The sequence below is a fragment of the Aristolochia californica genome, unplaced genomic scaffold, assembly GCF_029961685.1.
Source record: "Aristolochia californica isolate CCGP_79_NKW_82.1479 unplaced genomic scaffold, dmAriCali1.0.hap1 SCAF_14, whole genome shotgun sequence".
Lineage (NCBI taxonomy): Eukaryota > Viridiplantae > Streptophyta > Magnoliopsida > Piperales > Aristolochiaceae > Aristolochia > Aristolochia californica.
The window spans coordinates 25,722,121-25,793,569 of record NW_027181815.1 but is presented as its reverse complement, the minus strand read 5'-3'; the positions used below and the strand labels follow the sequence as shown (position 1 = coordinate 25,793,569).

At 37.5% G+C, this 71,449-nt stretch overlaps 5 protein-coding genes and 1 pseudogene across 9 annotated transcripts; all 6 read right to left on the bottom strand.

The window, feature by feature from the left end:
• Positions 1-9,118: 9,118 nt before the first annotated feature.
• LOC137949463 (aquaporin PIP1-3-like) lies at positions 9,119-15,177 on the bottom strand. The gene is made up of 3 exons (XM_068795511.1): positions 14,906-15,177; positions 14,223-14,518; positions 9,119-9,307 (listed from the first exon to the last, which is right to left on the bottom strand). Exons 1-3 carry the CDS (start codon positions 15,015-15,017, stop codon positions 9,119-9,121), a joined length of 597 nt encoding a protein of 198 aa, XP_068651612.1. The 5' UTR covers positions 15,018-15,177.
• Positions 15,178-20,634: 5,457 nt separating this feature from the next.
• Positions 20,635-22,867, bottom strand: LOC137950471 (protein neprosin-like). Its single transcript, XM_068796950.1, has 6 exons — positions 22,626-22,867; positions 22,442-22,528; positions 22,155-22,370; positions 21,900-22,064; positions 21,756-21,812; positions 20,635-21,672 (listed from the first exon to the last, which is right to left on the bottom strand). Exons 1-6 carry the CDS (start codon positions 22,782-22,784, stop codon positions 21,319-21,321), a joined length of 1,038 nt encoding a protein of 345 aa, XP_068653051.1. The 5' UTR covers positions 22,785-22,867; the 3' UTR covers positions 20,635-21,318.
• A 1,689-nt stretch (positions 22,868-24,556) lies between these two features.
• On the bottom strand, positions 24,557-32,390 carry LOC137949692 (aquaporin PIP1-3-like). Of its 3 annotated transcripts, none has more exons than XM_068795831.1 (3): positions 31,510-32,390; positions 30,829-31,124; positions 24,557-24,873 (listed from the first exon to the last, which is right to left on the bottom strand). In XM_068795831.1, exons 1-3 carry the CDS (start codon positions 31,619-31,621, stop codon positions 24,862-24,864), a joined length of 420 nt encoding a protein of 139 aa, XP_068651932.1. In that variant the 5' UTR covers positions 31,622-32,390; the 3' UTR covers positions 24,557-24,861. The 3 variants fall into 3 exon arrangements, with proteins under 3 accessions (XP_068651932.1, XP_068651930.1, XP_068651931.1); XM_068795829.1 differs by having other exon boundaries at positions 24,557-24,829; XM_068795830.1 differs by lacking the exon at positions 24,557-24,873 and adding an exon at positions 29,730-30,159.
• A 7,714-nt stretch (positions 32,391-40,104) lies between these two features.
• LOC137949462 (secreted RxLR effector protein 161-like) lies at positions 40,105-41,036 on the bottom strand (annotated as a pseudogene).
• Positions 41,037-50,168: 9,132 nt separating this feature from the next.
• On the bottom strand, positions 50,169-51,749 carry LOC137949675 (aquaporin PIP1-1-like). Of its 3 annotated transcripts, none has more exons than XM_068795804.1 (3): positions 51,476-51,749; positions 50,763-51,058; positions 50,169-50,512 (listed from the first exon to the last, which is right to left on the bottom strand). In XM_068795804.1, the coding sequence occupies exons 1-3, from the start codon at positions 51,747-51,749 to the stop codon at positions 50,297-50,299; spliced, it is 786 nt and encodes a 261-aa protein (XP_068651905.1). In that variant the 3' UTR covers positions 50,169-50,296. The 3 variants fall into 3 exon arrangements, with proteins under 3 accessions (XP_068651905.1, XP_068651906.1, XP_068651907.1); XM_068795805.1 differs by having other exon boundaries at positions 50,299-50,433; XM_068795806.1 differs by having other exon boundaries at positions 50,385-50,471.
• Positions 51,750-51,994: 245 nt separating this feature from the next.
• On the bottom strand, positions 51,995-54,985 carry LOC137949461 (protein neprosin-like). Its single transcript, XM_068795509.1, has 9 exons — positions 54,897-54,985; positions 54,240-54,410; positions 53,650-53,839; positions 53,364-53,546; positions 53,180-53,266; positions 52,883-53,092; positions 52,632-52,796; positions 52,488-52,544; positions 51,995-52,404 (listed from the first exon to the last, which is right to left on the bottom strand). Exons 1-9 carry the CDS (start codon positions 54,983-54,985, stop codon positions 51,997-51,999), a joined length of 1,560 nt encoding a protein of 519 aa, XP_068651610.1. The 3' UTR covers positions 51,995-51,996.
• Between the last annotated feature and the right edge of the window lie 16,464 nt (positions 54,986-71,449).

Sequence of the window (71,449 nt, the reverse complement as noted above, 5' to 3'; positions counted from 1 at the left end):
CTTTGCGTTCTGTTTCTCTTGCTCACGGCCAGCACCCTTTCTGTTTCTCTCGCTCACGGGTCTGTTTCTCGCTCACGGCCAACACCCCTCTTCTCTTAGTTTTTTTTCACTTTCCTTTAATTTATCTCTTTCACATGAAAGAGAGTAGTGGTGGGGCCCACTCATGGGCTGGACCCACCTACTAAAAACAACAGAAACAAACAACGGTTCAATCTCGGTTGAATTTCTTCCATCAACGTCTCGGATGACAGCAGTGCCAACGAAGGTAAACTTTCCAAAAAACTATTATATGGCAGTGGTGCCAATGAAGATGGATGGCAACAAATACGGAAAACAACAACAATTTGATCAAGATGAGCTGATTTTTCAGTAGATACGTCTTACTGAATATTGTAATCCGGCCACAAAAGATAGAGGCCTCGCTAGAGTTAGGTCTTGATTTGATACCACAGAGTGTAACAGAACCTTCTGTTGTTAACGTCTAAAGACTCGGGATGCAACAGAAAACCGAAGATTAGGGGTGGCACCGAGCCGAACCCGAACCTGCCTATGTTCGAGCCGAGCTTGATTTAAATATTTCGAACTCGAGCTTGAGCCGAGCCTCGTCTCGAGCCTAATAATTTTAACCGAGTTCGAGCCAAGCTTGAGCTTCAACATTCATTTAAATTTTTTCAAAAAACATATGTCAAATAAATTGTATATAAAATTATGCATACAGTTTACATAAAATTGGGAATGGCCTCTACTTAAAATTGGGCATAAGGGTGACATCGAATCCAGTTGAGTCCGAACCTTGTTCAAGCCTAGATTGATTTAAATATTTTAAACATGAGCTCGGCTGACTCTAGCCTCGAACCTAAAATTGTAATCGAACTCGAGCCTAATAATTTTAACCGAGTTCGAGCTAGAGCTCTAGCTGAGTTTGAGCTTAACCTACATTTAATACTCTATATAAAAGATATGCCAAATAAATTATATATAAAATTATGCATACATTTTAAAAAAAAGAATGATAGAGGAGGTTCAGGATTGAATTTCAATAATGGATTAGAACGCACCAATATTAATCTTTTTTACTCCAAATGTTGTTTAACTTATTTTATAATTTTTGAATCTGGCCATAGATTTACTATGGCCTCCTTAGTGCCCCTAGTTGAAAATTCCTATGATACATATTTTTTTTAAAAAAACCTTTAAATAAAATCCTATTACTATTAGTGATTTATTAGAAAATTAAAAGAAATATTTTAAAATTTTCTTAAGAAAGTTAAATGGACCTCTTATTGCCTCTTTCAGGGAAATAAATAAAAATTAATAATCAATCTAATATATTACTATACTTATCGATAAATTTTTAATCAAATAAAATGTCAAACACAAAATTACTATGAAAATTGCCTCATGCTAAAAGTATTACAGCATCAACTATCAAATACTTATTCAAAAAATTTCTATACGGTTTTCTTGCCCATCTTGGCAGGAAAATCTTACTTAGAAAATTATATAAATTTTTTAATAAGAATTTTTAATTAGAAAAATGTTTACAAAAAACATGAGACACTAATAGTCCCTAGAAACTTATTTCTACTAAAATGTATTTTCAATTTTTTCAAGAGCAATGAGGAAGGAGAGTTTAAGAAATATTTTTTTTTCACTTTATGATCTCGCATGTGCGAAAGTCGCACGTGTGAAATCATCTTCACACGCGACAGGAGGGGGGAAGGGGGGTGGGACTTCGCGCTTCTCCCCCGCTGGTTCTGGTTTTCCGCCGAGACGAGGGAAAAGCTTCTAGCGGCGCCGACGATCGTAGGAGATAACGGCTGCGACGGAGGCGGCAGCGACGGAAGCTGCCGGCTAGGCATTTGTCGACAACGACAGAATTGAACTGATGAGGGGAGGAAGAATTTTTCCGCTCCCGCTCTGGTCGACGCTCTGGTCCCGCTCCCCAGTCCCGAATCCTGCACCCCTCATTAAATTAACAAGCCGGGTCACGAGCCAAACCTTGATTCGGTCGAGCTCGGCTCGTTAATTTAAACAAGTTGATCCCGGATCTTGAACTCGGCTTGAGATTCGGGTATACCGAATTGAACTGAGCCAGAATCGAGCCGAGCTCGAGCTGCTCGCGAGCCGGCTTGGTTCAAAGCCACCCTTACCGAAGATAATAGAGCTTTAGTAGACGATGATAACAGAGAACCAATGATCATATTGCAGAGGAAGATGAGCCAGAAGGTAGCAACAGATTAACAAGAAGGTCACACCACGGAGCAAGGCAATATGATTAAACGACGACCAGAGGTACCATGGCAACAAATTATAATGAGAAAAAAATAATAGATGTAGATTAATGGAGTAAGAAGGAAGGTAAGACAATTCAGATGATAAACAGAGGGTAAGGCATTCCTCGACAAAACAATATGAACTATTTATCTGAGTAATAGATTGTGGAAGCAAAGAAACAAGCAGCAACGACAACAACAACATAGTCTTGAAGGAACAACAAAGAGACTATGATAATCAAGATACCAAAGTAGAAGAAAAATGAGTAAAAGTAGGATAAAAAATAAATAGAATCCTAATAGCTCATAACTACGAGTCCTAAATTTTCAGGACTCCATAAAATCCCCCCAAAAGGTATATTTATAGATATCAAAACTACCAATATTACAAGTATACCCTTCACCCAAGTGAAGAAGAGACATGAAATTTAAACCAATTACATCAGTGCCACCCGAATTACGTCATATATTCCAACAAAATATAAGTAAACAACTATTACACAAATAGAGAACTAATAGAACTAAAAGACCTCTAATGTGAGACTTCCATATATGAGACTCATGTAAGAGTCTACAATATTAATTCTTTAATATGAGACTCCTTTACCATGAGAGTCACATAAGACTCCATATTTGCTTCTTCAAAACTCCCCCTCAAGCTAAAGTTACTACTTCCAACTTGCAAAGAAAAAATGTTTGGTCTTAAATATTAAACCTTCCTTCCTCAATCATCTGGTTGCAATTTTTCAAAGATGCAAAAAGTCTTCATCTTCTATTATCCCCTGACTTTTCTTTACCATAACTCATGAAATTCTTTATTATAGACTCAGTATCCCTTCTATGTGTACTTCTCCTTTTTCTTGCCCTCAAGTTGGCAACCACTCTTTTCTTCTTTTCAAGAAACTCAACTTTCACAAAAAAAATATGAGGGAATAAAACATCACTCCTAGCTAAATGATAAGACTATATACACCAATCAAAACTGTCTAAATTTGAAGAAACAAAAGCCTCTCCTCAAATTAAAAGGTGGACAAGCTCAATTTTAGGGGAAAAAATAGACTACTCACTATTAGAAGGGTAGATAAAAAAAAATCACCACTTGGGTGAAAAAATTAAAAAAGATTAACTCAAGCTACATGTTGGGAACACCCACTATTCTTACGAGGTAGTGGGTCTATAAGTATTGCTCTAAAGTGATAAAATTAAATAGATGTCAAGTGGAGAAATACTAAAGATTTCACAACAAATTCCATGTAACTAGTTTTGACACCAAAGAATGTTGAAGACTAGGTACGGAAGAGTCTTACATGACTCTCACAACAAGAAGTCTTACAGAGCCAAAATTAATTTGGTAGAGTCTTATAGGAGTCTCACAAGAGGAGGTCTCATAGAAGAGTCTCAGTTAAGGGTATTTTAGTTATGTTAGTCTTCTATTTATGTTTAGCTATTTAATTATTCTAAGACTTATCTCTAAGTGTTAGACCTTTGGTGTAACTAGGACAAGGGTGATTTAATTGTATTAGGATACTTGTTTCTTTTAATATAAATAGAAGTTCATTGTACTCAAATTAAAACAAGTCAATGAAGTATTTATCTTTTATAGAAATTCAACATGGTATCATAGTGAGTTCTATGAGTTGACTTGGTCAACCCACAGATTATGTGATTCTTTTCTGATTTATCATCTCTTAGTTTAGGTTCGTATTCTTCCTTTTTCCTTCTTTTCTATCCTAGTATCCATTGTTTCCTTGGCGTTTGCTCACCCATATTGAACTTTCATATTGCAAATTATATATTTTCGGAATAATATTTGAGTCTACTTTCCGACAAAAATATAATTTTGGCAATCTAAGTTTTTTTATAAGATAAATCAATACTTGAAGTAGTGGAAGTCAGACAACAAGAAAGGTTCGAGCAGCAGTTGAAAACTTTAATTTTTTAGGTGTTTTATGTCATCAAGAATGAGACTTTATATATAGAGTTATATGTCAAAGAAAGATCTTTAAGTCTACTTTCTAACCTATTAAACCAAATCTCAATCTGAGTCTTCTAGAGGGAGAGATCAAATTCGAAAGGGTCAATGATCATTTTGGCTAGAGAAGAAAGAGTACTCAGTTCGGCCAGATTGTAGAGTCTGAAATATATCAGATTTTTTCTCTCAAAAGAAGTATATTCCATAAAGAAATATTGTACTTTAATGAAAGGCATCAAAGGCTAGTTTCAAAAGGATCAACTTTTCATGTCAACTTGATCTATATGGAAGAAGATATTCTCATTGAAGTCGATAAGAGTTCTGCTACATAATGAATCCAATCAAGTGGTCATAATAAATTCAAGAACAAATTTTTTTATGTCAAATTAGGTATCATATTAATGATCTCCAAGTTTGGTTTCTTGAGAAACAAATTGTTTGTGATTTTGAGCTATATTTTGAGAGATACGAGTATCAGAAGTATCAAAGACTAGTTCTACCAAATATCTCTCATTTTCCCTTTATCTCACCTATTATCTCTCAATGCATTGACATGAATTGAGTTTACATTTCTCCTCGAATCTTAGTTTTTTATCCAAATTTCTCTTCTAATTAGAGAGTGTTTTTTTTCAAATTTAATCTCTCTATGATATACTCGTTCAAGGTATGCAAGTTCATTCTTCAATGTTGTTTTCAAGTTTTCTATTTTTTTTTATTTGGTTGTATATCTTTCGCATTATCAACTCCGAAAAATAGTGGTTACCCCCCAAAAGTCATACTTGGTCAAAAAAATTTAAGTTATTTCAGTTCTATCATTATAGTTTGCCCTAGTGTTTTTATATAAAACATGGTTACATTCTAGATTCGTTTGGAAGTATAAGTATTGCATAGTTGCCTCCTTCTAGTTAAGATTGTTTTTCTCTAGTATTTCTTTCATTTATATATTGTGTTTTCATCACTTCTTAGCAATGCCTAAACCCACTACCTAAAAGTATAGTAATGTGTCAAACATCTAGCTTGAGTCAAACCTTTTTATTCTTCACCCACGAGGTGATATGTGTTTAAGCTACCCTTGAAAAGTGAGTAATCTCTTTGTAGTGCCCTAAAGTTGGGTAATTTTTCATCTTTAAAATTGAGAGGAGTGTGTTCCAGACTATGACCATTTTGACTGGCGTATAGAGCTTTGTCCCCAACTTAAGGGGGAGAAGTTGAAGAAAAATAAAATGAAGTGGTATTTAGTTCCATATATTGTGGTAAATTTTTATGTGACCAAAATATTCAAGAAAGGTGGGGAACAAAAGATAAAGATTTTATATCCATGAAAAAAAAATTAGCCACCAGTATTTTGCCCATGACCCCACGAATCAGAGTTATGCCTGTAATTGCTTCTCATTCACAATATAAAAGATAATTCTAAGAACTAGTTTGTTCTTTGAGAACCCAAGGCATGTAAATTGCTATTTTGTTTTTTGAGATTTATTATTGCTCGCTACATTCACTTTGACTGTTGTCTCGTGTTCTCATAGGGCCATCTCCCTCTCTGGCTCCATTTTGTACTTGTTCTGTAAAAATCCAGATTTGGGTTGAGGGGGGGTTAGTCAACTTGACTCAGGACATGATCTTCATGCGCACTACTCAGTTCATGTCCTGAGGTCGTTAGGGAGCGCCAAACTTTATGTCATGTACATGATCATCCATGACTCAAGAGATCATGTTCCAAGAGTAAACGGCAGAAAGTGTTTTCTGCCCAATTTTGAGAATCATGTACATGAGTCACACGAGGGACTCTCTCTGGCGCACATCGTCTCGCTCATTTCTGCTCATTTCGTTCCCACAGCCCCTCTGTCGTCTCCCTAAACCCCGAGCTCTCTGCTCCCTCTCTCGTCTCCACCGTCCCTCTCCGGTCTCCCTATCTACGGTCTCTCCCTCTCGACCTCCGTTGTAGAGTAAGGCAGATCGAGAGGCTCTGCGATGGAGGTCGAAAGGGAGGAGAGGGAGGGAGGCCTTCCTCCCTCAGCGACGGCTTCTCTTCTCTCTCGGCATTCCTCTCTTCTCCCTCCCCCGTTGGCCATCCTCCCTCTCCTCTCCCTCTTGACCTCCGTCGTAGAGCACGGGAGGTCGAGCATCTGTTGTAGAGCTTCTCGCTCCCCCTCTCTTCTCCCTCTCTGTGTACCGTCGGAGTGCCGCCTCTGTCAGCGTTGCCCGCCACCGTCGTCGTTGCCACTAGGCCATCGTCGTCGCCGTCACCGTTGCCCGCTGGCTTGCCGCTGAGGAAGACGACGATGGTTTAATTTTTTCTAAGTTAGGAAAAATTAAACTATCGTCATAAAAATCATTAATTTATAAATTTTATTTATAAAAATTATTATTATTATTTATAAAATAATTATTTTATTTATTTAATATATTTATTTTATAATTACTATATTAAAATAGTGATTTATTAGTCATAAATAAAATATTTTTAAAATAAATATTTGATAAATTATTTTGGTATAATTATCCGATTGCTATGATTAATTAAACCAATGGTTTTAAATTTTGTGATAATATATTATTAATTAATAATACATAAAATATATTATGAAAAAATATATAGTGTGTTAAAGTTATGATTAGATCAATTTTTTCTCTTAAATCATTCATTTTTAGGTTAAAGTATATCATATGTTATTAATAAATTAATAACTCAACGTATTACTTTCGTTTTTGTTATTTATAAAGTTATTTATTTATTATTTGTAATTAATCATGTGCATATTTCATTGGCTCATGTAATTACCATATTAATGCACAATAAAATATCTAATTCAATTAATAAATATATTAATATATTTAATTATACATTAAATAACTTATTCATGTAGTAATAATAGTTGTTTTAGGGTTTAAGGATTATATTGTAATTAAGTGTCCTATAAGGGTTTAGGGATTTTCTTGTTTTTTATATTTTTCTCATGTTGGGGCACTAACACTGGAAACTGTTTTCCAATGCACATGAAGTCGTCAACACTAACACCAAGTCCGAAGATGATCTTCATGTACATGACTGACATGAAGTTCATGTTGGAGATGAAGATGAACTTCAAATTTCCGTTTTGTTGACTAAAACCCCCTAAACATCGAGATGACTTGAAGTCTGGCACTCCACTATCGACATCAGAAGATGAACTGAGTAATACGGCTGAAGTTCATTTAATTAATTTATTTATTTGACAAAAAATATTTTTATTAAATTGAATTATAATTAGAGTGGTATGCAATGGTTTTATATGCAACGAGGATCTTTTTGTATGAGACCATTATATGGATTGTGTGAAGAAGGATTATGTGTCTATTTTATAATGTAAGCAATGAGTATATATCCATAGGAAATCGTGTTCAGCTAACCCTTAAAAATTATTCATAATTTGCACATAATGTGATTATAACATGTATAATATTCATTGATAAACATAAGAAATATGTAATTAAGATGCAAGAACATGAGCATAACATGCACTTAATACACTTATAAACATAAACAACTAATAATTAGGCTGATCAGGAACTTAGAACAACGATTATAACATGAGCATACTACACTTATTTAACATAACATAAACTTATAAAGATAAATAATTAATAGTTTAGATGACAAAGAATTGAATAATATGAACATAACATGAGCATAACCAATGCACTAATTGATATAATAAAAGAGGATTGGCCGAACTATAGTTTGACCATGACCTAGTCTCCTATTGCATGCTTATTGTCTACCAAATAATGTGATGACTCCTATCATTTAGTTAGGATAACTTTTCATGGAGAAGTGTCTGAAGACGCTAAGGGTGGATGACTTGAACATGCTACAGTATGATATTATATCATTTGGAAAGCGTTTTCCACCTGCATTCTATGATGTTATAGTGCTTCTAGCAATCCATCTATCACAAGAGGTATTGATGTGTGGTTTAGTGCAATATTAGTGGATGTATCCAATTCAGAGATAATTAGCGGTTCCTTATCATAGAATTGCATGTGTCTTATTTTGTCATATTTGTCCTAACTTATTTCATTCAAATAGTCTTCTACACATGTTGAAAAATACAGTATGAAAAAAACTTGTCTTGAAGGCTCCATCATTGAATCGTATATTGATAACGAAACATTAAATTTTTGCTTAATATTCTTGGATGGTGTGGAAACTAGATCCAACTTGCCCGATCAAAATTTTGATGGGGATCCTAGGTTTTGGAAGGATAAAATATCAATTTTCCACACAAAACATGAGTAATTATAGTATAGACACATTGGTATTTATAGACCCAATACCAAGGTCATCTTAATAGACACTTTGATATTTATATCTTTGGTTTTGGCCCCATCAGCCAACGTATTTACTCAAACTGCATCATCAACGATCTGAGAATCAATACTGAGCAGCTTGAAGCACATAGAAGAATTCAAAATAGCGTTATTGTGGTGAATGACTATTATGTGATGGTGATTGAGATTATAGAGTTGTGCTACTTGTATAAGAATTTTGTGTATGTGATAAAAAGTAAGTAGTTTGATGTAAGTAACCAAAGGCAAAACGTCAAGATGGACAAGTGGTTCACTAGCATCAACAAGTCTTGCACATGGTGCACTGATGACCATTTTGCATTGGCATGTCAAGACTAGATTTTTTTTTTAAGTTATGACATCATAATGACTTTGGATGGATCTGTAGGAGACCGAACCTTGTAAATGTTTTTGAATATTTTATATACAAAGCAAAAATTCGGGAGCTGGAAAAAATTGTTTATTCAAAAATCAAAATGGCTTACAAATACCCTTATAGAGAAACATAAATTCTTCTGTTTTACATTCCGAAAGTCATGGTCTAAGGAATAAAAATAGTCCTGAAGGAATAGTTCCTTCTAACAATTCTAACAACTTTAACATTCTCCCTTAAACTGAATGCTTTTAGCAATCGGTTTACACCTGGATCCGAACAAACACCCAACAGACCACGTATCTTCAAGAACGCGTCAAGCTTTAAAGGCTTAGTCATTGTATCTGCAACTTGTTCCTGCATATGAAAATAAACCATCTTTACAATTTCATCTTTTGTTAGCTCACGAATGAAATGAAAACGAACATCAATTTGTTTGCAACGACCATGCATCAATCTGAAGTTCATCTTCATCTACCAAACAATTTTCACATACCGTTGAAGGAGCTATAAATTGAGGCAGTCCATTCACCATTCTTTTTCAATGAAGAGTTTTTAAGCCATTGAAGCTTAAATGTCCATATCTAGAGTGCCAAATCCGGGTTGGATCCTCTGTAAGAGAAGAAAAACATATTCTTCTTTTGGCTATTTCTGGGCAGATAAGATGAACATTTTGTTTGAGGTCATTGCAGTCTCCATGATCAATCCTCTCTCAGGATGATAAATTTTACATTTCCCATGCTGTATGAGAATTGCAAGCCCCTTTTCTTGTAGTTGTCCAACACTTAGCAAATTAGTCTTCAGTTCTAGAACATAAAACACCTCAGTGATGACCTGCACAAATCCATTCACCAGCATTCGTATGTTTCCTTTTCCTATCAAAGTCATGCTTGAATTGTCTCCCAACTTTATAAAATTGCTAAAACTTTCATCAAGCATGAAGACAAGCTCCTTCTTGCTACACATATGGTTGCTGCAACCTGAATCAAGGAACCATAGCTCCTTTTTACTAGCTTCCTTGGAGTTCACATATACCATTAACAACATTTCTTCATTAACTTCTTCATAATGTGCGTTTGTCTTTGTCCCCTTTGTTGGGCATTTATATTGAAAATGTCCAACCTTATGACAATTGTAACACTCAATGGTAGACTTGTCAAAATTTTGCCTACCTCGTCCTTTCCCTCTAAATCCGCCACGACCTTGTCCTCTTCCTCCTAATTGTCCTTCATAAGTAACCTTCAATGCTTTTTCTTCCACAACATGACTATTCATGCATTGTTCATGCACTAGAAGACTGCTTTGTAGCACATCAATTGACAAGGTGTCTAGATCATTAGACTCTTCAATTGAGCACACAACATAGTCGAATTTTGTTGTCATAGATCTTAGAAACATTTTCAAATACCACAATATCCTCCATTTTCTCACTATGAACCCTCATCTTGTTAGCTATAGTAAGAGTTTGAGCAAAATATTCATTCACAAATTCTCCTAACTTCATGTTGAGCACCTCAAATTCCTTTTGAAGTGCTTGACGTTGTACACGCTGCACCCGTGCCGTCCCCTTATACTTTTGCTTCATGGACTCCCAAATATTCTTCGATGTATCCATGTTCAAAATAGTCTCCAGGACTGATTGATCAATGGCTTGGAAAAGATAATTATTAACCTTCAAATCCTTCAACTTTGCATATGCAATCACCTTCTTTTGTTCTTCTATGAGTTCTGCCCTTGATTCTTTTCTAGGGGTCCCTTCTTCTATCAAGTCCCAATATTCCTTCGAGTGCGGAAAATTTTCCATAATCAAAGTGTTCATTAAGCTTTGGAATTGCTGTTTTTTTCGCCTCAACGATTTTTTTTCTCTCCTCGAAACAAGCGCCATTCCTATCTCCTCAAATCAACATGAGGCTCTCCTTGTTTTTTTATTTCTCCTCTCCTCGAAACGCTCTCCTCCTCTTATTTTTTTCTTCTCCCTCCTCTAAACACTCTCCTCGTTTTTTATTGTTCTCTCTAATCTCCTCGAAACAAGCGCTGCTCCTCTCTCCTTAAAGCGGCACTGGAAAAACGAAGACTGATCAGCCATTCAAGAACCCAGGCGACGGCAACGTCGACGCCGGCGAAGAAATTAGAGTCGTTTCTTTCATCCAAAGTTAGGAAGTAGAAATCGGCAAAGAAGGGTTTGCGGCTACGGCACGACTATTTTTTTTTCTTGATGTCTCTCTCGCCGTCTCTAATGTTTGGGATCTCTAGGTTTGGGGAAGCGACGGAGCTTTCGTCGAGTCAGGAGGGGTCTGCAGCTACGATGTGGCTATTTTTTTCTTAATCTCTCTCTCGTCGTCTCTGATTTTGGGAAGCTCCGGAGGGAGCTTTCGTCGAGTCAGGACGGGTCTGCGACCGTCTCTGATTTTCGGGATCTCTGGGTTCCGAAATTTTCTTCTCTGGAGGGGTCTCGCTCTCTCCCTCTCTCAAATTTCTTTTCTCTCTCGCCGTCTCCTCTGATTTCGGGATTTTTTTCTTGAACGGAATTTTTTTTTCTAGAGGGGTCTCACAAATTTCTTTTTTTTTCTTGATGTCAGACCTCTTCTATGGCTACGGCACAAGAAGACGAAGGGTCGCCGAATAGAATTTTCTTCCCAGAGTCGCTACTCCAGCTCTGATACCAGATGTTAAATTTTTTGTATACAAAGCAAAAATCTGGGAGCTAGAAAAAACTTTTTATTCAAAAATCAAAATGGCTTACAAATAGCCTTACAGAAAAACAAAAATTCTTCTCTTTTACATTCCGGAAGACATGGTCTAAGGTCTAAAAATAGTCCCGAAGGAATAATTCCTTCTAACAATTCTAACAACTTCAAAAAAATTAGGGTTCGCTCATACCTGTTCAAATCATGGGTCACTAATCAGGTTGTTTTTTTATGACATAATAATCAATCCAGTTTTTCATGTACCGGGTTAAAGTCGCTTAGTGTTATGGGGGCTTCTTGGTCTGTAATTGTTTGTTTGCATCATTGAAGAAGAACACCCATTTTAAAGACGAGTATGGCAGCTTTTATGAGACTTTACGATAAAACAAATGAAGAAGACTAAATATTTTCACATTTGATCTCAAAGAAGATTATCACAAGTTGCAGAAACATGAAATAGAGTAGAAACCCTTCGTCATCGGTATACCGCAAAAGTAAAACTATGCAAGTCAGTGACAGGAACGACTGAAAATGAAGTTTTTCTGCTCAATAGCCCCATTAATGAGCTGCAGCATCCACACATGAACAACTGCTTCTGCTACTTAAATCTTGTTTTCATCGGCTTATTTACTTACTTCCAAGTTAAAGAATTTCATGACAGTTTCTTTCTAGTAGTAGAGAAGAACAATTACCATTAGGCAATGAGTGTGATCTTGTCGTTCATTAATCTTTGAAGGGGGTTTTCTACTATCTAAAACATTTTAGTAACTATGGCTTCAATCACTTGATATGCCAAGAAGAAGGTTGGATGATCATATTCGGTACCAAAGAGTAAGTACCCATGTATTTTAATATAAATTGTCGACAAACTGTTAGGATCTTCCCGAGCCATGGATCTTGTCACCCTTCTTCCTTCTCTTCCCTCCAGATTGGATGTTGACGCTGGGAGAGAAGCTCTATTTCTTGAACGTGGAATGGTGATGACGGAATAGAGATGATTGAGCTATGAAGGAAGCTCGACTTGGACCTCTGAGGGAGAATCTGACCTGTCTAAACTAGATTTCTCAATGCTTAATCTTCATCCTCTTGTCGTCCCCATAAATAGGTTTGGGGATTAAAATACAAGTTAGACCTGCGGGTACATTGGTTCACGCCAATTTACATCTAGACTAAACCAAACCAAATTGAAATACATGAAAAGGGAAATAACATAATTTAATTCCTACGCCTGTTGATAACTCGGGATGCTATGGAGTCCATAACATTACCCCCTCCTGGAGAAAGAGTTTGTCCTCAAGCTCGAAAGTGGGGTATAGAGCCCTGAAAGAGGCTAAGGGCTCCCATGTAGTGTCAATGGGGTCAGCATCCGCCCACTGCACTAGTACCTCCCAATCGCCCTGAATGCGACGGGCCTGCAACACTTGCGTGAGAGTAGAAAGGACACGTCCCTCATGTAGTGGGGGCAGAGGGGTGTGCAGTAATGGGGAGTCTCCCTGGAAGGCCTTCAGTTGGGAGACATGAAACACATTGTGGATCTTGGCCTCGGGTGGAAGTTGCAAGCGGTAAGCGACTGTGCCAATGCGGTCCAACACCTGAAAGGGACCATAATATTTCGGAGAGAGCTTGTGGTGTTTGGAGGCTGTCAGTGAAAGCTGCCTGTAATGTTGGAGACGCAGCCATACATAATCTCCTGGAGAAAAGAATACTTCTCGGTGCTTCTTATCATAATATAATTTCCTAGTATTCTGAGCCTCCTGGAGATGAGTTCGCACCTCACTGAGCATGATGTCCCTTTCTGCTAAAGCCTGGTCCAAGGTGGCTACCTTGGATGCACAAGGTTCATATGATAAAAGTCGATGCGGATCTTTGCCATATACAAACCCCAACCATGAGCCTATTACACAATGCCATCTGCTTATTACAGATCACATAGTCAATAATGGAGTTAAGATAAAAAGATAGAGAAGGATAGGAGTAATGAAGTTGCCCTTAAATAATTGAAAGATATCAATAATATCATGTGCAATGGGCATTTGGAGGATCAAATTTCCATATTTTCAGGGTAAAGGTTATGGGGGGGGAGGGACCCTTGAAACAGATGCCAACTTTGAGTAAAAAGCAAGCATCCAAGGAAAAGCATGGAGAACCCATTTTAAAAGCAGAGAAGCCTTATCTGGAGAAACCATTCAGGAATGAGAGTGAGGGTGGTCTTTCAAGTTTATCAGAATTTGGAATATTGAGATGAGACATGGTGGTTGGAGCCTATTGTTTTCTTGAAGCAGTTTAGGCTGAGGCTGTAGATTCTACTAGCAAAGAGTTGCAGAAGACAAACAGTAGGAACTGCAGAATCAAAAGCCACAGGAAGCAAATCCACGACCTAGGAAACAAGATGAGAAGAAGTAAAATCTAATCTAAGTAGCTTAGAGAAACTATCAAGAACATAGAACAAGATTCAAGAATTAGTCAGCAGAGATGGCATATTATCAGAACAAGAAACCTTTTGAAAGACCAGTAAACAAATTCAACATTTGAAGAACTCAGATTAATATAAAGGAAGAAGATTCGGTTTTTTAACTAATACTTACAGGAACATGAGAATCCCTGGCGTTTCTCTTGGCATCGGTGGCAGAGAAGACAGTGTAAACAAGAACAAAGGTTCCCACAATCTCAGCACCAAGGCCATCACCTTTGGTGTAGCCATGGGCAACCACGTTGGCACCACCACCAGAAACCTCGTAAGGACTCTTTCCAAAGCCCTTGACAACTCCAGCACCACAGATTGCACCCAAGCATTGCAACACAATGTAGTAGAGGGCCCTGGTGAGGGAAAGCTTTCTGGCCAGGAAAAGCCCAAAGGTAACAGCAGGGTTGATGTGTCCACCTGAAAGGAAGACAACTCCGAAGCATGAGATTCAAAATCAGAAAACCAAAACGTTCCCATAGTAGTCATCTTGACCAATCCAATCCGGTACAAAATTATGAGGACAGAAACAAAAACAAAAGGAAAACTAATACAGAAGAACAACAAATATATTTAGCAGATTTTAAGCCATATAGCAGAAAAAAATAGCATAATATAAAAGAAAAAAGACAGAAAGGACGAAGTTCTTCTCAGAAAGACACAAAAAAAGGAGAATTCTAGTTGGTTGGCAGAGAAATCGTCCCAACATTCAAAAGAAGAAAACAGAAAATAAAGAGAATTTTGTTTTTTAAATTTATCCCCAAGCAGAGAAAGAAAAAATCTGAAAAGAAAAAAACAATTTTTTACCTGAGATCCCAGCTGTGCAGTAGACCAAGGCAAAGAACATACCACCAAAGGCCCAAGCAATCCCCTGAATACCCACCGATGCACACTTGTTGGGAGCTCTGTTAACCCCCATCACGGTCAAGATCGTGATGTAGAGAAACAGGAAGGTAGCTATGAACTCTGCAATTCCAGATCTCCAGAAAGACCAAGACTTGAGTTCCCCTGGCTCAAACAAAGGAGCTGGTGGAGGCTCCTTGTAGAAAGAGGAAAAATGGATGCAATTGAAAACTCTCTAAAACCTTTAGAGCTCAATTGAATGATGAAGTTGATGACAGAGAAACTTAAAAAGTGGAATAAAAACCACCCCAAAGCATCTGAAAAAAAAGAGCCGTTTACATGGTAAGGTGGCCCCTAGTGATAGGTTTTCCAATATATACAAGGGTGGGGTATTAAACAGAAGGGGAACTAAAAAATCTTAGTTGTGTATGTAATTAGGTAATTTTACTTATTTATCGTTTTACTATTTATTAAAATAAAATGGAATGAGATAATACCTATCGTTTACCTGTTTACCCATTTATCGATAATGTAAGGGTATTCTTGTAATTTTATATAATTAGGAGGATGTTGTTATTTATTTTATTATATAATTTTTAACTACCTTCATATATTATAAATATGTTCTTATTATTTAAAGTTTTCAAGAATTTAATATATTATTATTATTTATTTACCAGTTTACTTGAATGATAATCAAAAGTATAATTGGTATATGCTTCATAGACCTCGTACCTATATGTGGGAGTGGCCCGCTTATGACACTCATGACCAGACAATTCAATCCCCCGAGACAAATAATCTCGGCCCTATGACAACATATGTGACAAGGAAAACAACGGAAGGGCACCCTCACCAAAACCACCTAGTCCTCCTCTTGCTTGCCACGTGTATACTGTGATTGTCCTACGTCAGCAAAGACGGTAGATTGCCATGTGGCTTGGATTGAGAGAGGAGAAATTTGGAAGAATCTTGAGAGACACTGCAAAGGTGTTTGGTGGGTAGATAATAATGAGAGAGGATTATCTAAAATTAATTAAGGATAAGAATAACGCTAAGAGATGATGGATTAATATATGTGAAGGTGATTTATTTTTCATATTGTTGGCGTTTAGATCCCTCTAGAGGTATGCAACAAATGTAAAACTATGCAAGTCAGTGACAGGAACAACTAATAATGAAGTTTCTCTGCTCAGCAGCCCCCTTAATGAGCTGCAGTATCCAGATAGGAACAACTGCTTCTGCTACTAAAAATCTTGTTTTCATCAACTTACTTACTTCCAAGTTAAAGAATTCCATGACAGAACAATTACCATCTGGCAATGAGTGTGATCTTGTCGTTCATTAATCTTTGAAGTGGGGTTTTCTACTATCTAAAATATTTCAGTAACTATGGCTTCAATCGTTTGATATGCCAAGAAGAAGATTGGACGATCATATTAGGTACCATAGAGTAAGTACCCATTTATTTTAATATAAACTTTCGACAAGCTATTACACATTGCCATCTACTTATTACAGATCACTATTACTACTAGTAGTAGTAGTAGTAGTAGTAGTAGTAGTAGTAGTAGTAGGTGACACTGGTAGATGATTAGGGTTCGTGATTCAGTGCCGCCATGGAAGTGTAGTTCAACAAGTGCCTCCAGATCCTCCAAAATAGAAGTGTGGACCAATCGTGGCAACATCAGCCGGGTTGTCTCCTAACTGATAGCATTGTGGTGTTGGTGTAAGTGGAATAAGATTACTTGGGGCATCAACGAACTGCATGCTACTGTCTATCACCTTCATATTACTCATATAAGCTGCCTTTTTATAGCCTTCAGAAGGGAATCTACCACTCCCCATTGGTGCATAAGTGTTGGGGATTTGGGGATTTTGGGAGACGACGACAGCCAGAGAGGGAAAACCGAGCGGGAGAAAATTTTTTCTCATACCTGTAAACCTAAGTTACAAAGGTTAAATATTTCATACAGAAATTACATAAAAGGTCTAAACAAGACCAATATTTACAGTCATGTCCCGAATGAGATCGGGACCCAACAAAACTCCTCCTCCCGATTCATGAGGTAAAACCCTCAACCAAACCTGCTTTGTCACGACAAGCTTCAAGCTTCAAAGGAGGTAAAGACTTTGTCAACATGTCGGAGCCATTCTCGCTCGTGTGGACTTTCTCCAACATCAATTCTTTCTTTTCAAGCACATCACGTATCCAATGATGACGGAGATCAATGTGCTTTGATCTCGAATGAAATGTGGGATTCTTGCTCAAATGAATTGCACTTTGACTATCACAAAGTAACACATACCTCTCTTGCCGAATGTCCAATTCTTGAAAGAACTTCTTCATCCACAATAGTTCTTTGCATGCTTCGGTAATTGCAATGTATTCAGCTTCGGTTGTGGAGAGTGCAACACATTTCTGTAGTCTCGATTGCCATGAGACAGCACCATTCGCAAAACAAACCAAATAATCGGATGTTGACTTCCTCGAGTCAACATCTCCGGCCCAATCAGCATCCGTATATGCCTCCAGAACTGGTTTACTAGCCCCGTAACAGAGACAATAACCAGTAGTACCGCGAATATACCGAAGAATCCATTTCACAGCATCCCAGTGAGCTTTTCCAGGGTTGGAGAGATAACGACTTACCACTCCAACAGCATGAGCAATATCCGGCCTTGTACACACCATTGCATACATCAATGAACCGACCACGGATGCATACGGCACCTTCTTCATTTCTTCTTTCTCCTTTTCATCCTTTGGACAATCATCAAGTGTCAACTTGAGATGACTACCAAGTGGAGAAGAACCCGGTTTGCATTTGCTCATATTGAACCTTTCAAGCACCTTTCCCAAATACCTTTCTTGTGACAACCAAAGCTTGCACTTTTCCCGATCTCTAGTGATCCTCATACCAAGAATTTGCTTTGCGGGACCTAAATCCTTCATTGCAAACTCATTCCCAAGCTTTTCTTTCAAAACTCCTATCTCCTTTGTATCATTACCGACAACCAACATGTCATCGACATAGAGCAAAAGAATAATGAAATTATCACTGGAGTACCTTTTCATGAAGACGCAACTGTCGGAAGTGGTCTTGCTGAAATTGTTGTCACACATAAAGGATTCAAATCGTTTGTACCAGTTTCGAGGTGCTTGTTTCAAGCCATAAAGGCTCCTCCTCAATCTGCACACCAAGTCCTCTTTGCCTTTTTCAGCAAATCCCTCGGGTTGCGCCATATAGAGCTCCTCCTCCAAATCACCATGGAGAAATGCGGTTTTCACATCAAGCTGCTCAAGCCCCAAATTCAAACTAGCGGCCAAACCAAGTATAACCCGAATAGAGGACATCTTGACCACGAGCGAGAATATCTCCTCAAAATCAATCCCCTTCTTTTGATCAAATCCCTTCACAACTAACCGAGCCTTGTACCTCGGCTTTGAATCTGTGCCATCTGATTTCAAACGAAACACCCACTTGTTCCTGAGTACCTTCTTACCCTTAGGCAATTCAACTAACTCAAAGGTGTGATTTTTATGCAAGGAATTCATCTCATCTTGCATAGCTTCAAACCACTCACCCTTTTGCTCATGACACATAGCTTCTTCAAAGCTTTCAGGTTCACCACCGTCAGTGAGCAAAACATACTCATGTGGAGAGTATCTTGAAGTAGGCCTTCGTTCACGATTTGATCTTCTCATCTCTTGTAAAGGTGGACCTTGATTTTCTGATTGCTCACCTTGATCTTCAGTTTCGGTATGCTGGTTGCTTTCAACTTCTTGGTTACTCGAGATGGGTGTAAGATCAACAAAGTGACTAGAAGAGGTTTTCACATTTTCAGGATTTCCCAAATTCTCAACAGTTTCTTCTTCAAAGAAAACTACATCCCGACTCCTTAACACCTTCTTCTCAATCGGATCCCACAATCTGTAACCAAATTCACCGGTTTTGTAACCCAAGAAAATACACTCCTTTGTCTTACTATCAAGTTTGGCTCTTTCATCTCTAGGAATGTGCACAAATGCTCGACAACCAAATACCCGCAAGTGTCCATAAGACACATCTTTTCCGGTCCAAACCCGCTCGGGAACATCACCATCCAGTGCATGAGAAGGTGAGAGATTAATCAGATGAATAGCGGTGTTCATCGCTTCACCCCAAAAAACTTTTGAAAGCTTCGAATGAGAGAGCATACACCGTATTCTCTCACAAATTGTGCGGTTCATTCTCTCAGCTACTCCATTCTGTTGCGGGGTTTTTGGCACCGTTCTTTCAAGTTTGATTCCATTAACCTTGCAGAAGGTTTCAAATGGCCCGCGGTACTCACCACCATTGTCTGATCGAATGCATTTCAATTTCCGACCTGTTTCTCTTTCAACTGCAGCAAGGAACTGTTTAAACACTTCCAAAACTTGATTCTTTGTCTTCAAGGCATAAGCTCATAGTTTTCTAGAATGATCATCCACGAAAGTGACAAAGTAAAGAGCTCCTCCAAGTGTGCTATCACCCATGGAACAAAGATCGGTATGAACCAAATCCAAAACATTCGACTTCTTGGTGGTAGGACTTCTCTTGAAAGCAATTCGATGTTGCTTACCCGCCAAACAGTGCGTACATGATGTCAAAGATGTACCATCACTCGGCACACAATCCTTTCTAGCCAAAATTTGAAGCCCTTTCTCACTCATGTGACCTAGCCGCAAATACCACAAATCAGTTGAGTTACCTTCTACTGCATTCACCTCACCACATAATTTAACCCGCGTTGTATAAAGCGAGTTTGATTTTTCACCCCGGGCAACAACAAGAGAACCTTTGGACAACTTCCACTTCCCGTCACCAAAATGACTACGGTACCCTTCATCATCAAGAGCACCAACAGAAATCAAATGAAGCCTCATATCCGGCACATGCCGAACATTCTTAAGAAGTAACTTGCACCCCACATTGGTCTCCACACACACATCTCCAATGCCGGAGATGTAGCATACCCCATCATTCCCCATTCTTACCTTGCCAAAATCACCTTGCCTGTAGGAGGTGAACAATTCACGTCGAGAAGTAACATGAAATGAAGCTGCTGAGTCTATCACCCAAGTGGAGTCATGACTTGTGAAATTGACAAAACCGGCATCACAAGCAATGATCACTTCACCATCATATGCAGCGGCAGCGGTAGCGGTGCTTTCCTTCTCATTCTCATCAGATCTGGGTCTAGACTGATCCCTCTTAGACTTTGCTTTTAACTTTTTGCACTCAAACTTCATGTGTCCCGGTTTTTGGCAATAGTAGCAAACAATACCCTTGCGAGATTTTGATCTCCCTTTCGACTTATCATTGTTGTCATGTCCGTGAGAGTTTCTATGTCTGCTCCTTCCACGGTTCTCAGTAACAAGAGCAGCTGACTCGTTTGTAATGCCCAACTCTTTACGCCTCAACTCCTCATTGAGCATGCTATCTTTTACCATGGCAAGAGTCACAGTACCATTCGGTGCCGAATTGCTCAATGACACTACAAGAGTCTCCCAACTATCCGGTAAAGAACTCAAAAGAATTAAAGCTTGTAGTTCTTCATCCAAAGCCAATTTCATAGTAGCTAACCGATTCACACAGTCCTGGAACCGACTCAAATGCTCACTTACTGATGAGCCCTCGTGATACTTCATGTTCACAAGTTTCCGAATAAAAAAGGCTTTGTTTTGGGCGGTTTTGCGCTCATACAAACTCTCAAGTGTCTCCCACAACTTCTTGGCATCGGTTTCTGTGGAGACATGATGAAATACTGAGTCATCAACCCACTGTCTGATCAAGGCTACAGTTTTACAGTTGGACAAATTCCAAGCAGCATCAGTTTTATCCACTGGCTTCACACCCATTACCGGTTCATAAGCATCCTTACAAAATAGGTAATCTTCCATTCTGGACTTCCAAATGGAAAAATTGGACGAAGATAGCTTAATCATCGTACCCTGATTTTGATTTCCCTCCTCCATTTCAGCAATTTATTGCTAAATTCAGAACACACAAAAAAAATTACTGGAACGAAATTACCGGAACAGTGTCGTCGGACTGAGCACACGGCAGACTCCTCGGCAACAGCTTACTGCAGCAGCAACAAATTTTTTTTTTTTTTTTTCTTTTCTGCGGCAACGGCTCCGGACAGGAGCAGGAATTTCTTCTATCCCCGGCAACGGAACCAGACAGGAACCAGAGTCCCTTCGACGGAACCAAAAAAAAAACACCAGAGACGGGAGGGCGTGCACGGAACGGCGTTCCGTAGGGCTGGTGGCCGGCGAGTCAGGCTGCGGCAACGGCACTGGGGACGAAACGCATCGGGGAACTGAGACCCGACCTTTTTCGGCAGCTCCGTCAAGCTCCGGGGCGGAAAAACCTCTCGCTCGACGCCGAAAAACAATTTGGGAGTCTCCCTGCGTCGTAATTAGAATCAGTTTCTCCTCCCCACTCGATCCTGTCTGCGTAATTAGCTAGAGAGTTGAAGAGGCTATTTGGCCAGTACCCAACTGGTACATAACCATTACTGTCTTCGTACCCGAACCACCAATCTCTAGAGGTGACATCCCTATACACGGAAATGGTGATTTCCTCTTGAGTTCCATCGTAATTAGAGACCTTAGGCAATATCATTCCAGGAAATATTTTTGGGTGTACTTGGACGAACCCACACTTAGCGTTATAGCAGTCTACGGTTCCGTAATTATCCGCCTGCCACACCATAGAGACATTAGTTGATGATAACAACGAATGATCTTTACTGAAAGATTAATGGGAGCTTTTTTACGACTTACTGTAAAGTAAACGAAGAGGCGAACTTCAGTGCTGCCTCTGTAATATGCTGGATATACCTGCAGTAAAGATAATCCACTCCTATATGATAGAAGAAGCTAAATTTCCACGAACTGATCGAGTAGATTAGAACACTTGTTACTTACATGCCATCCGGCTTCTATAGAGTTAAATACAGGGCCACCATTGATAAACCATAACTGGGCTAGACTGAATACTTCATTGTTTTGGGTATTAATCACTGGCTTCCATACGTTTATTGTCACTTGAGTTCCATAGTAGGGGCCACCTAATATTCTCTTCACTGCATACTGAATGACACAGATGAAATGTAACAATTATTTGTGAAAACAATATATCTAAAGAACAAATTCGGAGTTGTTTATAGGAAGGATACTTGCCTGGTGTTGATTTGCTTGGCCCAAGGGCTGGTAGCCACTTCGTCCATACTTGCTGTTGTAGTTCTCCACTGAACCAAATTTTAACAAGTCCTCCATGTGGACTCTTGTCATTGGAACTGTTCCCAGTGGGCAACCTTCGTCGTCTTTTTCTGTCATCATGCTAATGTAGGACGAAGGCCTGAGCTTCTTCATAGGTGGAAATGAAGGAGGTTCGAGCTGTAACACGAATTCACTTATCAAACTCCTGTTTCAGAGAGTATCAGAAACCTAAAAGGAAAAATTTGCACCTGCACTGTGTGGTTTCTGAGTAAAGGATGATCCAGAGATGGTTGTTTGTTTATATCAACACAATCGAAAACATCTCCGGCCTTGGTCTACTTCCATATGATGAAATTGAATGCATTAACCTTTAGAAAAAGTAACTAAAATATTTGAAAATGATAATAGGCAGCGTGCGTTTAGAAATTTCACCGTGATCGTCGTCACCGGGGGCTTGTTCACAGAAGCAAGGTATTTCTTCATCCGCACATACTCTTCCACAGATACATCAAAATCATCACAGAAGCCGTGGGAAACGAAAGCTAAAATGAGCAACAACGTGAATAAACTAATATTCATCAGACGATCCATGGCTACGGAGTCTCCGTGTAGTTCCTACAAGTATCAGAGTATTGATTCTGTCAGAAAATAACTACAAGAAACTTTTCGGCTTACTGCAATGAATGAACAAAACATCAAACTAAAAAGATAAACGAACTGTAGATTCCTACTAGAACTTCTTGCTATGAACACTGAATTACAAGGTAGCCTATTTATAGGAGTGGGACGCTTATTTTCTTGGTGGAGCGAACACAATTCTGGTGGGAAATTTATTTCTGCATTAAATAGCAAGATAGAACACGCGATCCGTTTAATTTCTTCCCGGTGGTCCGAGTAACAGTAGCAATTCGCATCGGCCATGGATATGACGGGAGTACTAAAATCTAAAAATACCTTTAACGGGACTAAGCTCTTATTGGCAGGTGATCACTGGTTTTATAAATGGCATTTACTCACGGAACCAATCTCATTATAAAACAAAAGTGATGTTATAATAGAATTATATGAATAGAACAGTTCTTTATGAACGATTCAAACAGTAGTGAAACAGGGATCATTGTCATGATAAACCAAGGAGTTTTCGTGAGACTGAATATTACCTTTACACCTCTTGGGCTTTCTTTCAACCATGTGATGACAGGTTGGTGCATGCATTGAATGCAAACAGGTGAGGTTTTATTGTCGTTCAGTATGCAGAGAAGGTAACACTAGGTGGTCCTTACTACGGAAGTTACCAATGCTGGCCCTGTACAAGTCGGATGGCATGTAAGTAACACTGTACAAGTCGGATGGCATGTAAGTAACAAGTGTTCTAATATACTCGATCAGTTCGTGGTAATTTAACTTCTTCTATCATAAAGGAGTGGATTATTTTTACTGTATGTATTTCCAGCATTTCACAGAGGCAGCAAAATGCTCCCATTAATCTTTCAGTAAAGATTATTTCGCTGTTACCATCAACTAATGTCTCTATGGTGTGACAGGCCAAGGAGGGGGGTGCCGCGTTATTCAGTTCATCTCCTGACGTCAATAGTGGAGTGCCAGACTTCAAGTCATCTCAATGCTTAAAAGGGGGGTAAGTCAGCAAAACAGAAATTTGAAGTTCATCTTCATCTCTAACATGAACTTCATGTTAGTCATCTATGTGAACTGCATCTTTGGACTTGGTATTAGTATTGACGACTTCATGTGCATTGGAAAACAGTTTCCAGTGTTAGTGTCCCAATATGAAAAAAATATAAAAAACAAGAGAATCCGTAAACCCTAACAATATACTTAATTAAAACATAATCATTAAACCCCAAATTAGGTAAAATATGTATTATTACTACACGAATAAGTAATTTAATGTATAATTAAAATATATTAATATAATCATTAATTGAATTAGATATTATATAATTTAATGATTACATTTTATTGTGCATTAATACAGTAATTACATGAACCAATGAAATACGAACATGAATAATTACAAATAATAAATAATAAATAATGTTATAGATAACAAAAACGAATGTAATAAGTTTAATTATTAATTTATTAATAACATATGATATATTTTAACCTAAAAAAATGATTTAACAAAAAAATTGATCTTATCATAACTTTAACACACTATATATTTGTACGTAATATTAATTAATAATATTTTTTGGTTAAATTTAAAACCATTGATTTTATTTAATAAAAAATAGGTTAATTAAACAAAAAAGTTGTCACAGCTCAGATTATTGAAAGGAAAAAGGTCAAATTGTCAAATAAAGAATAATAATAATAAAATATTTTCTTTTCTTTTCCCTGGGTTCCAAACATACCCTTAATAGCAAATATTAAACCATTCGCATATATACAGACTCTGAATGCCAAATAAAGAATTTATCCGCTAACTATACGTGCCATCCACAAATGGTTCGCCTTTCAACTTTCAACTTCCCTCGAGTGAAGTTGAACAAAATCTGCAATGGAGCAACTACGTCTTTTCAATCCCTCCAGTGAACACCCAGAATTTAGTGATCCATATCAACTTGGTTCAGCTCCGGGAAAGCACCAGAGCTTTGCATGTTGGCAGCATTCTTCTCCAGCATTAACAGAATCATAACATGACTCAGAAACAGGTCTAGCAGCATTTAACCAAGAGTATTAAACAAAAGACCAACAAGCAGCAAGAAGATCACCATATGAACTTTTGTCAACATCCTTTCTACTCCTATGGCACAACCGAGCAACCATCTATTAAACTAGACATTAAATGACTTTGGGTCCAGGGCCTAAATTATTTCTTTAATTCTAAATGAACTCTGTAAAAAAAAGCAGTGATTTTTTATTAATTGAAACAAAGCTGTAATCAAGTTTCTGCTGCATGCAAAAAGTGATACAAAATATGCTGGATTACAAAAATTGTAATGTATGTCAATATTTCCATCAATAACCTCATCTACATTCAATGAGAGGAGCTCATCCTTATGATAGAAACTAATCCAGATTATAAATAGACTCTTTAACCATCCACTTGCACTAGAGAAACTAACCTCCAAACAGGGTCCAAATTTGTCTATTGATTGTAAACAGAATATTGAACCATCTACTCGCATAAGAGAAACTAACCTCCAAACAGGGTCGAAATTTGTCAATTGATCAACACTTTTCACAACAAAGCATGATAAGCAAAATTCAAAAAATTAAACCCTATAAAGAAGAAATCGAACCATAAATACCATAAACCATGACCCTAAACCCCCAAATTATGCACGGAAATTAAAATTAAATCAAATACATCTCTAAATTAATCGGAAAAAAATTAGGGTCCTTCTGAAATTTGGGGAAAACCGAAGTTGAAGGGTGAAATCGAAGCTGAATCAAAGTAGAATAGAAGAAATCGACGCCAAAATGTCAAAAATCGAAGAAAATCGAAATCGAACGAAATCGGGAAGTATTTTGGGGGAAAAGAGAGTAGCGACAGGGAGAAGGAAGTAGGAGGCCGAGATGGAGAAGAGAGGGAGAAGCGAGTGGGAGGCTGAAAGGGAGAGCGAGGCCGAGAGGACTTTCACAGCGAGAGGAAGAAGGGAAAGGGAGGCCGATAGAGAGAAGGGAGAAGCGAGAGGTACCAGGGAGACCGGAGAGGGATGCAAAGAGAGCGAAGAAAAATTTTGAGGAGGAAGAAATGACGAGCGACGGAGGAGACCAGGAGAGCGAGAGAGACCAAAAAAAAAAACGAAACGACGAGGAGATGAATGCGTAATGCGACTGAAGTTCATCTTCATCTTACGTTGACCAACCCCCCCATAGCTTAAGTAGTGGACAAAGTGACTATAGGTTGTTTCTTCGAGGACCAAGACACTGCTCCTGAGCCCAACATAAACACATAACCTGAAGTGCTTTTCCTCTCGTCTAATTCCTCAGCATAATAACTATTTGTGTAGGCAATTAATTCCTCACTTCCTTCCTTCTTGTAGAACACACCAAAATCAATAGTACCTTTCAAATACCTTAATATCCACTTTGCTGCTTGAAAATGACTTTGCCCCATGTTGTATGAGAATTGCAAGCCCCTTTTCTTGTAGTTGTCCAACACTTAGCAAATTAGTCCTCAGTTCTGGAACATAAACACCTCAGTGATGACCTGCACAAGTCCATTCACCAGCATTCGTATGTTTCCTTTTCTTATCACAGTCATGCTTGAATTGTCTCTCAACTTTACAAAATTGCTAAAACTTTCATCAAGCATGAAGACAAGCTCCTTCTTGCCACACATATGGTTGTTGTAACCTGAATCAAGGAACCATAACTCCTCTTTATTAGCTTCCTTGGAGTCCAAATATGCTACTAACAACATTTCTTCATTAACTTCTGCATAATGTGCATTTGTCTTTGTCCCCTTTGTTGGGCATTCATATTGAAAATGTCCAACCTTATGACAATTGTAACACTCAATGGTAGACTTGTCAAAATTTTGCCTACCTCGTCCTTTCCCTCTAAATCCGCCACGACCTTGTCCTCTTCCTCTTGATTGTCCTTCATAAGTAACCTTCAATGCTTGTTCTTCCACAACATGACTATTCATGCGTTGTTCATGCACTAGAAGACTGCTTTATAGCACATCAATGGACAAGGTGTCTAGATCATTAGACTCTTCAATTGGTCCACAACATAGTCGAATTTTGTTGTCATAGATCTTAGAATCTTTTCAAATACCACAATATCCTCCATTTTCTCACCATGAACCCTCATCTTGTTAGCTATAGTAAGGGTTCGAGCAAAATATTCATTCATAGATTCTCCTAACTTCATGTTGAGCACGTCAAATTCCTTTTGAAGTGCTTGATGTTGTACACGCTGCACCTGTGCCGTCCCCTTGTACTTTTGCTTCATGGACTCTCAAATATTCTTCGATGTATCCTTGTTCAAAATAGTCTAAAGGACTGATCGATCAATGACTTGGAAGAGATAATTTTTAACCTTCAAATCCTTGAGCTTTGCATATGCAATCACCTTCTTTTGTTCTTCTGTGAGTTTTGCCCTTGATTCTGCTCTAGGGGTCCCTTCTTCTATCAAGTCCCAATATTCCTTCGAGTGCAGAAAATTTTCCATGATCAAAGTGTTCATTAAGCTTTGGAATTGCTGGTTGAACAAAACTATTGTCATTCTTACTGTTTTTTTCACCTCAAGGATTTGTTTTTCTCTCCTCGAAACAAGCGTCGTTCTTCTCTCCTCAAATCAACACGAGGCTCTCCTTATTTTTTTATTTCTCCTCTCCTCGAAACGCTCTCCTCCTCGTATTTTTTTCTTCTCCCTCCTATAAATGCTCTCCTCGTTTTTTTATTTTTCTCTCTTATCTCCGCGAAACAGGCGCTGCTCCTCTCTCCTCAAAGCAGCGCTGGAAAAATGAAGACTAATCAGCCGTTTGACGGGGCGAGAACCCAGGCGATGGCAACGTCGACGCCGGCGAAGAAATCAGAGTCGTTTCTTCTGTCCAAAGTTAGGAAGCAGACATCGGCGAAGAAGGGTTTGCGGTTGCGGCACAACTATTTTTTTTTCTTGATGTCTCTCGTCGTCTCTAATTTTTGGGATCTCTAGGTTTCGGGAAGCTCCGAACGGAGCTTTTGTCGAGTCAGGAGGGGTCTGCGGCTACGATGTGGCTATTTTTTTTCTTAATGTCTCTTTCACCGTCTCTGATTTTTGGGAAGCTCCAGAGGGAGCTTTCATCGAGTTAGGATGGGTCTGCAGCCGTCTCTGATTTTCGGGATCTCTGGGTTCCGAAATTTTCTTCTCTGGAGCGGTCTCGCTCTCCCCCTCTCTCAAATTTCTTTTCTCTCTCGTCTTCTCTGATTTTGGGATTTTCTTCCCGAACGGAATTTTCTTTTTTAGAGGGGTCTCACAAATTTCTTTTTTTTTCTTGATGTTAGACCTCTCTCCTTCTACGGCTACGGCGCAAGAAGACGAGGGGTCGCCGAAAGGAATTTTCTTCCCGGAGTCGCTAATCTAGCTTTGAAACCAGAGGTTGAATTTTTCGTATATAAAGCAAAAATCCGGGAGCTAGAAAAAAAACTGTTTATTCAAAAATCAAAATGGTTTAAAAATAGCCTTACAGAAAAACAAAAATTCTTTTGTTTTACATTTCGGAAAACATGGTCTAAGGACTAAAAATAGTCCCAAAGGAATAATTCCTTCTAACAATTCTAACAACTTTAACAAAATTAGGGTTCACTCATACCTGTTCAAATCATGGGTCACTAATCAGGTTGTTTTTTTATGACATAAAAATCATTCCAATTTTTCATCTACCGGGTTAAAGCCGCTTAGTGTTATGGGGGCTTCTTGGTCTGTAATTGTTTGTTTGCATCATTGAAGAAGAATACCCTTTTTAAAGACGAGTATGGCAGCTTTTATGAGACTTTACGATAAAGCAAATGAAGAAGACTAAATATTTTTCACATTTGATCTCAAAGAAGATTATTTCAAGTTGCAGAAACATGAAATAGAGTAGAAACCCTTTGTCATAGGTATACCGCAAAAGTAAAACTATGCAAGTCAATGACAGGAACAATTGAAAATGAAGTTTCTCTTCTCAACAGCCCCATTAATGAGCTGCAACATCCATACATGAACAACTGCTTCTGCTACTAAAAATCTTGTTTTCATCAGCTTAGTTACTTCCAAGTTAAAGAATTCCATGACAGTTTCTTTCTAGTAGCAGAGAAGAACAATTACCATTAGGCAATGAGTGTGATCTTGTCGTTCATTAATCTTTTCAGGGGGCTTTTCTACTATCTAAAACATTTCAATAACTATGGCTTCAATCACTTGATATGCCAAGAAGAAGGTTGGACGATCATATTAGGTACCAAAGAGTAAGTACCCATTTATTTTAATATAAACTGTTAGGATCTTGTCACCCTTCTTCCTTCTCTTCCCTCCAGATTGGATGTTGACGCTGGGAGAGAAGCTCTATTTCTTGAACGTGGAATGGTGATGACAGAATAGAGATGATTGAGCTATGAAGGAAGCTCGACTTGGACCTCTGAGGGAGAATCTGACCTGTCTAAACTAGAGTTCTCAATGCTTAATCTTCATTCCTCTTGTCATCCCCATAAATAGGTTTGGGGACGAAAAGACAAGTTAGACCCGTGGGTCCATTGGTTCACGCCAATTTACATCCAGAACAAACCAAACCAAATTGAAATACATAAAAAGGGAAATAACATAATTTAATTCCTACACCTGTTGATAACTCGGGATGCTATGGAGTCCATAACATCACCCCCCTTCTGGAGAAAGAGTTTGTCCTCAAGCTCGAAAGTGGAGTATAGAGCCCTGAAAGCGGCTAAGGGCTCCCATGTAGTGTCAATGGGGTCGGCATCCGCCCACTGCACTAGTACCTCCCAATCGCCCTGAATGCGACAGGCCTGCAACACTTGCGCGAGAGTAGAAAGGACACGTCTCTCATGTAGTGGGGGCAGAGGGGGTGTGCAGTAATGGGGAGTCTCCCTAGAAGGCCTTCAGTTGGGAGACATGAAACACATTGTGGATCTTGGCCTCGGGTGGAAGTTGCAAGCGGTAGGCGACTGTGCCAATGCGGTCCAACACCTGAAAGGGACCATAATATTTCGAAAAGAGCTTGTGGTATTTGGAGGCTATCAGTGAAAGCTGCCTGTAATGTTGGAGACACAGCCATACATAATCTCCTGGAGAAAAGAATACTTCCCGGTGCTTCTTATCATAATATAATTTCATAGTATTCTGAGCCTCCTGGAGATAAGTTTGCACCTCATTGAGCATGACGTCCCTTTCTGCTATAGCCTAGTCCAAGGTGGCCACCTTGGATGCACCGGGTTCATACGATAAAAGTCGAGGCGGATCTCTACCATATACAAACCCCAACCATGAGCCTATTACACAACGCCATCTGCTTATTACAGATCACAAAGTCAATAATGGAGTTAAGATACAAAAATAGAGTAGGACAGGAGTAATGAAGTTGCCCTTAAATAATTGAAAGACATCAATAATATCATGTGCAATGGGCATTTGGAGGATCAAATTTCCATTTTTTCAGGGTAAAGGTTCTGGGGGGAGGGACCCTTGAAACAGATGCCAACTTTGAGTAAAAAGCAAGCATCCAAGGAAAAGCATGGAGAACCCCTTTTAAAAGCTGAGAAGCCTTATCTGGAGAAACCATTCAGGAATGAGAGTGAGGTGGTCTTTCAAGTATATCAGAATTTGGAATATTGAGATGAGACATGGTGGTTGGAGCCTATTGTTTTCTTGAAGCAGTTTAGGCTGAGGCTGTAGATTCTACTAGCAAAGAGTTGCAAAAGACAAACAATAGGAACTGCGGAATCAAAAGCCACAGGAAGGAAATCCACGACCTAGGAAACAAGATGAGAAGAAGTAAAATCTAATCTAAGTAGCTTGGAGAAACTATGCAGAACATAGAGCAAGATTCAAGAATTAGTCAGCAGAGATGGCATATTATCAGAACAAGAAACCTTTTGAAAGACCAGTAAACAAATTCAACATTTGAAGAACTCAGATCACTATAAAGGAAAGATTCGGTTTTTTAACTAATACTTACAGGAACATGAGAATCCCTGGCGTTTCTCTTGGCATCGGTGGCAGAGAAGACAGTGTAAACAAGAACAAAGGTTCCGACAATCTCAGCACCAAGGCCATCACCTTTGGTGTAGCCATGGGCAACCACGTTGGCACCACCACCAGAAACCTCGTAAGGACTCTTTCCAAAGCCCTTGACAACTCCAGCACCACAGATTGCACCCAAGCATTGCATCACAATGTAGTAGAGGGCCCTGGTGAGGGAAAGCTTTCTGGCCAGGAAAAGCCCAAAGGTAACAGCAGGGTTGATGTGTCCACCTGAAAGGAAGACAACTCAGAAGCGTGAGATTCAAAATCAGAAACCAAACCGTTCCCATAGTAGTCATCTTGACCAATCCAATCCCGTACAAAATTATGAGGACACAAAGAAAAACAAAAGGAAAACTGATACAGAAGAACAGCAAATATATTTAGCAGATTTTAAGCCATATAGCAGAAAAAAATAGCAGAATATTAAAGAAAAAAGACAGAAAGGACGAAGTTTTTCTCAGAATGACACAAAAAAAGGAGAATTCTAGTTGGTTGGCAGAGAAATCGTCCCAACATTCAAAAGAAGAAAACAGAAAATAAACAAAATTTTGTTTTTTAAATTTATCCCAAGCAGAGAAAGAAAAAATCTGAAAAGAAAAATACAATTTTTTACCTGAGATCCCAGCTGTGCAGTAGACCAAGGCAAAGATCATACCACCGAAGGCCCAAGCAATCCCCTGAATACCCACCGATGCACACTTGTTGGGAGCTCTGTTAACCCCCATCACGGTCAAGATCGTGATGTAGAGAAAAAGGAAGGTAGCTATGAACTCTGCAATTCCAGATCTCCAGAAAGACCATGACTTGAGTTCCCCTGGCTCAAACAAAGGAGCTGGTGGAGGCTCCTTGTAGAAAGAGGAAAAATGGATGCAATTGAAAACTCTCTAAAACCATTAGAGCTCAATTGAAGGATAAAGTTGATGACAGAGAAACTTAAAAAGCGGAATAAAAACCACCCCAAAAAAGAGCCGTAAGGTGTTAAATCGGAAAGAGAAAAAAATTATTGGGGAAGTCGGTCACGATCGCCGATTTTCGACGACACGAGTTGGTGACGGGCGATCAGAAACCAGAGAAAAGAAAAGAAAGAAGCATGAGATTAGGTTAGTTGAAAGGTTGAAAGAGAGCAAAGGAGTAGAAGGTGCTATCGATCTCGATTCTCGCCTCTGTGCTGCGTTCCCTTGGCGTTGCAGGGAAGACAGGAAGACTGAAGAACTTACCAAACGGAGCAGATTGAAGTCGACTTCCTTCCCCATTTTCGCTCAATCTCCACTGCTGAATCCGAAATCCCGACTTATTACCCATCCCCCCCCCCTCAGAGGCTCAGACGAAACAGCCTGAGATCAACCGAAGATAGCAACGTAGCCACACAATACCGACGGAAAACATGAAGGGGCAGATTTTGTTGCGCATAGAAAGAGCAATAAAGAAAGAAAATTTCCTATTCAAAAGGGCATACAAGAGAAGCATAGAAAGAGCAAAAATGGACGCAATTGAAAACTCTCTAAAACCATTAGAGCTCTATTGAAGGATGAAGTTGATGACAGAGAAACTTAAAAGTGGAATATCTTAGTTGTGTATGTAATTAGGTAATTTTACATATTTATTGTTTTACTATTTATCAAAATCAAATGGAATAAGATAATACCTATTGTTTATCGATAACGTAAGGGTATTCTTGTAATTTTATATACTTAGGAAGATGTTGTTATTTATTTTATTGAATAATTTTTTACTACCTTCATATATTATAAATATGTTCTTATTTTTTAAAAATTTCAAGAATTTTATATATTATTAATTATTTATTTACCGGTTTACTTGAATGATGATCAACAACATATTAGAATTAACTTATTTCATATATTTGGTATATGCTTCATAGACCTCGTACCTATATGTGGGAGTGGCCCACGTATGACATTCATGACCAGACAATTCAATCCTCAAGGGACAAATAACCTCTGAGCCCTATGACAGCATATGTGACAAGGAAAGCAACGAAAGGGCACCCTCACCAAAACCGCCTAATCCTCCTCTTGGTTGCCACGTGTAGACTATGATTGTCCTACTTCAGCAAAGACATTTTACCCACGTGTAGATTGCCATGTGTCTTGGATTGAGAGAGGAGAGATTGGGAAGAATATGGAAAGAGACTGCAAAGGTGTTTGGTGGGTAGATAATAATGAGAAAGGATTATCTAAAATTAATTAAGGATAAGAATAATGCTAAGAGATGATGGATTAATTTATGTGAAGACGATTTTTTTTTCATATTGTTGGCATTTTGGCATTTAGATCCATCTACAGGTATGAACAGTGACATGAACAACTGAAAATGAAGTTTCTCTGCTCAGCAGCCCCATTAATGAGTTGCAGTATCCAGATAGGAACAACTGCTTCTACTACTAAAAATCTTGTTTTCATCAGCTTACTTACTTCCAAGTTAATGAATTCCATGACAGTTTCTTTCTAGTAGCAATGAAGAATAATTACCTTCTGGCAATGAGTGTGATCTTGTCGTTCATTAATCTTTGAAGAGGGATCTTCTTCTATCTAAAATATTTCAGTAACTATGGCTTCAATCTCTTGATATGCCAAGAAGAAGATAGGACGATCATATTAGGTACCAAAGAGTAAGTACCCATTTATTTTAATATAAACTTTCGACAAGCTATTACACAACGCCATCTGCTTATTACAAATCACTACTAGTAGTAGTAGTAGTAGTAGATGACACAGGTAGATGATTAGGGTTCGTGATTCAATGCCGCCATGGAAGCTCAGTTCAACAAGTGCCTTCAGGTCCTCCAAAAGTGTGGGCCAATATTGGCAACATCAGCCGCGTTGTATCCTAACTGATAGCATTCTGGTGTTGGCGTTGTATCCTAACTTATGAGCCAATGGGGAGTGGTAGATTCCCTTTTGAAGGCTATAAAAAGGCAACTTATATGAGTAATATGAAGGTGAAAGACAGTAGCATGCAGTTCGTAGATGCTCCAAGTAATCTTATTCCAATTACACCAACACCACAATGCTATCAGTTAGGAGCAGCTGATGTTGCCACGATTGGCCCACACTTCTATTTTGGAGGACCTGGGGGCACTTGCTGAACTGCACTTCCATGGTGGCACTAAATCACGAACCCTAATCATCTAGTAGTAGTAGTAGTAGTAGTGATCTGGAATTAGCAGATGGCGTTGTATAATAGGCTCATGGTTGGGGTTTGTCGACAGTTTATATTAAAATAAATGGGTACTTACTCTTTGGTACCTAATATGATCTTCCAATCTTCTTCTTGGCATATCAAGCGATTGAAGCCACAGTTATAGAAATATTTTAGATAGTTAAAACCCCATTTCACCACATTAAGACCTGAATCATTGCCAGATGGTCATGGATGGTGCGGCCGTTGGTAATTGTTCTGCACAGCTACTACAAAGAAACTATCATGTAATTCTTTTAACTTGGAAGTAAGTAAACGGATGAAAACACAATTTTTAGTAGTAGAAGCAGTTGTTCCTGTCTGGATACTATAGCTCATAAATGGGACCGATGAGCAGAGAAACTTCATTATCAGCGTGATTGAATTGATGTCAGCATTGCTTTATAGAACAGTTCAACCCAATATGACAAAAGATTTCTACTCTATATCAAGTTTCTGCAAGTTGTGATAAACTTCTTTGAGATCAAATGACCATGAATGGGTGGATCTTTTATCTGAGATGTTCCATGCCCAGTCAGCATCTGTATAACTTTCTACCCTTAGGTGGTTGTTTCTTGAGAATATAAGTCCTTTCCCGGGGGAGGACTTTAGGTACCGAAGAATTTGACTCACAACATTCATATGATCTTCACTTGGATAATGCATGAATTGGATTACTACACTTACTGCATAGGCGATGTCAGATTGTGTATGGGAGAGATAAATAAGTTTCCCAACCAACCTCTAGTACCTTCCTTTATCTATTGGCACTTGGTTTGGGTATTCTCCAAGCTTATGATTTTGGATTATTGGGGCATTTGCAGGCTTACACTCCAGTAGTCCAACTTCAGATAATAAATATAGGATATATTTTCGTTGGAAAAGGAGTATGCCTTACTTAGATCTAGCAACTTCAATTTCCAGAAAATATTTGAGTCCTCCTTGATTTTTATCTCAAATTCCGTTGCTAGTTGTTCTTGAAGTCTTGCTATTTCTTTTGGGTCATATCTTGTAAAGATCACATCATCTACATAAACTATTAAAGTTGTTACCTTTCCCTGTTGATGCTTTAAGAATAACGTATGATCTAATTACTTTGTTGAAAACCATATTTCCTCATTGCCAAACTCAATCGCTCAAACTATGCTCTAACAGATTGCTACAAGCCATAAAATGTTCGTTGTAGCTTGCACACCACCCTCGCATCCGAATTTGCCATATATCCCGGAGGAACATCTATGTAGATTTCTTCTTTAAGATCTCTACAGAGAAAAGTATTTTTAACATCAAGCTAGTGTAATGGCCAATCAAGGTTAGCTACAAGAGATAGCAATACCCGAACAATACTTAATTTTTCCACTGGTGAGAATGTCTTTTGATAGTTTATGCCATATGTTTGCGTGTATCCTTTTGCTACTAGGATGTCACATCATTAAATGACAAAAAAACCCACAGTTTAAAATATAACATGGCAAACCACATCATCGTCCATGTAATACCTTTTATCATTGATTTAAAATATTTATAAATTTAATTTTTTTTTGAAAATACGTGACGCGAGATGACATGGCATGATGAGGTGTTAATATATTTAATGATGTGGTATCTTACATGGGTAATGACGGGCCGTGATGGTGACGTGGCAGTTGACATGTCAATCGACTCACCAAGTGGTGATGTGCTATGATGATGTAGCGACGCGCAATTGGTCAAAGCCTACATATCACCTTTGATTGTATACATGTATAGTTGACTGGTCAAAGTTGGGTATTTTTCTAAATAAGTTCAAATAGTCACCATTTATTTAATTAAGTTTTAAAAATTGGGTAAAAACCTAAAAATCTCTAAAATAAATGGGTGCTTACTCTTGGTACCTAATATGATCTTCCAATCTTCTTCTAGGCATATCAAGCGATTGAAGCCATCGTTACTGAAATATTTTAGATAGTAGAAAACCCCTAATATTAAGCCGTTGATAATTGTTCTTCACTGCTACTACAAAGAAACTGTTATGGAATTCTTTAACTTGAAAGAAAGCTGATGAAAACAAGATTTTTAGTAGTTGAAGCAGTTGTTCTTGTCTGGATACTACAGGTCATTAATGGGGCCGCTGCGGAGAGAAACTTCATTATCAGTTGTTCCTGTCTCTGATTTGCATAGTTTTACATTGCAACATACCTCTAGAGGGATCTAAAGACCAACAATATGACTAAGGGTTTCTACTCTATTCCAAGTTTTTGCAACTTGTGATAATCTTCTTTGAGATCAAATGACAAAAATATTTAGTCTTCTTCATTTGCTTATCATAAGTTTCATAAAAGCTTCTATACTTGTCTCTAAAAAGGGTGTTCTTCTTCAATGATGCAAACAAACAATTACAGACCAAGAAGCTCCCATAACACTAAGTAGCTTTATCCTAGTAGATGAAAATCTGGAATGATTTTTATGTCATAAAAAATAACTTGATTAGTGACCCGTGAATTGAACAGGTCTGAATGAACCCTAATTTACCAGGTTTGGCCGCCTATAGATCCATCTAAAGTCATTATGATGTCATAACCTAAAAAAACAATCTAGTCTTGACATGTCAATGCAAAATGGTCATCGGTGCACCATGTGCAAGACTTGTTGATGCTAATGAACCCCTTATCCATGTTGACGTTATGCCTTTGGTTACTTAAATTAAACTATTTACTTTTTAGCACATAAACAAAGTTCTTATACAAGTAGCACGACTCTATTATCTCAGTCATCACATAATATCCATTCACCACAATACCGCTATTTTGAGTTCTTTTATGTGTTTCGAGCTGCTCAGTATTGATTCTTGTATCGTTGGTCATGTAGTTTGAGTAAATACGATGGCTAATGGGGCCAAAACCAATGATATAAATATAAATGTGTCTATTAAGATGACCTTGGTATTGGGTCTATAAATATCAATGTGTCTATAGGATGGCTGCTCATATGTTTTGTGTGAAAAATTAATATTTAATCCTTCCAAAATCTAGGATCCCCTTCATAATTTTGATTGGGCTAGTTGAATCTGGTTTCCACACCATCCAAGAATATTAAGCAAAAAATTAATGTTTCATTATCAATATACGCTTCAATGATGGAGCCTTCAAGACAAGTCTTTTTTCATACTGTATTTTTCAACCTGTGTAGAAGACTATTTGAATCAAATAAGTTAGGACAAATATGACAAAAATAAGACACATGTAATTCTATGATAAGGAACCGCTAAGTATCTCTGAATAGGGTACATCCACCAATATTGCACTAAAGCATACATCAATACATCTTGTGAAGGTGAATTGCTAGAAGCACTATAACATCATAGAATGCAGGTGGAAAACATTTTCCAATTGATATAATATCATAACAATGATACTTTGTAGCATGCTCAAGTCATCAACCCTTAGCGTCTTCGGACACTTCTTAAAAAGTTATCCTAACTGAATGATAAGAGTCATCACATTATTTGGTAGACAATAAGCATGCAATAGGAGACTATGTCAATGTCAACCTATAGTTCGGTCAATCCTCTTTTATTATATCAATTAGTTCATTGGTTATGCTCATGTTATGTTCATATTATTTAATTCTTTTCATCTAAACTATTAATTATTTATCTTTATAAGTTTATGTTATGTTAAATAAGTGTAGTGTGCTCATGTCATAATCATCATTCTAATTTCATTATCAGCCTAATTATTAGTTGTTTATGTTTATGAGTGTATTATGTGCATGTGTATGCTCATGTTCTTTTGTCTTAATTATATATTTCTTATGTTTATCGATGAATATTATACATGTTATAATCACATTATGCACAAATTATGAATAATTTTAAGTCTTAGTTGAGCATGATTTCCTATGGATCTATACTCATTGCTATCATTATAAAATAGACACATAATCCTTCTTCACACAATCCATACAATGGTCTCATCCTACCACCCCTGGCTCCACAAAAAGATCCACTTGCATATTTAACATTGCACAACACTCTGATTATAATTCAATTTAATAAAAATATTTTGCATCAAATAAATAAATAAAATTAAAGAAAAATAAAGCATTACATAGCATGTTGAATATAATTCAATTTGATAAAAAAATTCAGCATCCAAGAGACATAAAATTAAAATTAAACACTAAACTACATTACAGTACGCTAATTACTCAAATCTCTCTCTCTCTCTCTCTCTCTCTCTCTCTCTCTCTCTCTCTCTCTCTCTCCTCCCCTCCCCTCTCTCTCGGCTTGAACCACCCGAGTGTTTGTGTTAAAAAATATCTCTTTCCTGGAAGGAAAGGGGAGGCCGCCACCCTTCCCTCCCCTTCTTTGTGTTGACAATGGAAGAGCCCCACCTCCCAAGGTCTCTTCCCTTATTGATATCCATATTGTGCAACGAGTGAGGGAATCATATGACCTAGTCATGACCAGGTTGGATCAGTTGTTTCATCAATTGAATCAAACAAAATGACTTGGCCAACTAGAATTTGACCATGTTTTGGTCTCATGTGTTATTGAGTCAAACATAAAGCATAGTCCAATTCAACTAGTTCAACTAGGCAGTCTAGTGTGGGTTATGAAATGTCGAACTCTACTTACAGTGGAGTAGATCAAGAGGAAATAGATATTACTTTATGTTGGATAAGTAAAATTCCTAATATGCCTTGGTTTACTATAAAAGTAGATAAACAATGCTAATAAGTTATTTTAATTCGTGAAGGATGAAATCACTAGAAATCGGTTGCCATCTTTAATTCCCTAGAAAATAAAGCAAATGTGGTCAATTAAAAAATGGTTTGCTACACTTATCTCAACTTGACTTACCAATGAAGCAGATTTTGAAACTAATCTTGATCCAATACAAAGGAAACAACAAGCCTGATTTCCTTTCTTTTCTCACTTGTTCAGCAACAATAGAAACGTTTGTGTTTAAAACTCATTCATTTACTACATTGATTATATGAAGTAGCTTACTGATGCAAAACAACACAAGATATTTAGGTAATATTCGAATAGGTTTTACTTCAATGAAATCATTTACAATAAGCACCAAGTCGTTACTAGTTTCTCATATGCAAAATTTTGTAAACTGTGTCAGCTAGACAATTAGGGACCTAGAAGTTGTTGCCACACCAAGTGTGGTTTTTCCCAATAGGTTGTTGGGATTCCTATGCTAAGAAATTCTACTTTTTGAGGAGCCCACGAGAGAATATTTTTTAATGTGTGTCACCCACAATTCAAGATCTATCCCAATTCAACAATTGGGTATAATCTAATTCTTATGCATGAATAAGTAGCTTTCTAGTAATCTTATTCTTATACATAGATAAGTAGTTTTTCAATCTTTAACTATATGTTTTAGTGTGGAAAGTAGACTCTGAATTAAACTTTCAAAAAGGCACATCATGCTTGTTGATTTTTTTTGCATCTTAGAAGTTAAGATTGTGGAATTTAGGATCTAATGAAAGGAAATTTTGATGAACGAGGAAGAAGAAGAAGAAGAAGAGAGAAGGAGAGGAGAAGAAGAAGGACATGGAAGGAGAGAGTTTGGATTAGGGGAAAAGAGGTTTGCGTCAAATTGAAAATGAGGGCTGGATGAATTTGTGGAAAGAGAGGAGAGTGCTCCAATACTCTACCTCTTAGCCAATGCCTTTATATATAGTCTTTACAATGCCCTTAGGGCTACAACTTGTTGAAATAAAATATATAAAAATAACACATATTTACACCTCTATGCCATCTTTAAGTGAAGTATCATAATTCACACATGTGCAACTCTTTTGACGTGTGAGTTTCTTGCCTTGAGCTTGTGGGCTTGAGGCCATCTTCCAACACTCCCCCTCAAGCTGGAGGAGAAAAGACAAAAAAATCCAGCTTGCCACATATAAACGATAGGATTTTAGATGTAACGAGTTTAGTGAGAATATCAGCTACTTGCTCTTAAGATGACACATGTTTGAGAGAGATTATTCCTGTTTGAAACTTCTCCTGTATAAAATGACAATCCACCTCAATATGTTTAGTTCTTTCATGAAAAACTGGATTTGAAGTAATATGAATGGCTGCTTGATTATCACAATGCAGATCCATGGACCTTTTTTTATAAAAACCTAGTTCAGTAAGAAAGGTCCTAACCCATAAAAGTTCACTAACGGTATGGGCCATAGCTCTGTATTCGGCTTCGGCGCTAGATCTTGCAACCATATTTTGCATCTTACTTTTCCATGTAACCAAGTTTCCTCCAACCAGAGTATAATATCCTGATGTAGATTTTCTATTATCAGGTGATCCATCCCAATCTGCATCTGAGAAGCCTTCTATGTTGAAGTGCCCATATTTTTTATACATCAATCCTCTTCCTGGAGTAACGTAATATTCTCTCTAAGCCTGCCTGTGGGTAATTTGTGGTTTGTGCATGAATTGACTCACCACACTTACAGCATATGATATGTCTGGCCTAGTTACCGTCAGATAAATCAGTTTTCCCACGAGTCTTTGATATTTGCCAATATCAATATCTTCTTCATTTGTGGCACATAATTTTATATTTGTATCCATAGGTGTGTCAACTGGTCTACAACCCTTCATTCATGTTTCTTCAAGGACATCCAAGACATATTTCCTTTGAGATAATATTATCCCATGTTTGAATTGAAGAACTTTTATACCCAAAAAATATTTAAGCATGCCAAGGTCTTTAGTCTTGAATTCCTGACATATGATCTTCTTCACCTCTTGTATGCCCAAAGTATCATCACCGGTTAAGATAATATCATCCACATATACGGCCAATAATATGTTCCCTTTGACCGTATCTTCATAGTATACAAAATGATCAACCGAACACTGATGAAAACCAAACCGTAGAATTGTTTGACTAAATTTATCAAACCACACCCGAGGGGACTGCTTAAGCCCATATAAAGATTTTTTTAACCGGCATACTAACTCCCCATCAACCACATAACCAGGTGGTTGGACCATATAAATTTCCTCACTTATATCACCATTTAAGAAAACATTTTTAACATCCAATTGATAGACGGGTCATGATGAGTTAGCAGCAATAGACAAGATGATGCGTATCGAATTCAATTTTGCAACAGGAGAGAAGTTCTCCTTGTAATCTATCCCATAGCACTGCGTATAGCCGTTAGCAATGAGTCGAGCTTTAAGACGAGCAACAGATCCATCCGGATTATGTTTTACCAAAAAAACCCATCTACAATCAACCGGTCTTTTACCTTTCAGGAGTGATGTTAAGGACCAGGTATGATTTTCGTGTAAGGCATGCATTTCTTCATCCATAGCTGCCTTCCATCCTGAATGCCTCAGAGCCTCCTGATACGACCGTGGAATTGAAGAAGAAGAAAGAGACGCAAGGAACTGAAAACACTCAGAAGACAAGTGATGGTGAGACATAAAATTTGAGATAGGATGTGAAGTAGTACAAGAACGACGTTCCTTTCTTAAAACAACAGGTTGAGTATCAAATTCAGGCCCATACATAGGAGGAAAAGAACTTACCTCTGGTGGATCCGACAACTCCACAGGTGAAGGTACGGCCGGTGCATCAGGGGATGGGTTAACTTCAAGATTAAAAGGCACAAGCGGACACAAAGTAGTTGAAGGACAAGTCCATCCTGGAGGAGCAACATGGGAGAAGTAGAAGGAGGTGTCCTCAAAGAAAGTCACATCCCTAGAGATAAACATCCTTCGAAGGGTAGGATTGTAACAGACATAACCTTTCTGGGTGCGAGAGTACCCCAAAAAAATGCACCTCATAGACCAAGGATCAAGTTTATTTTTATGTGGGGTTGTGACATGAACAAAACACGTACATCCAAACACTTTCAAACGAAGAGAAACAGGATCTTCACCATTAAATAACATAGAGTAAGGAGTTTTATGATGAAGGACTGATGAAGGTAACCTATTAATAAGAAAACTTGTTGTAAGTATAGCATGAGGCCAATGGAAATAGGGTACCTTCATGGAGTAGAGGAGGCCCCGAGCAACTTCAAGAAGATGACGATTCTTCCTTTCAGCAACACCATTTTTTTTAAGAGTATAGGCACATGATGTTTGATGAATAAGCCCATTACTCTCACAAAATGATTTGAATTCATGAGAAATGTATTCCTTAGCATTATCAGATCTAAGGATTTGAATTTTCTTCCCAAATTGTGTCAAGACCATAACATGAAAATTTTTAAACACAGGAAGAATTTCTGAACGTTCTTTAAATAAATATAACCAAGTCACTCGAGTAAAATCATCAAAAAAAATGACAAAATATTTAACTTGGGAAGTATTTGAGACACTTAACGGTCCCCATACATCAGAATGTATTAGCTCAAAAGGAGCAGTAGTTGTTGTTGTAAGACGAGGAGAATATGTACTCCTAATATGTTTACTTAATTGACAAACCTCACAACTGAAATTAGAAAGTTCTTTTAAGGACAGAAGCAAAGAACGAAGTGAAGGGGTAGACAGATGATCAAGTCAGTTGTGCCAAAGTTGGGCCTCAGACGTAGTGGATGATAATGCAACTAATGGTGGAAGAGTGAAGTAGTACAAACCCCCCTTTTCATGGCAGCCACCAATCACCTGCTTTGTAGTGAGATCCTAAAATATACAAGAAGACGGTGGGAAGGTGATAGAGCAATTTAAATGTTTGGTTAATTGACTAACCTTTGCCAAGGACCTTGGTTTGGGTACCATTAGCAATAGCAACAAATTTTTGAGGATAACAAGGAGACAAGGACTGCAACAAGTGTTTGTTACCTGATAGATGTTCGAAGGCCCTGGAGTCGATCACATGAGCTAATTAAGCTCAATCACATGAGCTAATTAGGCTCAATCATTCCTTGTATGTAGATTTACAATATCTTGTAATCAATTGTAAATCCCTGTAATTAGGGATATCACTCCTATAAATTAATGAAAGCATGGCACCCTAAAGTGTGGTGAATTTTAAATCATTCTTCTCATGGTATCAGAGCTCTTCTGGATTAAAATTCTGTGATCCACTATGGCCTCTGAATTTTCTTCTGATCTTCTCTCATTCAATACCATGCTTCACATGGTCACCATCAAACTCTTATCTTCCAATTATCTTCTATGGAAGAGTCAGTTCCTTCCGCTCCTTGACAGTCAAGGTCTGCTGGGTCATGTGGATGGTACTCTTGTGCCACCACCTCTTTTTGACCCTCCTACGTCTCAGACACCAAACCTCAAGCACTCATCATGGAAAGCTATTGACCAGCGTCTTCTCAGTCTTCTTCTTTCTTCTCTGTCCGAAGAAGCTATGGCTGAAGCCGTCGGTCTCTCCACCTCTCGTGAGGTATGGCTTGCTCTAGAGAATTCCTTCAGTCACAAGTCAAAAGCCCGTGAAATTCGTCTCAAAGACGACCTTCAATTGATGAAAAGAGGAGCTCGCCCGGTGACGGTCTACGCCCGCGCGTTCAAGGTCTTGTGCGACCAACTTCACGCCATCGGTCGTCCCATTGATGACACCGACAAGGCGCACTGGTTCCTCCGGGGTCTTGGCCCTGAATTCTCTCGATTTTCCTCTGCCCAAATGGCCCAAACCCCCTTACCCTGTTTTTCCGACATCGCCTCCCGCGCGGAAAGCTTCGAAATTTTTCAAAAATCTCTCGAGCCCACGGCTCCCTCCCCTGCGGCTTTCACTGCAAATCGAGTCTCCTATCAACACTCTGGTGGCTCTTCTCGCCATCGCCGGGGTCGCGAAAACGGTCACGGCAGCCACGGCAGTTCTGGAAACAGAGGAACCTCCGTCTCCGGCCACGGCCACAGCCAACACGGTGATTCCGGTCACGGCTCAGGTCGTCCCACCACCAGCAATGGTCGCCGCCCCCCCGGTGCCAAATCTGCCGTCAGGACGGCCACTATGCCGATCGCTGTCGGCAACGGTATTCACGGGAGGAATACCCTTCGGCGCATCTTGCTGATTCATTTAATCAGCAGTGCTCCGTGTCCGAAAATCAAAATTCGGACTGGTTCATGGATACGGGGGCCACGGCCCACATGACCCCGGTTCACTCTTCATTGGATCAAACGGTAATCTACACGGGTAAGGATCATGTAATTGTGGGGAATGGCGCGTCTCTACATATTACTCATACTGGTTCCCTTTCTCCTTCCCCAGATCTTCAATTATTAGATATTTTGGTTGTTCCTCATCTTACTAAAAATCTTTTGTCTATTAGTAAATTAACGAATGATTTTCCCTTCTCCGTTACGTTTACTAATAATTCTTTCACTGTTCAGAATCGCCAAACAGGAAAGGTGGTGGCAACCGGTCGGCGTGATGGAGGTCTATATGTGCTAGAGCGTGGAAATTCAGCACTTATTTCTGTTTTGAAAAATAAATCTCTTCATGCCTCCTATGATTTATGGCATGCTCGATTAGGCCATGTGCATCATTCTGTTATCTCCTTATTAAATAAAGATGGACATCTTCATCTTACTTCATTATTGCCCTCTCCGCATTTATGTGCTACATGTCAACTTTCCAAAAGTCACCGTTTGCCTTATCTTCGCAATGCAAAAAAGTCATCTCAATTGTTAGAATTAATTCATTGCGATATATGGGGTCCTTCACCAGTACCATCGAATTTGGGTTTTCTTTACTATGTTTTATTTATTGATGATTATTCTCGTTTCACTTGGCTTTACCCATTGAAATTGAAGTCTGATTTCTATGATATTTTTCTTCAATTTCACAAATTTGTTGAAAATCAACATTCTGCTCGTATCAAAAATTTTCAAAGCGATGGTGGTGCAGAATTTACTAGCACTCGTTTTAAACACCATCTCAGCTCTTTGGGAATTCATCATCAATTATCTTGTCCTTACACTCCTGCCCAAAATGGCTGCGCAGAACGAAAACACCGTCATTTGACTGAAACTGGTTTGGCCCTACTCTTCCATTCCCACATTTCTCCTCGTTACTGGGTTGACGCCTTTAGCACTGCTGCCTACATCATCAATCGATTGCCCACACCGCTTCTCGGAGGTAAGTCCCCCTTTGAACTTATCTATGGTATTTCTCCAAATTATGACAATTTCCATCCTTTTGGTTGTCGTGTCTACCCATGTTTACGTGATTATATGCCAAATAAATTCTCGCCTCGTAGTATTCCTTGCATTTTTATGGGCTATAGTTCATCGTACAAAGGTTTCCGCTGTCTTAATCCTGTCACATCTAGACTTTATATTACTCGTCATGCTCAATTTGATGGGACTCATTTCCCATCCCATGCCTCTTCCCAGGCTCAACCTTTATCCTCTCTCAATTTCTCCAACTTTCTGGAACCCAGTCTCTCTTCTCCTGTCATGCCCCCATCTCTTTTGGCGCCCCATTCTCGGCATATTACTCAATCCGACTCCCTTCCTTGTGTTATTTGCACTAATCCCGTGGATGAGTCTTTGCAGGCCCCTTCTACTTTTACAGGACCTACTCTGCCACATGTTGATTCCACTACTCCTGTTGCTACTATTCCGGTGGGTTCTCATCCTATGGTCACACGCGCCAAAGCTGGTATTTTCAAACCTCGTCACTCGGCTGATCTGGCGTATTCTGGCTCATCTGGGCTGCTTTCTGCTCTCCTCGCATCTACTGAGCCTAAAGGGTTCAAATCTGCTGCCAAGAATCCAGCCTGGCTTGCCGCTATGGATGAAGAAATTCAGGCTCATCAAAATAATCGTACTTGGATTTTGGTACCTCGACCGGCTCATACCAATATTGTGGGTTCTAAATGGGTCTTTTGGACCAAATATTTGCATGATGGTTCTATTGAACGGTTCAAAGCTCGTCTTGTCGCGAAGGGGTTTACACAAGTCCCAGGTCTTGACTACACCGACACCTTCAGTCCTGTCATCAAAGCTACCACTATTCGGGTTGTACTCTCTCTTGCTATTACTCATCGTTGGTCTCTCCGTCAATTGGATGTCAAAAATGCATTCCTCAACGGTCATCTCAATGAGCGTGTCTATATGGACCAGCCGCCTGGGTATATTGATCCTCGCTTCCCTGATCATGTTTGCCAGCTTCAGAAGGCTCTCTATGGTCTCAAACAAGCCCCTCGAGCTTGGTTCCAACGGTTCAGCTCTTTCCTTACACATCTTGGCTTCCACTGCAGTCGGGCTGATCCTTCGCTCTTCGTCTTTCATCGGCAATCTGACATCCTTTATCTGCTCCTATATGTCGATGATATTATTCTTACGGGCAACAACCCTTCTGTGCTTGATAATTTTGCCAGCAAACTTCATTCTGAGTTCGCTACAAAGGACTTGGGTTCTCTCAGCTACTTCCTTGGTCTTGAAGCCACACCCACCACTGATGGGCTCTTTCTTAGTCAACTGAAATATGCCCGCGACATTCTTGCTCGAGCTCACATACTTGACAGCAAACCTGTACATACTCCTATGGTGGTTTCTCAGCATCTATCCTCTGTTGGTCAGTCTTTTCGGATCCCACTCTTTATCGATCTCTTGTTGGTGCTCTTCAATATTTGACCATCACGCGACCCGACATTGCTCATGCTGTCAACTCGGTTAGTCAATTTCTACACTCTCCCACTGATAACCACTTTCTTGTTGTTAAGCGTATTCTTCGGTATGTCAAAGGCACTCTTCATTATGGTCTATCCTTTCGCCCGTCTGCTTCTCCTGGCTCCTTAATTGCTTATTCTGATGCTGACTGGGCCGGCTGTCCTGACACTCGCCGCTCCACCTCGGGTTACTCCATCTACCTTGGGGACAACTTAGTCTCTTGGAGTGCCAAGAAGCAACCTACAGTTTCTCGTTCCAGATGTGAATCAGAATATCGTGCCCTTGCTCTCACGGCCACCGAACTTATCTGGCTCACTCATCTTCTTCGTGATTTCAAAGTATCCATTCCCAAGCAGCCTCTTCTCTTATGCGATAACAAAAGCGCTCTTTTCTTGAGCTCCAACCCTGTTGTTCACAAACGGGCCAAACATGTTGAGCTCGACATTCACTTTCTGCGAGAACTTGTTGTTGCTGGAAAGATTCGCACTCAATATGTGCCATCTCACTTGCAGATTGCGGATATCTTCACCAAGAGCGTCTCTCGCCCTCTCTTTCAGTTTTTTCGGTTCAAGCTTCACGTCTGTCCTAATCCGACGCTTAGCTTGCGGGGGGCTGTTGAAGATACTGCCTTAAGAGATTGATCCTCAATCAATTAAGGATTCCTTCCATCACAGGAGCTAATTAAGCTCAATCACAGGAGCTAATTAGGCTCAATCATTCCTTGTATGTAGATTTACAATATCTTGTAATCAATTGTAAATCCCTGTAATTAGGGATATCACTCCTATAAATTAATGAAAGCATGACACCCTAAAGTGTGGTGAATTTTAAATCATTCTTCTCAAAATGTAACCAGAAGTTGCCCGACGTTTCACATGGGTTGTCAGTCTCTACTCTCTCGAGTCCCAATCTCATGATAAAAAAAATTATGGAGGATTTAATATCTATTTTTATGATGTTTATTTTATTTTTATTAGACATCAAGTCTAAAACAACCCTCGTCGTCTTTTTCTGTCATCATGCTAATGTAGGATGTAGGCCTGGAGGTTCGAGCTGTAACACGAATTCATTTATCAAAACTCCTGTACCAGAGAGTATCAGAAACCCTTAGAGGAAAAATTTGCACCTGCACTGTGTGGTTTCTGAGTAAAGGATGATCGAGAGATGGTTGTTTGTTTATATCAACACAATGGAAAACATCTCCGGCCTTGGTCTACTTCCATATGATGAAATTGAATGCATGAACCTTCAGAAAAAGTAACTAAAATATTTGAAAACGATAATAGGCAGCGTGCCTTTAGAAATTTCACCGTGGTCGTCGTCACCGGGGGCTTGTTCACAGACGCAAGGTATTACGCAATAAAAGCCCGTCGTTTGTGCTACATGTTGTTGTTGTTGTACAGGTCATGATCATTGGCTAGTGAAATCAGAGGAAGAAATCCTCAGCTGAGAAATCACCACTGTTAATTGGTGGAGCGAACACAATTCTGGTGGGAAATTTATTTCTGCATTAAATGGCAAGATAGAGCACGTGGTTCGTTTAATTTCTTCCCGGTGATCCGATTAACAGTAGCAATTCGCATCGGCCACGGATATGACGGGATTACTAAAATCTAAAATTACCTTTCACGGGACTAATCTCTTGTTGACAGGTGATCACTGGTTTTATAAATGGAATTTATCCACGGTCACGGAACCAATCTCATTATAAAACAAAAGTGATGTTTAAATAGAATTATATGAATAAAACAGTTCTTTATGAATGATTCAAACAGTAGTGAGACATGGATCATTGTCATGATAAACTGAGATCTTTATGAATGATTCAAACAGTAGTGAGACAGGGATCATTGTCATGATAAACTGAGTTCTTTATGAATAATAGTTTTACTGTTCATCTAAGGAAAACCAAATGGACATGGATAAAAGCAGGTTTTACACCTTTGCAGTCTCTCTCCAGCATCTTCCAATTTTCTCCTCTCTCAATCCAAGTCACATGGCAGTCTAGGGCCCTTCAGGATTGAATTGTCTCGTCATGAATTTTCACATATACGTGTGAGGACTATGAAGCATATATCGATTATATGAAATAAGTTATCCTAATATGCTTTTGATTATCCATGAATAGAGCTTAATAAATGATATCATTCTTAGTTTAACAAATCATTGAGCTAGTAGAAAAACTTGGCCTAATCATAATTAACCTTAGTTTTTAAGTTTCTTGGGTATGATATCTTCATATGAGGTTTGATCTTGCATATGTTGTTTAGCCTGAAAACTCAATCAAATTTATGAGATTTCTTGGGTATTGATCTGATGTCCTCAAATGATGTTTGATCTTGCATATGCTATTTATCGACTATCGGATAAAAGCATATTAACTTACTATAAAATCTCTATATCAAATACTCTGGAATCCTTAATTATGTCAATTAGTGAAAGTTATTTGAGGTAAGGGTGTAAATGGGTAATGGAGGAAACATGTAATGGGTATTCTATTATCCACTCTATTTACGATACGTTTGTTTTGTTACTCATCTCACCCCGAATGAATAACTGGTTACTTTGTGTATGATTAACTAAACGTATATATAAATAGATAATTTAAATTTATTTTATTTTAAAACTACATAAACATGTTAATAAACTAGTTGAAAATAATTAAAATTAAACTACAACATCACATAAGATTTATATAAATATAATAAATTATTTTAAAACATCAAAACTATTAAAACTTATTAAAAATAGTTTACTATTCTCTAGTCTCTTCCTTCTTCTAGGTTGCATACATATTCTATAGAATCGAAAAATACATTATCTATATCTATTTTGTTAATAAACTGGGTGATAGGTAATTGGGTAAATTAACCCGAATTCATAAACGGAAAAAAAATTCTTTTATATTTTTTAAATTAACGAGTAAATAGGTTAATTGGGTAATAAGGTAAAATTGTTATCCCTAATTACAGATTTGGTAGAAGGATTTTATCATTATTGGGTGTTGTAATGCATTTTAGGAGTTCTAATATTGTAGTGGTACAGGTACCACTATCAGTTTTCTATTTGATCAATTTTTATGAACTAATCAACCTTATATTTGTGAAGGAACCAATAATTGTCGATTATAATAATGTACTCACTAGATGAAAGAAATTACTAGAAGGGTTTAAAAGACCCCTTAGTCAAGAGTTATGTTCATAATTTGATAGTGCTTGTTTGTTTTTTAAAGATCTTATAGAGGAGATCTAATAGTTTTACCGTTCGTCTAAGGAAAACCAAATGGACATGAATAAAACCAGGTTTTGGTCTCAAGATCTTTATCAAGATACCTTTAATAAACACACTGAAGTTACATGCCAAAAGTCCCCCTCAAGTTGGTGCATGTAGACCTTTGATGCCCAACTTGTCATGTAAGTTGTAAAAGTTCTTGTTACATACCACTTTTTGTCAGCAAATCCCAACAGGGTGGGTTTCACAAGTACACCTTTTTCTGTTTCAGCAAATCCCAACTTATCTAGATACATTGCCTGCTAGATTCCAACTTATCTAGATACTTTACTTGCTAGATTCCAAATGAAAATAAACCCTACCAATTACTTCAAACAACAAATGACATACTCATACGGATACAGACATAAAAGTTCATTCTTCCTCTTTGATTTCTTACTCTTAGTCTTCGATTTCTTCCTCCCGTTATCCATCGTCGATCCATATCACCATCGTCGTTGTTGTTGCCTGCCGCCAACGTCATAAATATTAATTTATCACTATCGCTGCCATCGTCATAAATATTAATCGTCACTAATTGTTGTTGCTGCGTAAACATTCAAAGATTATTATCGAATGATTCAACAACTAGAGTTCTCCATAGAGGAGAAGTAAAATCTAATCTAAGTAGCTTGGAAAAACTATCAAGAACATAGAATAGGATTCAAGAATTAGTCAGCAGAGATGGCATATTATCAGAACAAGAAACCTTTTGAAAGAGCAGTAAACAAATTCAACATTTGTAGAACCCAGATCACTATAAAGGAAGAAAATTCGGTTTTTTAACTAATACTTACAGGAACATGAGAATCCCTGGCGTTTCTCTTGGCATCGGTGGCAGAGAAGACAGTGTAAACAAGAACAAAGGTTCCCACAATCTCAGCACCAAGCCCATCACCTTTGGTGTAGCCATGGGCAACCACGTAGGCACCACCACCAGAAACCTCGTAAGGACTCTTTCCAAAGCCCTTGACAACTCCAGCACCACAGATTGCACCCAAGCATTGGATCACAATGTAGTAGAGGGCCCTGGTGAGGGAAAGCTTTCTGGCCAGGAAAAGCCCAAAGGTAACAGCAGGGTTGATGTGTCCACCTGAAAGTAAGACAACTCAGAAGCATGAGATTCAAAATCAGAAAACCAAAACGTTCCCATAGTAGTCATCTTGATCAATCCAATCCGGTACAAAATTATGAGGACAGAAACAAACAACAAAAGGAAAACTTTGAAAGGGCCTAAGTTTGTAGGAAAACTGATACAGAAGAACAGCAAATATATTTAACAGATTTTAAGCCATATAGCAGAAAAAAATAGCAGAATATAAAAGAAAAAAGACAGAAAGGACAAAGTTCTTCTCAGAAAGACACAAAAAACAGGAGAATTCTAGTTGGTTGGCAGAGAAATCGTCTCAACATTCAAAAGAAGAAAACAGAAAATAAAGAGAATTTTTTTTTTAAATTTATTCTGAAGTAGAGAAAGAAAAAATCTGAAAAGAAAAAAACAATTTTTTACCTGAGATCCCAGCTGTGCAGTAGACCAAGGCAAAGATCATACCACCAAAGGCCCAAGCAATCCCCTGAATACCCACCGATGCACACTTGTTGGGAGCTCTGTTAACCCCCTTCACGGTCAAGATTGTGATGTAGAGAAACAGGAAGGTAGCTATGAACTCTGCAATTCTAGATCTCCAGAAAGACCATGACTTGAGTTCCCCTGGCTCAAACAAAGGAGCTGGTGGAGGCTCCTTGAGGAAAAATGGATGCAATTGAAAACTCTCTACAACCATTAGAGCTCAATTGAAGGATGAAGTTGATGACAGAAAAACTTAAAAAGCGGAATAAAAACCACCCCAAAAAAGAGCCGTAAGGTGTTAAATCGGAAAGGGAAGAAAATTATTGGGGATGTCGGTCACGATCGCCGATTTTCGACGACACGAGTTGGTGACAGGCGATCAGAAACCAAAGAAAAGAAAAGAAAGAAGCATGAGATTAGGTTACTTGAAAGGCTGAAAGAGAGCAAAGGAGTAGAAGGTGCTATCGATCTCGATTCTCGTCTTTGTGCTGCGTTCCCTTGGCGTTGTAGGGAAGATAATCCACTCCTATATGGTAGAAGAATCTACCACTCCCCATTGGCGGAAAAGTCACTCCTTGCTGAACATAAGAATCAGTTTCTCCTCCCCAATCGATCCTATTTGCATCTTTAGCTAGAGAGTTGAAAAGGCTATTTGGCCAGTACCCAACTGGTACATAACCGTTACTGTCTTCGTACCCGAACCACCAATCTCCAGAGGTGTCATCCTTATACACGGAAATGGTGATTTCCTCTTGAGTTCCACCATAAGTAGAGACCTTAGACAATATCATTCCAGGAGTTATTTTTGGGTCTACTTGGATGAACCCACACCTAGTGTTATAGCAGCTTCCGTTTCCGTAATTATTCCCCTGCCAGACCATAGAGACATTAGTTGATGGTAACAGTGAATGATCTTTAGTGAAAGATTAATGGAAGCTTTTCTACAACTTACTGTAAAGAAAATGAAGAGTCGAGTTTCAGTGCTGCCTCCGTGAAATGCTGGATATACCTGCAGTAAAGATAATCCACTCCTATATGATAGAAAAAGCTAAATTTCCATGAACTGATCGAGTAGATTAGAACACTTGTTACTTACATGCCATCCGGCTTCTATAGTGTTAAGTACAGGGCCACTATTGACGACCCATAACTGGGCTAGACTGAATACTTCGTGGTTTTTGGCATTAATCACTGGCTTCCATACGTTTATTGTCACCCGAGTTCCATAGTAGGGGCCACCTAGTGTTCTCTTCACTGCATACTGAATGACACAAATGAAACGTAACAATTATTTGTGCAAACAATATATCTAAAGAACAAATTCGGAGTTGTTTATAGAATACTTGCCAGATGTTTTCCTTTTCTTGCTTGGTAGCCACTTCGTCCATACTTGCTGTTGTAGTTCTCCACTGAACCAAATTTTAACAAGTCCTCCATGTGGACTCTTGTCATTGGAACTGTTCCCAGTGGGCAACCCTCGTCGTCTTTTTCTGTCATCATGCTAATGTAGGATGAAGGCCTGAGCTTCTTCATAGGTGGAAATGAAGGAGGTTCGAGCTGTAACACGAATTCATTTATCGAAACTCCTGTACCAGAGAGTATCAGAAACCTAAGCAAATTAAAAGCAAAAGGAAAAATTCGCACCTGCACTGTGTGGTTTCTGAGTAAAGGATGATCCAGAGATGGTTGTTTGTTTATATCAACACAATCGAAAACATCTCCGGCCTTGGTCTACTTCCATATGATGAAATTGAATGCATTAACCTTCAGAAAAAGTAACTAAAATATTTGAAAACGATAATAGGCAGCGTGCGTTTAGAAATTTCACCGTGATCGTCGTCACCGGGGGCTTGTTCACAGACGCAAGGTATTGCTTCATCCGCACATACTCTTCCACAGATACATCAAAATCATCACAGAAGCCGTGGGAAACGAAAGCTAAGATGAGCAACAACGTGAATAAACTGATATTCATCAGACGATCCATGGCTACGGAGTCTCCGTGTAGTTCCTACAAGTATCAGAGTATTGATTCTGTAAGAAAATAACTAGGAAGAAACTTTTCGGCTTTCTGCATTGCATAAACAAAACATCAAACTAAAAAGATAAACGACCTGTGGATTACTACTACAACTTCTTGCTATGAACACTGGATTACAAGGTAGCCTCTTTATAGGAGTCGGACGCTTAATTCCTCCATATTTTCTTGGTGGAGGGAAATTTATTTCTGCATTAAATGGTCCGTTTAATTTATTCCCGGCGATCAGCCATGGATAGGATGGGATTACTAAAATCCAAAAATACCTTTCACGTGACTAGTGATAGGCTTTCCAATATATACAAGGGTGGGGTATTAAACAGAAGTGGAACTAAAAAATCTTAGTTGTGTATGTAATTAGGTAATTTTACTTATTTATCATTTTACCATTTCATAAAATAAAATAGAATAAGATAATACCTATTGTTTATCGATAACGTAAGGGTATTCTTGTAATTTTATATACTTAGGAAGATGTTGTTATTTATTTTATTGTATAATTTTTTACTACCTTCATATATTATAAATATGTTCTTATTTTTTAAAATTTTCAAGAATTTTATATATTATTAATTATTTATTTACCCGTTTACTTGAATGATAATCAAAAGCATATTAGAATTAACTTATTTCATATATTTGGTATATGCTTCATAGACCTCATACCTATATGTGGGATTGGCCCACGTATGACATTCATGACCAGACAATTCAATCCTCAGAGGACAAATAACCTCGGCCCTATGACAGCATATGTGACAAGGAAAGCAACGAAAGGGCACCCTCACCAAACCGCCTAGTCCTCCTCTTGCTTGCCACGTGTAGACTGTGATGGTCCTACTTCAGCAAAGACATTTTACCCACGTGTAGATTGCCATGTGGCTAAGTTTGAGAGAGGAGAAATTGGGAAGAATATGGAAAGAGATTGCAAAGGTGTTTGGTGGGTAGCAGTGAATGGTAAAATCTTTCCACACTAAAAAATCTTAGTTGTGTATGTAATTAGGTAATTTTACTTATTTATCGTTTTACTATTTATTAAAATAAAATGGAATGAGATAATACCTATTGTTTACTTGTTTACCCATTTATGGATAATATAAGGGTATTCTTGTAATTTTATATAATTAGGAGGATGTTGTTATTTATTTTATTATATAATTTTTTACTACCTTCATATATTATAAATTTGTTCTTATTATTTAAAAATTTTCAAGAATTTTATATATTATTATTATTTATTTACCCGTTTACTTGAATGATAATCAAAAGCATATTAGAATAACTTATTTCATATAATTGGTATATGATTCATAGACCTCATACCTATATGTGGGAGTGGCCCACTTATGACATTCATGACCAGACAATTCAATCCTCAGGGGACAAATAACCTCTGGGCCCTTTGACAGCATGTGTGACAAGGAAAACAACGAAAGGGCACCCTCACCAAAACCGCCTAATCCTTATCTTGGTTGCCACATGTAGACTGTGATTGTCCTACGTCACCAAAGACATTTACCCACGTGTAGATTACCATGTGACTTGGATTGAGAGAGGAGAAATTGGGAAGAATATGGAAAGAGACTGCAAAAGTGTTTGGTGGGTAGATAATAATGAGAAAGGATTATCTAAAATTAATTAAGTATAAGAATAATGCTAAGAGATGATGGATTAATTTATGTGAAGATGATTTTTATTATATTTTAGGCTTTGAAATATCATAAAATTGAGGTGTCAGTTGTCACAGTAATTATAAAACTCAAAATAGCAGTATTGTGGTGATTGATGTATAAGAATTTTGTGTATGTGGTAAAAAGTAAATAGTTTGATGTAAGTAACCAAAGGCATAACGTCAAGATGGACAAGTACATTAGGGTTCATTTAGATCTGTTCAAATCACGGGTCACCAATCAAAGAAGATTATCACATGTTGTTGCAGGAACTTGAAAGAGAGTAGAAACCCTTTGTCATATTGTTGGCCTTTAGATCCCTCTAAAGGTGTGCCAGAAATGTAAAACTATGCAAGTTAGTGACAAGAACAACTGATAATGAAGTTTCTCTGCTCAACAACCTCATTAATGAGTTGCAGCATTTAGACAGGAACAACTACTTCTCCTACTAGAAATCTTGCTTTCATCAGCTTACTTCCAAGTTAAAGAATTCCATGACAGTTTCTTTCTAGTAACAGTGAAGAACAATTATCATCTGGCAATGAGTGTGATCTTGCCGTTCATCAATCTTTGAAGAGGGGTTTTCTTCTATCTAAAATATTTCAATAATTATGGCTTCAATCGCTTAATATGCCAAGAAGAAGATTGGACGATCATATTAGGTACCAAAGAGTAAGTACCCATTTATTTTAATATAAACTTTCGACAAGCTATTACACAACGCCATCTGCTTATTACATATCACTACTTGTAGTACTAGTAGTAGTAGTAGTAGTAGATGACATAGGTAGATGATTAGGGTTCGTGATTCAGTGCCGCCATGGAAGTTCAGATCAACAAGTGCCTTCAGGTCCTCCAAAATAGAAGTGTAGAGCAATATTGGCAACATAAGCCATGTTGTATCCTAACTGATAGCATTCTGGTGTTGGCGTTGTATCCTAACTTATGCGCCAATGGGGAGTGGTAGATTCAATTCTGAAGGCTATAAAAAGGCAGCTTATATGAGTAATATGAAGGTGAAAGACAGTTGCATGCAGTTCGCAGATGCTCCAAGTAATCTTATTCCAATTACACCAACGCCACAATTGTATCAGTTAGGATCGGCTGATGTTGCCACGATTGACCCACACTTCTATTTTGGAGGACCTGGGGGCACTTGTTGAACTGCACTTCCATGGCGGCACTGAATCATGAACCCTAATCATCTAGTAGTAGTAGTAGTAGTGATCTGGAATTAGCAGATGGCGTTGTATAATAGGCTCATGGTTGGGGTTTGTCGACAATTTATATTAAAATAAATGGGTACTTACTCTTTGGTACCTAATATGATCTTCCAATCTTCTTCTTGGCATATCAAGCGATTGAAGCCATAGTTATTGAAATATTTTAGATAGTCGAAACCCCATTTCACCACATTAAGACCTGAATCATTGCCAGATGGTGATGGATGGTGCGGTCGTTGGTAATTGTTCTGCACAGCTACTACAAAGAAATTGTCATGTAATTTTTTTAACTTGGAAGTAAGTAAACGGATTAAAATACGATTTTTAGTAGTAGAAGCAGTTGTTCCTATTTGGATACTATAGCTCATAAATAGGACAACTGAGCAGAGAAACTTCATTATCAGCGTGATTGAATTGATGTCAGCATTGCTTTATAGTACAGTTCAGCCCAATATGACGAAGGATTTCTACTCTATATCAAGTTTCTGCAAGTTGTGATAAACTTCTTTGAGATCAAATGACCATGAATGGGTGGAGCTCAAGGATTAACATAGGCAAAGTGATGAAATATTCATATTCAGTCTTCTTCATTTTCTTTATCGTAAGTCTGAAAAAAGTTGCTATACTCGTCTTAAAAAGGGTGTTCTCGTGATCGGTTACCCTCTCCAATGATGCAAACAAACAATTACAGGTCTGGATGACCTTAATTAACCCATCTAAAGTCAGTATGATGTCATATGCTAAAAAGACAATCTAGTCTTACAAAGGGGAGGAGGATGAAGCTCTGCCCCTCGCATCTTTCGCCAGTATGGGCAAGAGACGTGCCCCCCCCCCCCCCCCCCCCCCCCCCCCCCTTTGTACATTATATTGGTGGGGGTCCACAACAAAAAAACATCTATTTTTTTCTACACAAAATTGCCAAGAAAATTATAATTTTACCACTAAAACTATTCTTGTAATTTTTTTTTTTGAGAACTTTTTTCCGTAATAACCCATTGACAAAAGGTAATTATGATCAAAACTAATTTTTCTGTCACTAAATAAACATGCTGAACAAGATTATGCAAGATATCAATAACCGCCTTGTTATCACAGAATAAATTCATCTCATGGTTTGGGGCAAAACCAATTTTGGTTAATAGTTTCAGAAGCCAGAGAAGCTCAAGAAGACCCTTAACCATCCCACGAAACTTGGCTTCAACACTTGATAATGCTGCCACCTTTTGGTTCTTACTTCTCCATGTAACTAGGTTCCCTCCAACAAATATAAAATAGACTAAAGTGGATCTTTTATCTGAGATATTCCTTGCCCAGTCAGTATCTATATAACCTTCTACCCTTAGGTGGTTGTTTCTTGAGAATATAAGTCCTTTCCCGGGGGAGGACTTTAGGTATCGAAGAATTTGACTCACAACATTCATATGATCATCACTTGGATAATGCATGAATTGGATTACTACACTTACTGCATAGGTGATGTCAGATTGTGTATGGGAGAGATAAATAAGTTTCCTAACCAACCTCTAGTACCTTCCTTTATCTGTTGGCACTTGGTTTGGGTATTCTCCAAGCTTATGATTTTGGATTATTGGGGCATTTGCAGGCTTACACTCCAGTAGTCCAACTTCAGATAATAAATATAGGATATATTTTCATTGGAAAAGGAGTATGCCTTACTTAGATCTAGCAACTTCTATTTCCAGAAAATATTTGAGTCTTCCTAGATTTTTATCTGAAATTCCGTTGCTAGTTGTTCTTGAAGTCTTGCTATTTCTTTTGGGTCATATCTTGTAAAGATCACATCATCTACATAAACTATTAAAGTTGTTACCTTTCCCTATTGATGTTTTAAGAATAACGTATGATCTAAGTTACTTTGTTGAAAACCATATTTCCTCATTGCCAAACTCAATCGCTCAAACCATGCTCTAGCAGATTGCTACAAGCCATACAATGTTCGTTGTAGCATACACACCACCCTCGCATCCCAATTTGCCATATATCCCGGAGGAAAATCTATGTAGATTTCTTCTTTAAGATCTCTACGGAGAAAAGTATTTTTAACATCAAGCTAGTGTAATGGCCAATCAAGGTTAGCTACAAGAGATAGCAATACCCTAACAATACTTAATTTTTCCACTGGTGAGAACGTCTTTTGATAGTTTATGCCATATGTTTGCGTGTATCCTTTTGCTACTAGGATGTCACATCATTAAATGACAAAAAAACCCACAGTTTAAAATATAACATGGCTAACCACATCATCATCCATGTAATACCTTTTATCATTGATTTAAAATATTTATAAATTTAATTTTTTTTGAAAATATGTGGCGCGAGATGACATGGCATGATGAGGTGTTAATATATTTAATGACGTGGTATCTTACATGGGTAATGACGGGCCATGACGGTGACATGGCAGTTGACATGTCAATCGACTCACCAAGTGGTGATGTGCTATGATGATGTAGCAATGCGTAATTGGTCAAAACCTACGTATCACCTTTGATTGTATACATGTATAGTTGACTGGTCAAAGTTGGGTATTTTTCTAAATAAGTTCAAATGGTCGCCATTTATTTAATTAAGTTTTAAAAATTGGGTAAAAACCTAAAAATCTCTAAAATAAATGGGTACTTACTCTTGGTACCAAATATGATCTTCCAATCTTCTTCTTGGCATATCAAGCGATTGCAGCCATAGTTACTGAAATATTTTAGATAGTAGAAAACCCCTAATATTAAGCCATTGATAATTGTTCTTCACTGCTACTACAAAGAAACTGTTATGGAATTCTTTAACTTGGAAGAAAACTGATGAAAACAAGATTTTTAGTAGCCGAAGCAGTTGTTCCTGTTTGGATACTACAGGTCATTAATGGGGCCGTTGAGCGGAGAAACTTCATTATCAGTTGTTCCTGTCTCTGATTTGCATAGTTTTACATTGCAACATACCTCTAGAGGGATCTAAAGACCAACAATATGACTAAGCATTTCTACTCTATTTCAAGTTTCAACAACTTGTGATAATCTTCTTTGAGATAAAGTGACAAAAATATTCAGTCTTCTTCATTTGCTTATCATAAGTTTCATAAAAGCTTCTATACTCGTCTTTAAACAGGTTGTTCTTCTTCAATGATGCAAACAAACAATTACAGACCAAGAAGCTCCCATAACACTAAGCAGCTTTATCCTGGTAGATGAAAATCTGGAATGATTTTTATGTCATAAAAAACAACTTGATTAGTGACCGATGAATTGAACAGGTCTGAATGAACCCTAATTTACCAGGTTTGGCCGCCTATAGATCCATCTAAAGTCATTATGATGTCATAACCTAAAAAAACAATCTAGTCTTGACATGTCAATGCAAAATGGTCATTGGTGCACCATGTGCAAGACTTGTTGATGCTAATGAACCACTTATCCATCTTGACGATGTCATAACCTAAAAAAACAATCTAGTCTTGACATGTCAATGCAAAATGGTCATTGGTGCACCATGTGCAAGACTTGTTGATGCTAATGAACCACGTATCCATCTTGACGTTATGCCTTTGGTTACTTAAATTAAACTATTTACTTCTTAGCACATAAACAAAGTTCTTATACAAGTAGCACAACTCTATTATCTCAGTCACCATCACATACTATCCATTCACCACAATACCACCATTTTGAGTTCTTTTATGTGCTTCGTGCTGCTTAGTATTGATTCTTGTATCGTTGGTCATGTAGTTTGAGTAAATACGATGGCTGATGGGGCCAAAACCAATGATATAAATATAAATGTGTCTATTAAGATGACCTTGGTATTGGGTCTATAAATATCAATGTGTCTATAGGATGGCTGCTCATATGTTTTGTGTGAAAAATTAATATTTAATCCTTCCAAAATCTAGGATCCCCTTCATAATTTTGATTGGGCCAGTTGAATATGGTTTCCACACCATCCAAGAATATTAAGCAAAAAATTAATGTTTCATTATCAATATACGCTTCAATGATGGAGCCTTCAAGACAAGTCTTTTTTCATACTGTATTTTTCAACCTGTGTAGAAGACTATTTGAATCAAATAAGTTAGGACAAATATGACAAACATAAGACACATGCAATTCTATGATAAAGAACCGCTAAGTATCTCTGAATTGGGTACATCCACCAATATTGCACTAAACCATACATCAATACATCTTGTGAAGGTGAATTGCTAGAAGCACTATAACATCATAGAATGCAGGTGGATAACATTTTCCAATTGATATAATATCATAACGCTCTGTAGCATGCTCAAGTCATCAACCCTTAGCGTCTTCAGACACTGCTCCTTAAAAATTTATCCTAACTGAATGATAAGAGTCATCACATTATTTGGTAGACAATAAGCATGCAATAGGAGGCTATGTCAATGTCAACCTATAGTTCGGTCAATCCTCTTTTATTATATCAATTAGTTCATTGGTTATGCTCATGTTATGTTCATATTATTTAATTCTTTTTCATCTAAACTATTAATTATTTATCTTTATAAATTTATGTTATGTTAAATAAGTGTAGTGTGCTCATGTCATAATCATCATTCTAATTTCATTATGAGCCTAATTATTAGTTGTTTATGTTTATGAGTGTATCATGTGCATGTGTATGCTCATGTTCTTTTGTCTTAATTATATATTTCTTATGTTTATCGATGAATATTATACATGTTATAATCACTTTAAGCACAAATTATGAATAATTTTAAGTCTTAGCTGAGCATGATTTCCTATGGATCTATACTCATTGCTATCATTATAAAATAGACACATAATCCTTCTTCACACAATCCATACAATGGTCTCATCCTACCACCCCTGGCTCCACAAAAAGATCCTCTTGCGTATTTACCATTCCACAACACTCTAATTATAATTCAATTTAATAAAAATATTTTGTATAAAATAAATAAATAAATAAAATTAAAGAAAAATAAAGCATTGCATAGCATGTTGAATATAATTCAATTTGATAAAAACATTCAGCATCAAAGAGACATAAAATTGAAATTAAACACTAAACTACATTAAAGTACTCTAATTACTCAAATCTCTCTCTCTCTCTCTCTCTCTCTCTCTCTCTCTCTCTCTCTCTCTCTCTCTCTCTCTCTCTCTCTCTCTCTCTCTCCCCTCTGTCCCCCCTCCCCTCCCCTCTCTCTCGGCTTGAACCACCCGAGTGTTTGTGTTAAAAAATATCTCTTTCCTAGAAGGAAGGGGAGGCCGCCACCCTTCCCTCCCCTTCTTTGTGTTGACAATGGAAGAGCCCCACCTCCCAAGGTCTCCTCCCTTTTTTATGCCCATATCGAGCAACGAGTGAGGGAATCATATGACCCAGTCATGACCAGGTTGGATCAGATGTTTCATGAATTGAATCAAACAAAATGACTTGGCCAACTAGAATTTGACCATGTTTCGGTCTCATGTGTTATTGAGTCAAACATAAGGCATAGTCCAATTCAACCAGTTCAACTAGGCGGTCTAGTGTGGTTTTTTTAATGTCGAACTCTACCTATGGTGGAGTAGATCAAGAGGAAATAGATATTACTTTATATTGGATAAGTAAAATTCCTAACATGCCTAGGTTCACTATAAAAGTAGATAAACAATGCTGATAAGCTATTTTAATGCGTGAAGGAGGAAATCACTAGAAATTGGCTGCCATCGTAAATTCCCTAGAAAATAAAGCAAATTTGGTCAATTAAAAAATGGTCTGCTACACTTATCTCGACTTACCAATGAAGTAGATTTTGAAACTAATCTTGATCCAATACAAAAAGGAAACAACAAGCCTGCTTTCCTTTATTTTCTCACTTGTTCAGCAACAATGGAAAAGTTTGTGTTTAAAACTCATTCATTTACTACATTGATTATATGAAGTAGCTTAATGATGCAAAACAACACAAGATATTTAGGTAATATTCAAATAGGTTTTACTTTAATGAAATCATTTACAATAAGCACCAAGTCGTTACTAGTTTCTCATATGCAAAATTTTGTAAACTGTGTCAGCTAGACAATTAGGGACCTAGAAGTTGTTGCCACACCAAGTGTGGTTTTTCCCAATTTGGGATTCCTATGCTAAGAAATTCTACTTTTTGAGGAGCCCACGAGAGAATATTCTTTAATGTGTGTCACCCACAATTCAAGATCTATCCCAATTCAATAGTTGGGTGTAATCTCCTTATGCATGAATAAGTAGCTTTCTAGTAATCTTATTCTTATACATAGATACGTAGTTTTTCAATCTTTCACTATATGTTTTAGTGTGGAAGGTAGACTCTGAATTAAACTTTCAAAAAGGCACATCATGTTTGTTGATTTTTTTTGCTTCTTAGAAGTTAAGATTGTGGAATTTAGGATCTCATGAAAGGAACTTTTGATCAACGAGGAAGAAGAAGAAGAAGAGAGAAGGAGAGGAGAAGAAGAAAGACGTGGAAGGAGAGAGTTTGGATTAAGGGAAAAAAGGTTTGCGTCAAAGTGAAAATGAGGGCTGGACAAATTTGTGGAAAGAGAGGAGAGTGCTTCAATGCTTTACCTCTTAGCCAATGCCTTTATATATAGTCTTTACAATGCCCTTAGGGCTACACTTGTTGAAATAAAAGACATAAAAATAATACATATTTACACCTCTATGCCATCTTTAAGGGAAGTATCATAATTCACACATGTGCAACTCCTTTGACGTGTGAGTTTCTTGCCTTGAGCTTGTTGGCTTGAGCCCATCTTCCAACACTCCCCCTCAAGCTGGAGGAGAAAAGACATAAAAAATACCCAACTTGCCACATATAAATGATAGGATTTTAGATGTAATGGGTTTAGTGAGAATATCAACTACTTGCTCTTGAGATGACACATGTTTGAGAGAGATTATTCCTGCTTGAAACTTCTCCTGTATAAAATGACAATCCACCTCAATATGTTTAGTTCTTTCATGAAAAACTGGATTTGAAGTAATATGAATGGTTGCTTGATTATCACAATGCAGATCTATGGACCCTTTTTTATAAAAACCTAGTTCGGTAAGAAAGGTCCTAACCCATGAAAGTTCACTAACGGTATGGGCCGTAGCTCTGTATTCGGCTTCGACGCTAGATCTTGCAACCATATTTTGCTTCTTAATTTTCCATGTAACAGGAGAGAAGGTCTCCTCATAATCTATCTCATAGCACTACGTATAGCCCTTAACAACGAGTCGAGCTTTAAGATGAGTAACCGATCCATCAGAATTATGTTTTACCGAAAAAACCCATCTACAACCAACCGGTCTTTTATATTTCGGTAGTGATGTTAAGGACCAGGTTTGATTTTCGTATAAGGCGTGCATTTCTTCATCCATAGCCGCCTTTCATCTTGGATGCCTCAGAGCCTCCTGATACGACTGTGTAATTGAAGTACAAGAAAGATACGCAAGGAACTGAAAACACTCGGAAGACAAGCGATGGTGAGACATAAAATTTGAGATAGGATGTGAAGTAGTACAAGAACGACGTTCCTTTTTTAAAGCAACAGGCCGAGTATCAAATTCAGGCCCATACATAGGAGAAGAAGGACTTATCTCTGGTGGATCCGACAATTCCACAGGTGAAGGTACGGTCGGTGCATCAGGGGATGGGTTAACTTCAAGATTAAAGGCACAAGTGAACACGGAGTAGTAGAAGGATAAGTCCATCCTATAGGAGCAACATGGGAGGAGTAGAAGGAGATGTCCTCAAAGAAAGTCACATCCCTAGAGATAAACATCCCCCGAACGGTAGGATTGTAACAGACGTAACCTTTCTGGGTGCGAGAGTACCCCAAAAAAATGCACCTCATAGACCGATGATCAAGTTTATTTTTATGTGGGGATGTAACATGAACAAAACACGTACATCCAAACACTTTCAAAGGAAGAGAAAAAGAATCTTCACCATTAAATAACATAGAGTAAGGAGTTTTATGATGAAGGACTGATGAAGGTAACCTATTAATAAGAAATCATGTTGTAAGTATAGTAGGAGGCCAATAGAAATAGGGTACCTTCATGGAGTAGAGGAGGCCTCGAGCAACTTCAAGAAGATGACGATTCTTTCTTTCAGCAACACCATTTTGTTGAGGAGTATAGGCACATGATGTTTGATGAATAAGCCCAATACTCTCACAAAATGATTTGAATTCATGAGACATGTATTCCTTAGCATTATCAGATCTAAGGATTTGAATTTTCTTCCCAAATTCTGTCAAGACCATAACATGAAAATTTTTAAACAAAGGAAGAATTTCTGAACGCTCTTTAAATAAATATAACCAAGTCACTCGAGTAAAATCATCAATAAAAATGACAAAATATTTAACTTGGGAAATATTTGAGACACATAACGGTCCCCATACATCATAATGTATTAGCTCAAAAGGAGCAATAGTTGTAGTTGTAAGACGAGGAGAATATGTACTCCTAATATGTTTACTTAATTGACAAACCTCACAACTGAAATTAGAAAGCTCTTTTAAGGACGGAAGCAAACAACGAAGTGAAGAGGTATATAGATGACCAAGTCGGTTGTGCCAAAGTTGGGCCTCGGATGAAGTGGATGATAATGCAACTAATGGTGGAAGAGTGAAGTAGTACAAACCCCCTTTTTCAAGGCCGCCACTAATCACCTGCTTCGTAGTGAGATCCTAAAATATACAAGAAGACGGTGAGAAGGTGATAGAGCAATTTAAATGTTTGGTTAATTGACTAACCGAGAGCAAATTTAAATGAAATTGAGGGACAAACAAAACATCTTGAAGGGGAATAGATGAGGTAAGAGATGAGGAACCTTTGCCAAGGACCTTGGTCTGGGTACCATTAGCAATAGTAATGAATTTATGAGGATAACAAGGAGACAAGGACTGCAACAAGTGTTTGTTACCTAATAGATGTTCGGAGGCCCCGGAGTCGATGATCCAAGAGGAAGATGAAGAAGAAGAAGAAAGCATACCTAAGGTAATAGTAGTGGCAGCAGTAGATGATGAGGGAATAGATGATTCCATGAAGGACTTCACTTTCTGAAATGCAACATAGTCTTCAGCAGTAAGAGTCACATTTTCGGAGGATGATTCAGCCTTATCTTCTTGTTTCTCAACGCTAACAGAGACTGGATTAGCCGTGGCCCAATCAGGTTTGCCATGAAGTTTCCAGTATGTTGCCACAAGGTGGTTCTAACCGCCATAGTAATTTCAAATTCGAGGCTTAGTACGGGAAGAATTCAGACCCGTTCTACCACCTCTATTTTCAGCCCCTCTCATAGTTCGACCCCCTCTCATATTTCTGCCCCGTCCTCAGTATGAGGAAGATGTACCCCGATTGTCGGAGAACATCGCCGATGGGGCATCAATAGGAGAAGGAGGGGATGGATCCGGTATCCGAAGTAATGTAGCACTAATGTCATCGAAGGATGGAAGAGCAGAAGAACTTAGAAGCTGAGTTTTGGCAACCTCAAGGTAAGGTTTAATATTCGATAAGCGAATGGCTGTTGTTAAAGCTTCTCGTTGTCATTCTTGGACGGCAATATCAGTGGAGTATGGCCGAGCTAGCTTCCATTCTTGGAGACGGCCTCGAAACCATGCTAAAAATTCTTGAATATTATCTCTATGTCTCGTATACAACATATTTTGTAAGACATCATATATTTTTTGTAATGAAGCAGTACTTGAGTGAAGCTTAGCACAAGTGTCCCATATATCCTTGGCGGTTTCCAAGTGGACCACATTGTTGGCCACATGCTCTTCCATGCTATTGATGAGCCAACTTATCACCATGTTATCATGCTTAACCCACTTGTGGTAGGTCTCATCTTCTTCATCAATCGGAGGAGAAAATTTAATAACGTGGCTTAAGAGGTCATGAGTAATAAGAACCCTCCGAACCGATTGTGACCAGCTCATGTAATTGGAGAGACCTCTAAGTGGAATTGTAGTAATACAGAGTATATCACTCTTATTACTATTGTGTCCACTCTCCATGATGAGGCAAATTAAATGTGGAGGTCAGGAAGGGGTCTTCTTCAAAGAACAATTACTCAATGTAATTTAAAGAACCTGTGGACAAAATCAGTCACCAAAAAAGAGAACAAGAACCAATTTTTTTCACGAGAGAAAGCACCAAATTATCAAAAAATTTGTGCCTTTAGCAAGTGAGAATAACATCCAGCCATCATTCAACTCCTCTTGTATTCTTAAAACAAAGAGAAGATGGTAGATGCAACCGATTAGGCCTTAATCCAAACTCCAACACAGACCGAGAGATAGAAAAAATATTTAGAGAAGATTTAAAGGCAAATCAAGATACTTGGAAGAAAATTATCTTCAACTCATGGGATAAATTTAATTTTTGAAGTTCAAAAGGAACTACAAAGGGTAAATGGCTGCTGAAATTTCACCAAACATATAGTGGGCATCCAACAACATAACACAAACCCATGAGCAACATTAAGTAGGAGAAGTTACAGCAACATGTGATGGAAGTCTACCTCAAATGAGATTGATCCAAGTTACATAAAGGTAATTGAATCTCACCCATCAATCTTAATAAGACGCAAACAACAAATGATCTTGATCACGTTTGTAATTGATTTACAAGAAGATCAAGATTATAACATCAATTTAGTCATAAAAATAAATCTTCACAACATATATAGATTTATCTTGACTTGATGTGATTCAAAGTTCAAGAAGTAGAAACATTAGTAAAGAGATATATGTAAATAAGGAACGGAAATAAAATGTAAATAAGAAGAGAATGAACTTATCTCTTCATGACTATACTCCTTCTTTTACAAATTCTTAAACAGAATCCATAATAACTTCATCAAGAGAGATCCTAAACTTCTTGCTCTAATACCATGTGGAATTTAGGATCTCATGAAAGGAACTTTAGATCAACGAGGAAGAAAAAAAAGAAGAGAGAAGGAGAGGAGAAGAAGAAGGACGTGGAAGGAGAGAGTTTGGATTAAGGGAAAAGAGGTTTGCGTCAAAGTGAAAATGAGGGCTAGACGAATTTGTGGAAAGAGAGGAGAGTGCTTCAATACTCTACCTCTTAGCCAATGCCTTTATTTATAGCCTTTACAATGCCCTTAGGGCTACAACTTGTTGAAATAAAAGACATAAAAAGAACACATATTTACACCTCTATGCCATCTTTAAGTGAAGTATCATAATTCACACATGTACAACTCCTTTGACGTGTGAGTTTCTTGCCTTGAGTTTGTGGGGTTGAGCCCATCTTCCAACAAAGATTATTGTTTTCTTCTTCAGTATTGCCCCAATGTGTTGACTTAGTAAATCTAATTGGTTTTAAATTGGAAAAGACTATTGGTACAAAGGCAAAGATAATGAAGGACATGGAGATAAACTCTATATACGGAAGCCCAAGTCAGGTTCTTATATACTCTAAGTTGTTAATTTCTCTAGATCTGATACAGATAATTTTTATTACTAGGATAGTGTTTTTTACTGCTTAAAATATTACTTATATCTGCCATTGATTAATTTATTATATACATCGTCAACTGTTCTAATGGGATTTATGGCTCCATGTGAAGCAATTGATGGTTACCTACCGATTACTAAAAAAGTATGAATGAGATCACATATACTCTATGTATAATATTATTAATAATCACCACCAAGAGATGATAGTCATAATAATTGAATATTGTAAGGCAATAATCGAGCTCCAGGCTCATTAGTAATATTCACTTGGAGTTAGAACAAATTGGTGTTGAATGCTCAATATGTAGAGGTGGCCATTCAATTATTCTAACACTACATTGAGGTAAAATACTGAATTTATCCATACTAGTATTTTGGTTGTCAATGCCTAGAGTGAAATATTTCAGCCTTTCACATTAAAGAAAAATTGATCATCTCATCAAGAAATAATAAAATAGGAACTAGGGTAAGCTAAAATTTAGTACTTGTATTCTTAATAACCCATAAGTAAGATTAGTCTCATGAATAAAACTATGTCATCCAAGAGAAAGGATTTTATTATGGGACAAATCTAACTATTGACTTGCTACTTCAAAAGATTTTGATCATTTGGAAGATATTGAAATATCAATGGCTAATGAGAACTACTGCTACTCTTCATTACTAACTGACATTGGATAATTTGCATTAAGAATACCTACTAACCAATGGTATCATCCCCCTACATGCACAAATGCGTAACAAGAGTAATACACATAGCATTGAACAATATGTAGAGTAAACTTCATGTCTTTTGCACGTACCATGTAGTGCAAGATTTATTAATAACATTAACATTAAATTTTGTGTCAACATCATCAAAATGAGCCAACGATAGTAGATCCTTGTCTAATTCCATATAATATTGTGTTTTTAAAACATCTTGAGGATGGGCTAGCAATTTGCAAAAGAATTATAAACCACCTAAAAATCTCGTGTGTACTTTATATTGATTGTTTTCACGTGTACCTTGATCACTACATGTGAATGTAAATTGTAGAATTATTATTGCATTTTGATATTAAAAGGTAAAAATACTCATAGAATTAAAGAAAAATAGTTAAAATTAAGAACAAAAGTTAACAAACTTATTAACCCCCGACTTTCTAAGTTTGTTCCTCACCAATCTTAACAGGTCAGTACCTTGGGTCACGCAAACTTGTGGCTCCAAATAGGATTTTTCATTATGCGTATGATATTTGGTATCATAATCTTTCTTGTTGCACTTTCCACTAGGAAAGATTGTGGTATTGATGATGATGTTTTTTACGCTAACATGTTTTACTTCTTCCATTTTAATAAATTTGGGTAGTATGCTTGACCTTCTTTCCACAAAATCCTATTATCAAAACTTCTTCATTCATGGCAATTTTATTGTACTCTTCGATCTTTTCATTAATTTTGTGATGCTCCTCGGTTTCCTTCTAGACTTGATCATAAACACTAATTATAAACACATCAATATTTAACCCAACGCTTCATTAAGAAACATGTGCATATTAGTGTTAAACTAGATCTAATTCTCTTCTTTTTTGTTAGTGAATTACTCATGTTTTTTTCCCTATTCTATCTCTCTTTGAGGAAAATTTGTGGTGCATATGAGAAACTCAAGCATCATATAGTGAAAATTAATGTTGTTGAAGAGCAGGTTTTGAAAAGTTTTACATGACTCTCACAGAAGAAATTCCACAAAGCAATAATTAATATAGTAGAATCTTGCAAGAGTCTCATGGGAAGATGTCTCAAAGAAGTGTTTAAGTTAAAAAGGCATTTTAGTTATTTTAGTCTTCTATTTATGCTTAGTTGTTTAATTATAATCAGACTTATCTTTAAGTGTTAGAGTTTGGGTGTAACTGAGACATGGGTAGTTTAATTATACTTTGATTCTACTTATTTTTCTCTATTATAAATAGAGGCTCATTATATTTAGTTATGAACAAATCACTGAAGTATTTATCTGTTGTAAAAATTTAACAGATGTCTTTTGGCAAGTCTAAAGAAAATTCTTTTAAATGATACTATGTCTTTGGTACATACACTTAATTGTTTATGTTGAAAATATCAAGGTTATATCTCCAAGTATATTTATATTTATGATAATTGAAATCTGATTTTACAATTTCACTTTAGGCCTAAAAGAATCATTAAGATTTTGATATTTGAAGCAGATAGACTACACTCAAGATCTAAGAAACAAGTTGCTTCTAGTGTTCTAGCATGTTGAATATTTTTTATACTCTTAAAAATGTTTGGGAATGTTAATGGGGATTGTTAGCATTTTTAATATTCAATTAACAACTAATGAATTTGATTAAGGTTTGAAAAGCAAAGAGACACTAGTAAGCATAATTGTGTGGTCTTCTAAAGATGTAAACCTTTTGCTCCTTTGTGTGCCTTTCTTGAAGCAAAAACCTAAATTGATCAAGTTTAACTCTCTTCCCCTCTTCTTGAATTATTTTGTGGAACTCTCCTCGAGTCCCTCAACTATATGTTTAAGGTTGGAACTGGTCAAGATTATCTTCCTAAACCAGAGTATGAACTACCTTAATATGGAAAAAGAATATGGACAACATTTACCTAATCCTTTTTTTATAAAACAACATAGGGTCCACCCTCATTCCACTCCTAGTAATAAAGTCATGGTGGTCTAACCAGAAGTTTTAAATTACATAGAAACACAACAGACTCCCCTACACACATACACAAATAAAAAAAAATTAAAATATACATTAAATTCTAAAAATTATTTAGTAAAAGTATTTTTCACATGCTAAATTAATTTTCATAATTTTTTATTCATATAAGGAATATTTTTATTTAATATGAAACTCTTCAGTAGTCTAATAAATATGTCTATGTTATTTTTTTAGTGTAAAGAATAATTTAAAGAATATTTTCTTAATTTAAATTACTATATATGATGTTTATGTTGAAATTTAAAGTAATTTTATATTATAAATAAAATCCTCTTCCTTTTTTTATTTTTATGTAATGAAAATATATATTACTTAGATATTCATTATTATTTATTTTTAGTTAAAACTTATCTTTTGTTTCGTTGTATCTTTCATGTTTCAACACCCACCAACCTTTGTACAACGCAAACCCATTAATGGATAATTTTCAACACCCCAAATTATAATTTTTTCATAACAATTTTTTAATATTAAATATTTTTAAATATATTTTATGAATTAAACTTCACAACTAAAATTTTATTAGTAAAAAAATAATCATTTAATTACTTGTAATTTTCTTATCAATGCACTCATGTTGAGCATGGGTTGGTTTGTGAGTTTCTAATTATAATAAAAATAAATAATAATAATAATAATATAAAAATCTTAATGTAAAAAAATCATTTCTCTTTAATATGAGAAATATTAAGAAAACAAACTCATCTAAATTACAATATCTCCAATCATTTTTATAATTATTGTCACAATTGACACCTC

Bases quoted from the DNA above. Each gene is read 5' to 3' on its own strand.
- LOC137949692 (XM_068795829.1), bottom strand. From the start codon at position 31,621: ATGGGGGTTAACAGAGCTCCCAACAAGTGTGCATCGGTGGGTATTCAG. The intron at 31,125-31,509 runs GTAAAAAATTGT...TCTTCCTTTCAG, and splicing joins CTGCACAGCTGGGATCTCAG to GTGGACACATCAACCCTGCT. The intron at 24,830-30,828 runs GTAAGTATTAGT...ATGCTGGAGAAG, and splicing joins CCAGGGATTCTCATGTTCCT to AATGCTGCCAACATGCAAAG.
- LOC137949461 (XM_068795509.1), bottom strand. From the start codon at position 54,985: ATGCTGTCAAAGGGCCCAGAGGTTATTTGTCCCCTGAGGATTGAATTG. The intron at 54,411-54,896 runs GTATGAGGTCTA...TTGCTGAAGTAG, and splicing joins TGGGCCACTCCCACATATAG to GACCATCACAGTCTACACGT. The intron at 53,267-53,363 runs GTGAAATTTCTA...ATATGGAAGTAG, and splicing joins CCCCGGTGACGACGATCACG to ACCAAGGCCGGAGATGTTTT.
- LOC137950471 (XM_068796950.1), bottom strand. From the start codon at position 22,784: ATGGATCGTCTGATGAATATTAGTTTATTCACGTTGTTGCTCATTTTA. The intron at 22,529-22,625 runs GTGAAATTTCTA...ATATGGAAGTAG, and splicing joins CCCCGGTGACGACGATCACG to ACCAAGGCCGGAGATGTTTT. The intron at 22,371-22,441 runs GTGCAAATTTTT...TTCGTGTTACAG, and splicing joins TCAGAAACCACACAGTGCAG to CTCGAACCTCCTTCATTTCC.
- LOC137949675 (XM_068795804.1), bottom strand. From the start codon at position 51,749: ATGGTTGTAGAGAGTTTTCAATTGCATCCATTTTTCCTCAAGGAGCCT. The intron at 51,059-51,475 runs GTAAAAAATTGT...TCTTACTTTCAG, and splicing joins CTGCACAGCTGGGATCTCAG to GTGGACACATCAACCCTGCT. The intron at 50,513-50,762 runs GTAAGTATTAGT...ATGTTTACGCAG, and splicing joins CCAGGGATTCTCATGTTCCT to CAACAACAATTAGTGACGAT.
- LOC137949463 (XM_068795511.1), bottom strand. From the start codon at position 15,017: ATGGGGGTTAACAGAGCTCCCAACAAGTGTGCATCGGTGGGTATTCAG. The intron at 14,519-14,905 runs GTAAAAAATTGT...TCTTCCTTTCAG, and splicing joins CTGCACAGCTGGGATCTCAG to GTGGACACATCAACCCTGCT. The intron at 9,308-14,222 runs GTAAGTATTAGT...TTTCATATGCAG, and splicing joins CCAGGGATTCTCATGTTCCT to GAACAAGTTGCAGATACAAT.